This window comes from Molothrus ater, chromosome 25 (genome assembly GCF_012460135.2).
Source record: "Molothrus ater isolate BHLD 08-10-18 breed brown headed cowbird chromosome 25, BPBGC_Mater_1.1, whole genome shotgun sequence".
Lineage (NCBI taxonomy): Eukaryota > Metazoa > Chordata > Aves > Passeriformes > Icteridae > Molothrus > Molothrus ater.
Genome location: NC_050502.2, coordinates 5,794,255 through 5,860,403, shown reverse-complemented (window position 1 = coordinate 5,860,403; position 66,149 = coordinate 5,794,255). Strand labels below are relative to the sequence as shown.

Genomic DNA, 66,149 nt, shown 5'->3' with positions numbered 1-66,149 from the left:
CCTCAGCCTCTCCTTCTCAGCCTCACTCTGCACTTCCAGGAAAGATCCCCCTCCCTCCAAAGCTGCCAAGCCGCAAAGGAAAAGAAAATACCCAAACCTAAAAGGACAGGAAGGGGAATGTGTCCTCCCAGTCCAAGGAGAGGGCAGCCAGCAGCAGCCGACCTGCACCTTCCTGTTTCCCTTGGTTATCCAGGAAACCGCGATGTTTCCTCTGCTCAAACTTACCAACTCACCCCTTTTATTTATTTCTTTTTAATTTCCACTTTATTTTCCTTTCCTATACAATTTAAGTTCCAATCAGATGTAACAATGAGACACAGAGGTGGTTTCCGAAGGAAGGAATCCAGCACCTTGGATAAGGTTTCCCTGTAAAACACTCCCTTGTAAACACGGTGACAAATTCCATGGAGAGACGTTGGCTGCATTTTCACAGCTCACTGGCCTGAATGGGGACGGTGGCTGCATAAGGCAAAAGGAATCTGTTAACAGGAAGAAAAAAAACACCTTTAAATTCTGGGGAATTGTCCTGTATTAGCTAAGGGCTGTGACTTTGGCACGGAGCAGGAAGATGCTGAAAAGTATTTGGCAAAAGACTCTGCGTGATGCTGAGCCCCCGCAGGGAGTGGCTGCAGTCAGAACCGAGTGAAAATGCCCTTGCTCACAGGCTGAAACCCTGAAAATCCCAGAAAACCCCAGAAAACCCCAGAAAACACCAGAAAACACCAGAAAACACCAGAAAACACCAGAAAACACCAGAAAACAGGCTGTTTTCTGCTTGGGGAGGGAACAGGAGACATCTCTGCCCCCTGGCCGGGCGCAGCCCTGCCCTGTGCACCCACATTCGCTGCCCCGTTTTGCCGCAGGAGCCGCGGGAGCAGCGGCTCCTCCCGGGCGGTGGCTGAGGCCCCGATAGCAGCTCTGTCCCTGCCCGGCCACCGAGGGCCAGCAGCTTTATCTGGCCCTGCCACCCGTCCCCGCAGCGCGGGGATCAGCCCGGCAGCTGCTGGGGTCACACACGGGGAGCAGCGGGAGGCGGCAAAGCCCAACAGCAAAAACAGCGCTGGAGCTGCCCCGGGACTGCCCCGGGAACTCAGCTCCCAACACCTCCTGAGCTGAGCCCGGGTCTGCCTGAGCTGAGCCGGGTCTGCCTGAGCTGAGCCCGGGTCTGCCTGAGCTCAGCCTCAGCTCTGGGCATGCAGGGCTCAGTCCCAGGGTGGCTGAACAGGATTAGGGGAGGTGTAACTCCAGCTGCCTTTTCCAGACTTCCCAGAAACACATTCCTGCTTTCTCCTTTACTACTTTTTTGAAATATGTAACCAAGTTTAACTCGCTATGGATGGCATTTAGAAAATAAATGTTCAGAGTGATAAAGAACTGACTGAGCGTTGAATCTGATCATTGCCAGGATATACCTTAAAGCTGATTTCTTCTTGAAAAAGAGAATAAGATATGATGAGAAAACAGCAGGGAGTTGAATTCACAGAGTACCCTTTATAAGCAGTTACCATTTATTACTAAATAGAAATAAAAACCCAGAAAGGCTTTGGGAGTTTGAGGTCTTTACAGGACAAAATTGGGGTAGGCAGCCAAAAGAACACACATGACTTTTCCAGTCCCTCTGTTGCAGGGTGGCAGCCCTGGGGAGGATATTTAGGAGTTGTATTTCTGTGTCTGTGCTTGGTTGATGTGCTCACAGCACGGACTGAGCTGCCTCCCTCCCTCTGGAAAGCAGAAGTGGCTCCTTTGCGTTATGAGATCAGAGATACCCGGCCCACACGTGGCTTTATCTTCCTGTGGTAGAAATGAAAAGTGCAAGGAACTTTGGGCTGATACACGAAGAAGCTTTTGCTAAAGAAAGGGCTTAAACCACTCAAGATATGAAGATTAAACAGTGTAATATCCCAAGTACCATGGTTTCCTAAAATAAATACAAGAGGACAATACAAACCCTGCAGGACAGGGAAGCCCTTGCTTTGCTTTTCCCTGCTGGCAGCTGGATCCACAGCTGGATCAGCTGCAGCCAGGAATTCCTGGAGAGTTCAGGGAGCATTTCCCTCCCCAGGGAGGCTGGGGCTGTGTTTAGGGTTTGTTGTGGTGTTGCCAGTGAGCAGAAAAACCTGCGGGCCTGGAAACACCGCGTCAGGCTGGGCAGGACACAGCCGGGCTCCGGGGGAATTCTGCAGCAGCCTCTGAAACCCTGGCGGGGTCAGCAGGAATCGCAGCTGGATCGGGATGCTGGGAGGCAACCGCTGAAAGGAAAACTCGGGTGGGAGGAGCAAATATGGAAATCAGCCAATAAATACTTTTAGGAATAATTTTCCATCGATTTCTTGGCATGCTAAAACATCATCATTAAAAAATTACATCTTACAGGTGGGACCGAGCTGATTTAGGTCATCTTTTACCTTAAAGCAAGGAGAAGGAGTCCTAATAAGTGTGACCACTGCATGGGGCACTTTTGGATCAGGTCAGGAATGGTAAAAGATTTTCTGGTTTTGACCCAAAAGACAAAACTCAGGGATGGGCAAACTCAGCTTGACCCTGACACCAGAGGAACAATTTTCACCATCCCTCAGTGGGGTACTGAGATCCTCCCATGTGTGTTGTGTCTTCCCCACTTACAGTGAGACAATTACAGCTCCCAGCACTTCCCACAAAGCCAACATTCTCCCTTTTCATGGGCAAAATTATCCTCTGCAGCGGGTGGGGAATCTGGGGGACCAGGACTTCCACCATGTCCAGCTTCTCCTGGCTGTGCATGAGCTCCCTGTGGGGAACAAGGCTGGCATCAGCACCCGGAGCCCTGGCACTCCCAGGGCTACGTGGTACAAAGTTCTCTCTTGCTTTTCAAAATGCCCAAAAAATGAGTTAAAAAAAAAAAAAGTCTGTAATAACATAAGGGCAAGGAAATAATCAATAAGTTAAAATGTATTTCAGACAAAGCAAAGCTTTTTATGAGAATGGGAGATCAGTGCAGTCAAAGCTGAGCTGTGAACCAGATGCCCAACCAGCAAAAAATGTAAATTATACATTAGAGAAAACTTACAGAAGAGAAGAACATGACAAAAAACCCACTCACTTCCACAAAATGATGGAAATTTGGGCCGTTTTAACTTCTGCAAGCAACCAGGTGCGGGAAGGATCCCCATGTACTTCGGAGGACACATGGATCCTTTGCTGGGCCCAGAATAGGATTTTGGGGATTTGTACAGAGGTAGAACAAATCTGAACTCTGAGGCAGCCCAGTTCCTGCTCACTGAAGAGAAATACGGGAGGGAAAAAAGAAAATTCTGGTTTTTAGGGATGGGGGTAACCAGGAGGTGGCACTGATGTCGCTGTCCCTCCAGACTGACCTGGTTTCCTGAAGAAGGAGGAGGGCTGGGAGGGTTGGATGCTGTTTTGCAGTGCCTTTTTATAGAAGCTGAGCTTCCTCTCCCACAGGAGACCCTTCTTAGAGGGCTGGGCTCCATTTCCATGGGGACCTGAGAAAATGGAATTCATGGGGTCAAATTCACCGGGTGGCCTTTCCTAAAAAAGCGACAAAGGAGGAAAATAAATGGACTTGATTCAACGTCGAGTGATTTCAACTCACTTTTGGGAGGAGCTCTCCTCTCCGTGTCTTTTGCTCCAAGTCTGACAGCCGAGCTTTTCTCTGGGGGACAGAGAGGGAGCATTGCTCAGAGCACTCCTCCTTCCTTCAGAGCCCACCCAGTCCTTGCTCCAGCACTGCCTTTTTCCCCTTTAAAATTTCCTCACCACTTGTGTTTGACCCCTCCTGCTCTTCATACCCACAAAATTTTAAGCTGGTTCATCCTAAATACCAAACTAATACTAAATACTAAGTAATAAATACCACATAATAAATTATAAATACTAAGAAATAAACACAAAATACTAAATATGAAATACTAAATATTAAATAATAAATTTCACCCCAATACTAAACTAATACTAAATACTAAGTAATAAATACTAAATACTAAATAATAAATACTAAGAAATAAATACGAAATACTAAATACTAAATACTAAATAATAAATAATAAATTTCACCCGAATACCAAACTAATACTAAATACTAAGTAATAAGTACCACATAATAAATAATAAATACTAAGAAATAAATAGAAAATAGAAAATACAAAATACAAAATAATTTATCAATAATAAATAATAAATATCAAATAAAAATATAAAATAAAAATAAATAATAAATAATAAATAATAAATAATAAATAATAAATAATAAATAATAAATAACAAATAAATAACAAATAAATAACAAATAACAAATAATTTCAGCCACTGAACTGGGATGAAACCACCTTTGCACTCGGGTGTGGCTCCACTCCAGACCCCGCTGGTTTTGTCCCTGCTCCCACACTGGATGCTCCCATTCCCCACCAGCTGGAAGTTGAGGTCACAGCTGTAGTTCACCGTGGAGTTATAAGCAAAAATCTCAACTCCTTCCCCATCGTGTCTCCCGTGGTTGATTGGAGGAGGTGGGGAGCAGGTAATTACTGCAGGAGAGAAGGGCAATGTGTTTGCTAAAGCTCCGGTTTTAATAAAAAATACAAAAAGTTTGAGTCTGCCCGAGGTTCTTGGGGACAAACTTTGGACAGCGCAGGTGGGTGACAGCACTGGGTGGGTAAAGCACTGCTGTCTGTCCCAGTTCTTCTCTCTGGTTTGCTCCCCAAGTGTTTCTCTTCTCACACTTTCCTCCCTCTCTTCTGCCTCTCTTTATTTGCCACAACAAATAAACAGCAGCTTGCCACACTCAGGATTCCTGGAAATCTCACCCCATCACCTTCAGTCATGACAAAAATGTTGATTTTGTGGGAACAAAGCTGCTGAAACAGCAGCAGAATGGGCATTTCTCAGCTGTGCTTTTGGGGACAGATCAGCCACAGAATATCCACAAAAACAATCCAAAGAGAGCTTTGGACTGGACATGGAGACGCAGGATCTGCTGGAGTGAAGTAAAAAGGTTTAATCTCACAATTGAAGATGAATCTCACATTCACAAGTTGGAAGTTTGCTCCATTCAACATCGTTTCCTTTCAGCTGGCACCAGATGAAATTATTCCCAACTAATTTGTACCTAAAATACACAAGAGAAAATCAGTGTAACTGTCCAAAACCTGGGAATATTTCCCACCCACCTCCAGTACAAGCATGATCAGGAGTGTGGGAGAGGCAGTTTTAAACAAGCAGAGCTGCGGACACTGCTGGTGAACAGAACTCCTGTCAGGATCTGTGTTCATCTATTTTTGGTGGCTCCCTGCTCTGACTCTGCATTTTCCATGGCAGGGAAGGGAGAAATTGGAGCTGAGGCTGGCAGAATGCTCTGGGAATGCCAGACAGGGCTGGGCTGAGCGGAGGGACGGATTCCCACGCGGATTTGCTGAATCAGGGCCTCCAACCCTGCCTGCTCCTGGTTGACAGCAGTGCTGGGATTGACCCTGTCCCCATCCAGGGCCTTTCCCACGCTGCTGTCACCTCGGGGGTGAGGTGACAAGGGAGGAGCCACCTGGGACAGTGGAAGGTGTCCCTGCCATGGCAGGGGATGGCACTGGATGAGTTTTAAGGTCTGTTCCAACCCAATCCAGATTCAGACAGATCCTCCTGTACTCCAGGACCAGTGAGGGGCAGCAGGGATCAATCCATATTTAATTAAAGTGGCTCCTGCACTGGTTTGCTGGAAGCTCAGGGGCAGCTGACACCTTCCCCATTGTGAATCATCCTCCTGTGCAGAAACCCTCAGCATCTGGCCAGGATGGATAATGATAATATCTGACCTAACTCCCATGAGCAACAGGATCCCTCCACCCTGACATGGGTTTCCAAAGCTGAGCTCAGCCCCAGCAGGGTGGGACACACTCTCGTTTTCTCAATTGCATCCCAAGGGAGAGACAAAACCTCTCTGCTACATCTGGAGCTGGGCAGCACCAGCCAGATGATGCCAGCTGCTTCCTGCTGGAGGGAGGAACACTGGCTGGAGTGGCAAGAGATTAAAATTTCAGGGCCTGTCCGCTGCATTTGGGCCCTGATTGAAAGCAGGCAGCAGCCATGAGTCAGCTCCTGACTGTGGAAATTATGCTTCACTGCACTTTTCCAGCTGAACTTTAATGGATTTTAGAAATCCCAATGTAACCCTTTTTGTTCAATATATATGTCAACTCTCTTAAGCTGAATTATTTTAAATAAGGGGTATTGAAGTCTCGAGTTATCAGCTGTGAGTACAACCAACTGCTCCTGTTGGGATGGGCACTCAGAGCTCCTCTGGGTGGCTCTGAGTCCTGGCCCTGGTGCCCTCCCTGCAGCTGTGTGCCCCTCTGGAGCCGTGTGCCAGCACTCACCCATCCTCACAGAGCACTTCCACCCGTGCTCCCAGCTGCAGGTCCCCGAGGGGCCCCGTCCTGCCCCCGGGCAGCGCTCCTGGGGTGCCACAGGACCTCCCTGGGGACACAGAAGAGGCTGAATGGGACACGAGACAGAGGCTCTGGGGAATTCCCAAAGCTTCCAGGGCGTTTTACGCCATGGGCACCACAGCCAGGCTGGCAGGAGCCCAAGGTGGGGATCCCAAAATGCTCCACACCCACAGAGGGGTTTCCATCCCAGTGGATTAGGAACAAGGTACTCGACTGTGAAAAAATATTCCTGTCCCATCACCAGTCTCAATATTCCATGAGTGTCACCCAGAGAATGCTTTGCCTTCATGTTGAAGTTCAGGGCTACAATAGCAAATCGGGATTTGTCCCCTGCCTGTGCCATGTCCCAGTGAAAACATCTTTAGGACCACAAAAAGGTTGGAAAAGACCTCTGAGATCTCTGAGTCCAACCAAACATTCCCTAGCATGAAAATCAAACCAGAGCTGTTTATGCCAGCAGGAAAACCAAAAAGAACATCAACCAAATGACATTCCTTGTCATTCCTATTTAATATTAAACAGATACTTCTGTTCAATCTTAAACAGGAATGACAAGGAATATCCCCCAATTTCATGCTAATGGAGCTGTTGGGATGATAATGACCAGGCTGTGTTTTGGGAGCAGCCAGATCTGCTTTTTTGGGGCGTGGGGCAGCAGAAATACTCACTCCTGCACAGCTCAGCAGGCTGTGACCACGTCAGGTTCTCCAGGCAGGTGCTGGAGGGGGAGCTCTCTGAGGAGTTCTCATAGCCAGGCCGGCAGACGTAGCTCACGTTGGTGCCAACAGGGAAGAAATTCCTCCTCTCATCCTCCTTGGACAGGGCAGCAAACCTCAGCCTGATTGGGGCAGCACAGCTCCCTGGCAGCCAAGGAGAGGCAGCCTGACAGAGCTGCCCACCAGCAGCTGCCCACCAAACACTCCCTGAGACCATGGGAACGCTTCTGGAGAGCTCCTGGTGCTGGGGCCAGGTGAACTCGGGCTCCTTGCCAGGCTGCCAGCCGGCTGCAGGCACCAGAGCAGGGATGGAGGGGGGTCAGGAGCCCGGGGAGGGGCCAGCAGGACATGGGGAGACCATGCATGAGCTGGGGGCACAGAAACCCTCAGCCCCATCCCTGACTGAGCCCTCTGCCACCCCTGCGGCCACCAGGGGCTGTGAGGGACAGCAGGGCAGAGGGTTTGTCCCTTGGGGCAGGGACAGTGCCGCACAGAGGGTTTGTCCCTTGGGGCAGGGACAATGCCGCACAGAGGGTTTGTCCCTTGGGGCAGGGACAGCAGGGCAGAGGGTTTGTCCCTTGGGGCAGGGACAGCAGGGCAGAAGGTTTGTCCCCAGGGCAGGGACAGTGCCAGGACAGAGGGTTTGTCCCCAGGGCAGGGACAGTGCCAGGACAGACTGGGCAGGGACAGCAGGACAGAGGGTTTGTCCCCAGGGCAGGGACAGTGCCAGGACAGACTGGGCAGGGACAGCAGGACAGAGGGTTTGTCCCCAGGGCAGGGACAGTGCCAGGACAGAGGGTTTGTCCCTTGGGGCAGGGACAGTGCCAGGACAGAGGGTTTGTCCCCTGGGCAGGGACAGCAGGACAGAGGGTTTGTCCCCAGGGCAGGGACAGTGCCGCACAGAGGGTTTGTCCCGGGGACAGGGACAGTGCCGCACAGAGGGTTTGTCCCCTGGGCAGGGACAGTGCCGCACAGAGGGTTTGTCCCGGGGACAGGGACAGTGCCGCACAGAGGGTTTGTCCCCAGGGCAGGGACAGTGCCGCACAGAGGGTTTGTCCCGGGGACAGGGAAGGCGGCAGCGCAGCACAGCCAGCAGGAGGGACAGGGATGCTCCCCCGGGGCCGTGTCTCAGATATAAAGGAAGGTATTTACGGCCGCAGGGCTCGGCCAGCCTGGACCAGATGTCGCCGGGCAGGCACTGCACGGTGTCCGGCAGCCCCGGGATCCTGCGGGCTCCCCCCGAGCAGGTGAACGTCACCCTGGATCCCACCGGGAAGCTGCTGGAGCTGCTGGAGGGCCTGGAGTGGTTCATGGCAGGAGGGGGCCCGCAGTCACCTGCGGCAGGAGAGCACCTGCTCAGGTGAGGAGCCCCTTCTCTGGCCCCGTCCCCGCCCCAGGAGGGTGCTGGGATGGCCCAGGGTTCCCCCGAGGGAAGGCAGCAGCCAGGGCTGGGTCCGTGACAGCCCCAGCCCAGCCCCGGAGCAGCCAGGTGGGATCCAGGCAGGTGTCCCTGGTCCTTCCCACGGCCCCGTACTCACCGTGAGCCACAGGAATGCTGAGGAGCCCCAGCACGGCCAGGAGCAGCACGGGGTGGCCAGAGAACACCCCAGAGCTCGGGGGGTCAGGGGGTCCCCCCCATCCTGCTGCTCCAGCCGTCATTGCAGCGAGTGCTGTGCTCCTCCTGGAGCCCTGCTGCCTGCCAGGGCTGGGAGGGGATGCTCTGCAGGCTCCACCAAACCTCTGGAGCTGTGGAAGCCTTCCCAGGACACCCACGGAGCTGAAATCTCCGTCAGGAACACGGAGAGCAGCCAGGGTGGGGAACACTGTCACTCACAGGCTCGGGGAGAGCCTCCTGGTCCTGCTGCCCCAAGCTCCCTACTTGTGTCACTTCAATATTTTCTTCTGAGGCTGGCAGTGAGCACGGACCAACAGAGTTTTTCCAAAACTACTTTCCCAGAGAAGAAAATCCCTGTTTTAGCCCCAGGCTGGATCCAGGGTGGGAAACACCTCCTTAGTTATTTGCTGGCAGGTAACGAACCACAGATGTGCTGTCAGCAGTCAGTGAAGCAAATAAAAGCATTTTCCTTCTCGTTTGCTGTTTTTTCCTTTGATTGCCTGACTCCTGGTAATGAGGAACGGCTGTGAGCAGCCACATCTCATTAACCCTGTGACATGTCCTGTGTGACATCAGCCACGGCAGCGGGTTTGTCCCCTGGGGACAGGGACAGTGCCAGTGCAATACCAGCACCACGGGTACCGGCCCCAAGCCTACACATATTTAATTTTCTGTAAAATATTAAAACACCGTGTCCCAGATTGCAGGGCAAGATGTATTCTATTAGCCATGTTTGGCAGCTGTCTTCTGGTCAGTGGGCAGTTTTCCTTATCTCTTCCACACCCAGTCCTCCCTTCTGGGAGACATCTGCTGATAACAGCTATTGAATGTCACTGCATGGCTGATAAGAGCTACAGCATCGCATTGGGAGGAGCCAAGCATTCCTACTAGAATATAATCTGAGGTTCTGGGCACAGCAAGACAGGCTTTATTTTCCCCACTGGATTCCCAGAGGAAACAGCTGCCTCTTCCACTGGATCTTCAGAGGAAGATCCACCCTTCTACAGCATCCCTGATCCAACAGAGCCACACCCGGCACTGCAGGAGGGCTGCAGCCAGGGCTGCCCGGCCACGACGGACGGATGGACGGACGGACAGATGATGGATGGATGGATGATGGATGGATGGACGGGTGGATGGACGGGTGGATGGATGGATGGATGATGGATGGATGGACGGACGGATGGATGGATGGACGGACGGACACTGCAGCTCCATGCCCTGGATGCAGCTGAGCTGGGCAGTTCTGTGGGCACTGGCTGTGGGCTCCAGGGCTGCGGGCAGGGATGATCTGAGCAGGGTCTGACTGGGGCCACAGAACTGCAGCAGAGCAAGTGTGCCACCTAGTGCCACTGCATCCCAAATCTGCATCCCAGATCCACATCCCAAATCTGCATCCACATCCCAGATCCGCATCCCACACCCATACCCTGGATCTGCATCCCGGATCTGCATCCCCCACCCATACCCTAAATCTGCATCCCACACCATCGACACCTCATTCTGGATACCCCCAACCCCTCTCCCACCCGCCCTTAACAGACCAAGTGACCAGATGAATAGAGTACAGAAAATTAACCCTTTTTATTGATGCATTGCAATTGTTCTACATTTTTACCATATTATGTAGAAAATACTTAAAATACAAGCTACTTTGTAAAACCAAAGACAAACATTGAATCCAAAGATAAACTATGTTTTCACAATGGACCCTTCTCCCATATAGTTAGTATTAAATTTTTAAATATCTATTTCTTTTGTTAAAATGATTTTTACATACCCCCTAAGTACATCAGCAATACAAACATAGATCAGTAATTGTCAGAAACTACCTGTATCTAGCGGCTTGTAAAAAGGAAGAGCACAACCATAAAAGAAAGTTAAATTTTACACAGTAACTAGCATATCAAATACATTTAATAAAGTAGGAATTCCATTGCAATATCAAGGATTCAAGCAGAAATACTAACATTACATATAATGTACTGCTACATGTAGTGAGATAGATATAGTTCAAGCTGAATCTGAAATCACACATTATATAAAGTTTAGCAACAAACAACCATGTGGACATGCGGCACCATTCAGAAGTTTAAATAAAATTTAAAAAAAAGAAAGCAGGGCTGTGCCAATCCTGTCATTTAGAAGCAATTTAGTTTCATGTACTAAAAGAAATTGCTGAGTCAGAGGTAAATTACTGCATCCCATCAATTAGGTGCTAAGCAGGAAAGCCTCAGGAGTTGCCTCTGCAGGGGCTATCACAGCTGCAAATACAGGTCAGGTAAGAGAAAACTGATTGAACAGCTCAAGAATCACAGACAAACCTAGCTGGGACCACTAGCTGGCTATCAAATATTCCAAAGGTGAATCCCAAACTAGGTGTGAAGAAAATTAAAGGATGCCAATTCCTATCCAGAGATAGCAGACTTCTCTCCAAAAATGTGTAGCAGGCTCTGACAATGAGGAGAGTCAATTCTTGAACCCAATTTGAGGCTGGATATGCAAGGGAAGAAGGGATGTATCTCCTTAGAGCAGAACACAATACACCTAAATTGGGCATCATATACTGGGGCCCTGCTGGGATGGGGTTTGCTGTGTATCACAGAGGAATTTTGGGGTATTATTTGACAGCTTGTTCCAAATGGAGCACGTTTGATTTTACCTACATCATTTCCATCTCATCCTCCCTGTTCCAACACTTCTGGGAACTCAGGCAGTGGAGGAGATGACACCGTGCTTAGGGAATACATTTGATTGGGATTAATTCTGTTCCAAGGTCCTCTAAATGGACATTACAAGCTGCTGTTTTTAAGGGAAAGTGGGCAAGTTCTCAAAATTATTAGCAGATTTTGCTAGAGGTCTTTTTTTCTTTTTCCTGTTAGTGAAGTGTTTTCCATGAAGTCCTATTTGTGAAACGGGGAGTTGGAGCTTGGTTTGCCTTTTGGTGGAAAGGCACAACTCTGTACCCAAGAGGTATCTCAAGGCAAGTACTGAACACAAGCAATGTCAAAAAAAGCAACAAAGTGCCTACAGCAACAAACAGCATCGTTTGCAGCAACGATGTGGCACAGCAAGGTTGGTTCTCTACAAACACACTGAACATCAACGGGGGCTAACGCTACCGCCCAGCTCCACGGCCTCCAGCCCTCCCTGGTCCCTCCACCTCAGGCCAGTCCAGGCTTCCTTCTAGCAGGAACGTGGGCTTGCAGAAATGGTTTGGGCATTTCTTGCCACAGCCAGGTCAGGACTGGCCTCCTTCCCACTGGGACGGAACATAAACTGGGGTTCAAGGTTACCAAACCTCTTATTGCTGCAGTTACGCGACCGCTCAAACCAGTTTATATCATCCTTTTGGACAAGATACTTTATGTGTTAGATGAGAAATAATTCCTGGTACAAGGGACCCAAGGAAACAAAGTGTAGTCCAAAACCTGCACTGATTATCCAAAGTGAGTATTTCCTCTGAACACTAACTAGGGCTACAGCTGACAGACCTTCCCAACAACTCCACATTAGCAGTAGCTATAAAACTTTTTAATGGTATTATGTGCTTTACAGCAGGCTCTCTTTGGTATAAATATTCTATCACCAAGCTAGCAATATTTTACACGACACATCTGCTATTCCTGTGGGGGAAGGTAACGCTACACTAAAACCTAATAAAAGTGATTGCACGTTATTTAATCACTTCTGCAATATTAGACTAAACATTCCAATGCATTCCCAGCACTACCTTATCCGAAATGCACTGACAGACACTAACAGTACATGTGCCATTTCAAGGGAAAGCTTCGAGGGGACGTCGCTTCACTGGGAACAAGAACGGAGCTGGGATGAGAGCGGTGACAGGGAGAGGGCTCTGCACCATCCTGCTGCTCTGGCCGGGGGAGCTGGGTGGGTGAATTGCTTCAATTCGACGGGGGCTTGCTGGTCCCTCGTAAGGCAAGCTCACTGTAAACTCTAGTCACACTACATCATCATTTAAGGCACTACAATAAGGGGACACACCAAACAACTCTTCATCACACATACCTGTGCAAAACAAATCCAAGGTATCCTTTCCTCTCGTGAAGCTCTACTCCTCTCTCAGTGCTACAGTGATGAGCTCTAACCATTGCATTATATCACATACATTCCAACATGAATCAATTCATTTTGGTTTAAATACAAAGGATACAACACTTCCATCCCCAGGAACGTTTAAGAATTAGACAAACACTAAGTACAGAGTTCAAGTATAATCACTACACATTTTGATTACAAAGACAGAACATTTGGGGTTAGCAGGAAGTTTTGCTTGTTATATTTTTCTAATCAATATGTACATATTTCATTTTCTGTAAAATATTAAAACACCACCAATACAAAACTTCTAAAATAGTTTTAAATTCAGTAATAAACTTTAAAATCTGGATTTTTTTTTCCTTTTTTCTTTTTCTTTCTCTTTTTTTGTCTTGTTTTTTTTCTTTTTTTTTTTTCCTTGCAATTCCTACATGCACGTACTGTTTACAAGTCTTATTAAGAGCGCTTTAGAGTAGCTGCTGACATATCCAGGAGGATACGCTCACAGGAGTATAAAAAGCTGTACACATCAATACAGTGATGTTTCATTGTATTTCAAATTTATCTCCCTCCTAAATGAATCACGTGAGGCAAAAACATTAAGAAAAACAGAACAAAGCAAAGCCCTGTGCTTCTGTGAAGGAATCCAGCTCCATTATAGGGCCAGCATCTAATAAGCTGCAGAAACCAAATTTTAGAGCAATGCTGCATTATTCACTCTCAACTGGAGACAACAACCACTCTGACAGAGCTACTGAGCTCTGTCACACAGTGAGATCCTGAATACAGTTTGAACCACTTAGAAGAATTCTGCAACGAACACAACAAAAATTCAGCTGGGTTATGGAGAATTTTCGAGAAAACAAAGCAGACTCCAGGGTTTACAGGACTCCTGAATGTATCGTGTTGCTGGCATAAGGCAGCTGCCTCTACCAGTCCTTAAACAAAGCAGAGGAGTAAACAAAATACCTTTGACAGAAACATATATGGAGATGTAATGGCTTTTCAGAACCAGCAATTTGTTAAAGACAAAGTGAATTACAGAACAGATGTCGAAATATTAAATCTGATTTTAAAACTGCCCCAGCAACATAATGAGATAAACATGCACATTTTTAGTGGCAACGTGGATTTGTGCAAGCTGCTAAAATAGAATCTGCAAATCTTTTTGTTTAAGTTACACAAGTTAAAAAAGACATCAGGATCTGTCTTCTGAGACACTGATTTGACACCCCTTTTGATTAGCACAACAGAACAATTTTAAATAAACGTGACCATGAATTTTTTAAAAGCATCTATAAAAAGTAAGTAAAATTTTAAAAACTTAATTAGTGACCCTCGTACTGGTAACAAAGCATGCTGCTCAGTTAGTGACTGAACTCACCAGAGACATTTGGGAACAACATACAACCAGATCAGGGAGAAACACGAACCAGGCAGTCACTCCCAGGCAAAGGTTCACCTGAAATCCTCTCCAGCCTCTCAGGCCCCTCGCAGGACAGCGCTTCACTGGCAACTACAAGTAGGAGTACTGGTTGATCTTGGTGGGGCTCAGCGGGTATCCAGTGTAAATAGCAGATCCTCTGGAAGCACCAATATAGGACTGGGGAGCGAACTGGTGTTGGTACTGGGCGGGGGGGACGTTGGCAGAGGTCAGCAGGCTGGGCCCCACGCTGACAGGGACCTGGTGCACCAGGGTGCTGGGGTGGGCAGCGTAGGTGGCGTGGCGCGACGAGCCCTGCGGGGAGAACAGGTGGGCGATGGACGTGGTGGAGCCCAGCGTGGCAGCAGTGCTGGGGGCATAAGTGTACATGTGGGGCTGGCTGGACAGGTGGGCACTGGCCGTGGCTGCTGCCAGGTGGGGATGCACTGGGCTGCTGTGCTGGAACGTGTAGGGAGCCTGAGAAATCGTTGACGTGAGGGGGGCCACGTAAGCTTGCTGCCGGCGTGGGACAGCATTGCCGTTTCTCTCCTGGGAGGCCAGCACTGTGGTTTGCTGGTTCTGCAAGGGGAGGGAGTAAATGAGGTTAGTGGTCATGCTCAGGTGAGCAAGGGGCAGCCAGAGCCCCCTGATGGACACCTCCATCCCCCCTGACACAGCTGCAGACCCTCCCTCCTCATGATGCCCTCCCGCAGATCTGAGAAGGTGACTGCACTCCATGGGGACAGCGGTGACACCTTTCCTCTGCAATGGGGCAAACTGCCACAGCTGGATAAGTGAGGGAGGTCCTAGATCTGACCCAGAACTCCTCATACATCTACTCCTCTGCACCTTGGGAGCGTGGAAGCAGGGCTGCCCTGTTTTAGCACCAGAACACCTGTCTGGTGCCCATGGCAGAAGTGAACTGCAGGGGTAACAACATTTCGTCTCCTCTGAGAGGGGCTGCAGTGTGACCCAGAGATCAAAAGTCCTGACACAAAAAAGCGAAACCAATCTTTGAATTGAAACATTCAAAGATGTTGGGTGTCAATTGTTAGTTTGAAAGAGAAAGTCCAGTCTTAACCTACTGCTTGGAACTCTGTGAGGTCTAGAGAAAGGTAAAGAACTAAAGAATTTCCTCATACTGCACCTTCTAAGTTACTCCAATTCAACAGCTGGACCTTGGTGTCACCCTCCTGAGTGGCAAGAAGGACCTGCTGTAACTCAGGTGTGACAAGGAGCACAAAGAGAGACTATGGAGACAACCACACTTGTCCTACCCTGCACCACCCCAGGGCAGAACCAGCTCCCAAGAACTAGCACTTGCAACTACTGATCCTCTTGCAAGCCAGCCTTCCTCCCTGCCTCAGAGGTTCCTGAAGCAGCTGTGAACCAGCCCCAGGCAGCAGGGACAGGTGGGCTCACCTGGCTGAGGTTGAGGGGCTGCACGCCGTTGGTGACCACGCGGTGGGAGCGGTAGCCCGTGGGTGTGATGCAGCATCCTGATGACTGCCCGCTCACTGAGGCCACTGGCTTGCTCTTACTGCTGCTGCTGCCGCTGCTGCTCAGGATGCCTGCAAGATGCCACAGGCTCAGTCCACTCCTCCCCTTCCCACAGCTCTAGGCACCAAACTGACTCTGTCACAGAGACTTTGCTTTAATTACGATTTCAAATGTGACTAAGAAACCATCAGGAATGGTTACAGATCTTCCTAAATGCAGCCAAATGTAAATGAAAGGTAAATCTATCAATGACTATGAAAACAGACTGAGGCAAGTCCAAACTGTGAGGATGAATGTGTGACAGGGACAGGAGAGCACCCCGAGATACCCACCTGAAGCCTGGGTGGCTACGATGCAGTCATTGAGCTGCATTTTCAGGGGTGGGACGATGATGGTGCGGGAGCTGGAGCTGTCAGCAGCAGCTCTGCTGGGCAGCTCCAGGGCCCCCCCAGTGCTCCTGAGCGAGGACAGGGGGTCTGGGGCATAGGGGCTGCTCAGGGACGAGTCTGAGTCAGGGGAGTCGTTGACGGTGACGTAGCTGATGACGTTGGATCTCTGCTTCATACCCAAACTGCAGGGGGAAAAAGACAAAATACAAATGGGAAATGTTCTAGCTTTGCCCACCAGATTACAGATCTCCCTCTGGGATTTCACACCCTCCCTGCTTGCCCTTTAAAACTCGGATTAACTGCAGGCACAACAACACAGAGATGTGATGGGGAATATTCTGTCTCATGCAGCTCTTCTGAGCCTGCCCGGGGCTCACACACCGTGCTCCCCCCTCTCCCTGATGCATGAGCTGAGCCCAGCAGAGCCCAATGACCAGCCCACCTGGCAGGTTTGTATTTGCTGTCCTCCTCCTCGTCAGTGTCGCTGCGGATGGTGATGACACTGACAGGGGGGCTGGGAGTGTCGGGGATGACGATGGGCTGGTGCTGCTCCTGCACGGGGACCAGCACGTTGGAGGAGGACGAGGTGGAGCGCAGGGGGCTGCTCCCAATCAGAGAGTACACTTGGGTGGGCACAGGCTCCAGAGACGAGCTGGGCCTGCAGGGAAAGCACAGCAGGGTTCAGCTCCAGCTCAGACAAACAGCATTAGGAACATACAAGCGTGAACATGAACAGAACCTCAGTGCACACACTCAAAGAGCCAAGTGCCACAGACACGGCCAGAGAAGGCACTCAGGGATGCTCTGAATGGGACTGAACCACCTCAACACTGCCAGAAACTGCCACCCCTCATCCAACACTTCTGTCACTTGCACTGCTATGGCACCAACACCCCAGGAGTGTAAAACCCCTCTGTAAAACCAGCAAAGCACTTGGTCAACCATGTCCTTGCACTCACTGAAATTAATATCATTTAAATCGGTGACGACAGCACAAAGGCTTTTTCCAAGACGTCTTTAAATGCAATTGTAGCATAATAAAGTTACACCCTCAATGCCTCCATGATCGGAAGATGCTTTTTTCATACCAAAAAGGCAACCTCCACAAACGAACTCGTGGCATTTCTAGGACTGGGAAAGGAAGCAATGGAATCCTTACTTGGCTGTGCTCGGTGCTGGCTGCTTGTTCTTCTTTGCTGGCACATTGCTGCTCTGCTGCTGCCTCACAACATGAGCAACCCCAACGTTCAGAGGCTGTGCTGTGGCCAATGTCACGTGGTTGGTCAGCAGAGATGGCTGTTGCATGAGAGTGCTGTACTGATTTCCATGGGAATGTGCATTCCTGGAGCAGAGAAGAAACAAGAGACGCAAATCCCGTGACTACACTGCAGGAGCCACGAGCTGCAGCGAGCCCCTGAGGGGAAGGGAGACACTGTGGGCTCTGTGATGGATGTGTTCCCACTTGGCAGGGAGCTGGAGCTCCTGCAGTCCCTACCTCCAGTCAGCCAGCTGCTGGCTGCTGCCGATGGTCTCTGGGATCACGGCCGCAGGCTGGACAGAGTTGTGCAAAGCAACCCCTGGGAGCTGCTGCCAGGTGGAAGGGAGCAGGATCTGCTGGGTTCCCCCCGGCCAGGCCTGCTGCAAAACAACAAACACAGACACGAGGATCACTAGGCTTCAGTTCCTGCAGGGGCAGGCAGAGATCTGTCCAAGCAATTACTGCACCAGGGTGGATTGTTAGCTTGCAGAGATACACCTCATCCTTGCATGTTTTCCCAAGGACAAGAAAATCAGAGAAATGAGCTTCCCCAACATTTTGCTGATCTCTTTTATCACTGCTGTCACCTGGAGAAAAAGGTGTTTATATTGTGCTGCACATGCAGCCAGGCATTGCACTGCCAGGTGCAGCAGCGGTGCTTGGGACTCTGGGTGAATGTAAACTCACACCACTGTTCTGCTGAAAGGTCCCAAAATATGAAACCAATTTGGTCCTTTCTGCTTTTCTGCCTTGCAGGGCTCACACTGAGAGAGCTGAGATGGTGTCATTATTGTGGAAATTCACCCACCTCAGCTGAAGCATTTAAGAAAAGCCACATTGAGAGATAATTTGGTTACATGAAGGCAGGTTCAATTCATTAATATTATCGCTGTTCCAAATAAATTTGACAGCATAATATTTCCATGATTTTGATAATATATGGCTTTCTCTCCTGCAGCTTAAACTGCAAAATCTGTTGTTTCAAATTCAGTATTTCTGCAAGTAACAGATCCACTTAGTACAAATAAATACCAGTTCCGAACAAGAAGCCTTCAAAGCAGAGAGCTGCTAAAACCTCTGCCAACATAAGCAGAATAATAATAATAACAATAACATTGAAAAAATAAAAAATAAAAAGAGAAATATGTTAAAAGTCACACCATGCGTCTTTCCAAAAGCCAACACCTGCACAAGACAAAGCAGAGAGTTTAATACAGCAAGATATAAATTCCCAATGAGAGGCAGAAATCGGGCCTTCCAAGCGACGAACTGTTTTGACAGAGGAAGGACAAAAATATGCAAAGCTTAGCAAATGGCTAATGCAAACTCAGGGGAAGCAGCAAGGGAGAAGTGTTGGAAGCACTAAAGGTGAGCAAATTCACGCCAAAGGCTCCCAGAATCCAAACAGAACTAGTCAAGTCCTCCAGAGAAACTCAGAATGCAGGCTCGGAGTCTGGAGACAGCCGGCTCTGATCTCCACTGCTGTACAGGGGAGCTGAACCTCAAGTCCACTGCACACACACAGCAGAACAGAATTTGCCTGTTGAATCAAAGCCCAAATACACTTTGGAAAACATCACTAACAACTCACTTGTGTCCCAAGCTGTGCTATAGTCACCCCTTGCTGTTTTTGGAGCCCAGATTGCAGCCTTTCAGCAATCAAAATTCAACAGGAGGAAAGAAGAAGCACCCCTGGGTCTGTTTAGCTCAGAGCTGTGACCAGGAGAACCCCACTCTCCTGCCTTCCCATCCCCAGAACCAGGGAGCAGCTCACTTGGTTCACAAGAACTCAAATGAGTGGGTTTAAATTTCAGGACAGGTATGACTCGAGCAAATTCCACTTCAGCAGAGGTCTCCCTCTCGGAAGAAAATGACATTCAAACTACCACTTTAAAGCCACAAGAAACAACACGGTTCACACAATGGAATGTGCTTTGAAAGACATGTGAGGATACCAGCACTTCAGTGCACTGCAATGTTTTCATAAGCTTCACTGATCTGATTCTGGAGTTTTACAATGACTTCTTTGTGGCACTTGCAAAGTTGTTCTGATGCAGGTGCCAGAATACAGAAGAGGAGAATTTTGCAAACGTACATTTCTTAAAGGTGTGTTCATTCCTTTCCCCCATCCTTTTTTTAAAAATTGTTCCAAATGACCTAAAAGCTAGCTATTGCCATTTTGGATACTAGAGCTCACCTTTAATTTCAACCAAGAAATACATATCAACTGAAAGTATCTGTGAGGAACAGAATCTTTATCTGGATGAAACAAGCTACGTGCGATTGGCTATAAATAACAAAAGGCCAGAAAATTATTGTCAGTGTTCAACAGAGGTTAAGAGAAATCAACTGCTAGAGCAATACATTAAAGGATTTGCTGTCATTAGGGATTTTAGCCTGTGCTTAATGATCTGAAACATTTCTCCATACAAAGCAGCTTTACACGTGTTGCAAACAATATATGGAGCTAACTTGCCAAGTAGGTCAAATTCTGGCCATCCAGGTACCTGTAGCAGAGTCAAGCTAAAGACTGATTCCTTTGTATTCCACAATCAAAAGGCAAAGATAGGAGAGTAAGTGAAGAACAAGAATGATTACAACTCTTCTAGGGTCTAGTTTAGAAGAGCTTTCAATACTAGGCTAGCAAAGGTAATAGTCAATGGATCTGGATTCTTTACAGAGCCACACTAAACGTCAGAGTCAGACAGTGCTTCAGCAATGTTGGGGAGGAAAACAACAAGACATTAAGATGTAGCAAGAACACAGCCACAAGATGGCACATGCTTCCATGCCCTCTGCAAGTCTAAGTTAAAACAAAAACTCAGTTAGTGAACACAATCAAGGGAGGCAATTACCAGTACTGCAGCCGTCTGTTCGACCAGCGCCGGCCGGCCGGCTGCGCAGTTCAGGGTAAAGGGCACCGCATACTGCGGCGTGATGGTGGCTACTTGAGGATGAAGAGTTGCTACCATTAGTGGTGTACAGCTTCCCTGAAATGTAGATCAGGCAGTGAGTGAAACACATGAGCTGAGGCAGGTCAGTGCGCTGGGCAGGGCCGGGCGCGGAGGGAAGGGACGCACCGACACCGACACCAGCGCCAACACCCAGAGCCTGCACTGCTCCACAGGCACCTGCAGGGCCCCCAGGAGAGCACGAGGAACTGGGAATCTCCAGTCCAGTGACACAGTTCAAAAGGCAAAACAGGTTGGGGAAAAGTTTGGGGACAGGACCTCTCCGATGACACAGTTCAAAAGTCCAAATGAGCTGGGGAAAAATTTGGGGAGGGGATGTCTCTCTGATGACACATTTCAAAAGTCAAAGTGAGCTCAGCTACTGGCACTTTACTGACAGCCATGCTGCACTAGCCATGGCACAGTGCACCCTGGGCAGCTCCCTGCACTTGCTGTCAGACCTTCAAATCCACACACAGAACTCTTGAGAAAAGGTAAACTATGGGATTTCATGGAAGGCACAGCAGGTCTTTGGTGTCATGAAAGAGCAAAGTTATCCATGATGAAACCACCCAGACATGTATTAGTCCATCAAATGTCTAATTTAAATTAGATTCTTGGTGTACAATTTGCACTCTTGGATTCAGGTGGGCCTTCAAGTGGGTTCTGCTTTTTGGATACTGTGACCTGTATCATTAATGCTACAGAAACCAGCAATCACAGAATGCCACCTAAACATTTGGACTGAACAAACTAAAAATTACTCCTCTACAAGGTCTGCAAGTGCAATATGCTGCCTGAAGAGTAAAACTAACAGAGTACTTGTTAATGCCAGCAGAAACTAAAACTATGCAAATAAATAAAAATGCACTTAATTATAAAGGCAACTACAAATTTTCAGCGAATAAAACTTGTGAATCATCAGGCACTTATTGTACAATAAAGGATTACTTTTTGGAAATTAAAATGGGTTTAATTTATGACACATTACTAATATTTAAAACAGCATTTTTAGAATGATTTGTGAATTTTGGTATTGTATGTTGCTTAAGCTGCAAACTGCAGAAATAGGTATGTCATTGCTACACATTAATTCACACTAAGAATGTAACTAGCTGAGAAGGATTCAGAAATAATTTTGTTGATTTAAAGATGAAAATTTAGCATGAGTAATCTGTGTTGTCACCTCTGTTTACCGGGATCTCACTTCTCACAGCAATGATTTCTCCTGCCACGTTTTTAAATTGTAGGCAAAAATGACCAGCACTGCCTTACAGGCAGTGTCCATGCCTGAAAAACACAGCCTGTTTTTAGCAGCTGAAAACCACATACTGATTCCCATTATTAAATCAAACTCCTAAAACCAGGGAGGCACATGACATAAAATAGTTCAGACTTTAAATATTCCAGAAAAACAAAACAAGAAAATACTGTCTTAGAAGTGACCTGCATTTAACATTTCAGTGTGTCCTGAGAACCCCCTGCACTCAGGCAGGTTCTCCTGGATGGTGGAATTGCAGCTGAGCCTATGAGGGGTTTGGGGTGGTTTTTTTACCTGTGTGAGAACTCCAGACTGGATCTGCAGTGGCTGTGCTGCAGGTGCTTGTGGCACAATTGGGACAGCATTTTCCATCCTGACTGGGAACCCAGAATGCTTTGTAGTTGCCTGAAGTCCAGCTGTGGAGGACAAGACACATCACTAAGCTGTTGCACTATTCTTTCATTTGTTTCCAAAAATCAAATGCTTACTAGATAAGGGCAGAGGATAGGGTGGGATTAAGGGATAGAAAAGCTTTGACAAAATCCCAGTAAAACACCAGCTGGACATCAACTTCTGCACCTTGGGATTTCACAGGGCCATGATGGACAGCTCAGCTCTGTGGAGTCTGGTTTGCAGAAACAGTGACACAGACTCCCAATTCCAACCTGCTTCAGACAAGTTTGAAGTTCAAGCCTTCACCATCAGCTCCCATGTCACAAATAACCTTCCAGATTAAGACAACCCAGGAGTCAGCATAACTACAGAACCCTGAGGAGGAACAGAGGCATGAACAGAGCTGCCTGTGCTGAGCTCACTGACCCACAACCTGTGACAATCTGCTGGTGGCAAAAAACCTGCATCAGGGCTGTGAACTGAGGCCCAAACACCAGATGTTTACTGTTGAGATAACAAACAAGCAAGACACACTGATTTTCAGGCAGGTCTGGCTCCTCTGTTCCCTGCTTTCTGTGGAATGCTGCTGTGTTCAGTTTGGGGGGAAAAACTGGTTGAGCAACCAGATGGAGCCTGCAAGCCAGGCAGGCAAGGTCCTGTCACCTGTTCCAGCACGACCTGGAAGGGAATCAAGCTGCCTGCACACGTCTGACCTGGTTCTGCACCTCCATCTGATGCAAGAGCCCCGTGTGACACCCACAGAGAGCTCTGCTCTAGTCAGGCTTTTCTCAGTTTAGTGCAAATCACAACTTTTCCTGCCCTAACAGCATCACACCAAGGGTTCTTGGCTTACTTTGAAAAGCAGGGGGACAAACAATGAAGGTCTGCTGGAAGGGGTCTGTCTGTGTGCAGATCTGGGTGGTTCCAGGCTGCAGGGAAACACTCTGCTGAGCCACTCCTGCCACTGGGGCTGCAGAGGAGGGGTACAGGGCGGACTGGTAGTTGAGCAGGGAGACGTCTGAGTTGGCCAGGGAAAGAGTAGCAGCAGCAGTGGAATTGGAAGCCAACACACTGGCCTAGAAAAACAAACAAAAAATCACTTATCTCCTGTAATTTTATCTCTGTTATAAAACAACAGGAACCATCAATATAAAACTAGGAGGAAAGCACCTGGAAAATGTTTGAGGTAAAAGGCTTAAGACAACACAGAACAAAAAACATTAATTGCACCCAATTAACTTATGTTGCTGAAGTGAGAAATTTTCAACACATGAAGTAAAGAGGCTCCTTGGTCTGAGTTTTGGAAATTAAGACATTGAGACAAGACTATGAATTTTGGAGAGTGGTTTAAATTTTGGCCTGAAGGCACCAAATCACCCTACTCCTTGTCTTTGATTAGGATAAAACAGGTGAAAGATGCCATACCTGGTTGTGTACTGTGTTGAGCTGGTTGTTAAAGCTCATTGTCAGGTTTGTGCTTGTGTTAGGAGCAATGTGAGTGGTGAAAGGGCTCTTGATCTGATTCACTGTATCATACATGTTCACTCTTCTCTTGCAGATCTCCATGTTCTGAAAGCAAGATTTCACACTGGAACAGAATGACAGAAGGAAAACATTAGATTTGTAAAAACAGGACACAGATGTGACAGATTCCCAACTTTATGCACGTGCTTTAGGTTTAGGTTCTTTTAAACCAACAAAGAATGTCCTAAAACATGAAAAGGAAGCTTATGAACATTCCATTCCTTACACATGCCATGGCTATTTTCAGATCAGCCAGGAACTGCAGAAAATAGCCCTGACAGAGAGCTGGGAAGTGCTGCTCTGTGATTGCAGCAAATCCTGGAACAAAACAGCCCATCCAAGGGAGCTTACTGGTTACTGTGGGGGAAGTCCAGCAGATGTGCCATTGTAACAAACGAATGGTTCAAAGTCTTCAGTGGAGTAATTCTCTTATCTGCATCAATTGTCAACATTTTCTTCAACAAATCAATGTATTCCCTTCGGTCAGCCTTCTCTGCCAACATGTCGGTCCCTTCTAAGTCTGTAGACATATTCACCTGGAAAATCACATGGGAGCAGTTCACACAAGCATCACATTAACTGCTGCCTAACAGTTCAATAATGTCACATCACACAGAAATAGTTATCAGGCATTTCTGTCTCTTAGCCAGACCAATTTCAGGCATTACAGTGCTAACACTGCCTTTCCCTTGCTCGTTCTAGGACAGAAAGTCAAACTTGCACATGGAATTCTCTTCTCAACAGGGAGTTGGGTCTATTCAAAGGGACCAAGCAGGCTTCATTCTCCACTCACTGCCAAAATGCCCTCATGTTTTGGGGGAATCTATAAGGGGCTGGCAAGACAGAATGATTCCACCTTCTCTGCACAGATGTAACCTGATGGTAACAGCTACAAAAGCAACAGAAAATTGATATTTAAGATTTAAGACCTCATGATATTTAAACCACTCAGATATTCCTTCATTTTACCTCTAAAAAGAGAATGAAAATAAGAATGATCTGTAGTTCTTGTCGCTATTTCCAAAGTTTCATAAGAGGTTTAATCCTACAAACACATTTGAAGGGGCTCACTCTCCTACTGCTCTACTATACTGGGAACAGGCTGGGCACACTCCTGCTAACACACTGAGGCATAAGAAAACACAAAACATTTCAAACAGGTTATAATTAACATTTTGACCGGTTTTAATCCACTGATTTCTGATGCAAATTGGCACCACTGTAAACTTCCATCAGTGCTCTGAACTGGCAGTGGAAGAGGTGCTCCAGCACAGGAGCCTCAATTTTAGAGATCCCCCAAAAAATGAAAGTTACTTAATTATATGTGGAAAATTAATGAGTTATCTGTGTCCCAAGATCCCCACACACCTGCGCCATATCATCCAAACAGTTGAATATATATTTCCGAGCTTCTTTTGATTTTATTCCTGTTTCCAACTCATGTTCTTCTGGGGTCTATAAAAGAAAACAGTAGTATAAACTGAGACACTGTGTGTTGATAAGGAAAAAGCAGCAAGAAATTGCTGAGGCAGATGATCAATTGCTGCTTTCAGACACACCACACACCAGCAGGTCAAACCAAAGAGCCCTGGGATCCCATTCCCTCAGCTGGAAAGATCATTCACTGCAAAGCTGAATTAACAACAGCATGACTTCATTTCAAGGCTGCCTTGGGTAGTGCATTAGCCAGAAGAACTGAAGGTTTCTGATTTAGAAAGAGGCTATAAATATTTTAAATCCCTCTTCTACAAAGAAGAAAGGCAAATTTCCCTTCTTTTTGCTGCTCAGAGGCAAATCAGGCCTAAATCCCATTCTTTCCTGTCCTCTGCCAACCCAAAACCAGATTCCTGATAAACTAACAAACACACCACAAAATACTCCATATTTTACTGGTTGGATTGTCAGGAGATGACAACAAGATGACACACTTCCCTGGGAATGAGCAGCCCATAATAAGCAGCCATTATCTCAGTGAGGAACACCCACCCTTTGCTGGTGCTATCACCACTGCTGCTTTTGTCAGAGCAGCACCAGGAGCTCTGCACAGCTCCTGCAACCTCAGACCCCCAGCCAGCCACGCTCCAAAGCCAATCCTCACTCACAGCACACAAAACTGGGTGGGAATTCCTATCAAATCCTCAGTGAACAAGAGAGAATTGGGGATGGGAGAGACAGACAAACCTTGAGCCTCCACAGTGGGTATCCCAAATTTGGATCTCTGTTAAAAAACCTGCTTGTTTTCGTTCCTGCACTGAGAAGATACTCCGCTGGAAGGCCTTGAGTTTGTGAAATGTAACGAATCTGGGAAAGAAAATCACAAAAGTGAGGACTCTCACCCTATAGAATTCACAGCTAATGGGGTAATTAACAGCCAGGTTTGATCACAGCTAATAGGAAACTACCTGTAAAGAAAGACTGCCCAGATATGCAAAACTGCAAAATTAAAGGGACCAACTCAAGTATTTATAAAGCCACTTTTGCAACCACGCAAAAATTTCAGGTTTTAAATGCATCTTTCTTATTTTACGGAAATATTTTTGCTAATGTATATGCAAGCAGACTGTAGGCTTTTAAGACATTAAAGAGTGTAAGAAATAGACATTTTGAGGAAAAAATACCACAGAATTTATCATGTATGTATAAATAATTAAAGGCATGATTATCCAAGCAACATTGCTGTGCCTGCCTACGCAATATGCTAGGCACACAATTTCAGAATAACATCATGGCAAAGCTCTCAGTGACCAAGAAACCAGGACCAAATATCCTCAAACACATTTACCATACTTATTTTTACATGTTAAAAAAATGGCTCAGAATTTTGAAAGACGCACCTGAATCCTTGTGGTGGTATTGATAAGACACTGGTAAAGGGATAACGATTAAAAAGCTATGCTCAAAAGGAAAGAAAATAGCAAATGTATCAAAAACTCCACAGTGTTAAGGTAACTATGCCTTGATCAAACCATCAATTACAGAGCATTTACAGCTCTTTAGCATTTCTTATTTGCCAAACTCCTGCTACGGCACTGTGCCAAAGCAGGGCACTGTCACAGCTTGCGATCACAAGAATTTATGGGCTCACTTTTCAATTAAGCCAAGGTGGATCCAAGTGTCTGCATGTGAATATTTCTTTTATCTATGTGATAGTTCAGGTAGCAGTTCTATTTTTACAGGACAAACTTTTGCTTCAGAGCCAAAGGGTGTTTAAAAAAAAAAAGCTGTAAATCCCAGCCCAGCCCATGAACTCATTCCTGGAGAGGTCCTCTCACAAGTTCCACCTCAACTTTCACTTGCTGCTGCAGAATCTCAAAAAAAAAAAAAAAAATGAAAGCCAAGTCATCTTCAGTCTTCAAGGGAAATTCAGACATCAAAATGAACCCCATGAAGTCACACCTCACAGAGGGCTGCAAAATCCTGTCATTAAGCAATGGAAAAAGCAGCTCCTCCCCAGCCACCTACACCAGCAGATAAGGTTCTCAGAAATTACACAAAACTCAGTGCACAAGGAAACCACCAGGCCCTACCCCAGCTACTTTCTAGCTCATTGTGCTCATTAAGGTACCACCGTGTTTCCTTTGGAAATTTACAGTGCTGGGAAGACACATGTGAGACACTTAGTAAGTTTTCATGTATTTTATCACATAAGGAAAACCATACCCAGCACTGCAACAAGATCCCACCGTAAAAACCCCAGTGGAAAAGCTACTCTGAAAAAAACCCCTCTCACAGACTTTTTGTCCTTTTATAGGCACTGACTAGGCCAGGTAATAATGCCAAGTATCCACAGAAAGGACTAATTAGTTCAAGATGCCTCTCAGAGTCTTGCCCTTGGATTCCAAAGACAGCTTGAGGCTCACACTTTGCATAAAAACTGAGGGTTGCTGTAGGTATTAAGAGGGCAGGAATGATAGGCTTGCTCTGTCCCCACATGGAAAAACTGCCCTCATGGTGCAATTACAGAGAGTGTTTCACACCAGGACACACACACCTCGCTTCTGCTTTGGCAGGAAGGGGTTCAACAGCTCCTGGGTTTGGAAACCAGGGGTTAACTGCAAATTGGCCCCTTTTTCTGGACAGGATACACTCAGCTCAAGTGAAAACACACAGAACTCTGTGCTCCCTGCCCAGAGACAATGGGAATATCACAGAGAGAAAATGAGCTCAGACAGCAGCAATGTGCACTGATGAAAGCTGATGGGGGACATGGGGGTTTCAGGAGAGTCTGAACACAGAAAAATCAAGGTTTAAGGTGAAGATCCCACATCCCCCAGTGCTCTCACCTGGTCGTACTCAGATGCTCCTGGATACAGAGGCCAGCCCAGAAAGAGCTCAGCTATGACACAGCCCAGTGACCACATGTCAATGGCTTCACAGAACGGCAAACCCAGGATGATCTCGGGAGCTCTGGGAAGGGAAAAGGAAAGAAAAAATCTTTTACTGAAAGCTGCATTTCTCCCCTGTAAACCACTCTGAGTAAAGCCCCTCCATGCACAAGAAAATCTGTGTGAATATAAATTATTCACTTTAAAGCAGAAGTTGTTTCCTTGGGTGGCCTGATGGATCCCAACCTTTTTTTCACTTAGGTGGATTCTTTTATTGCCACAGTGGCCCCCCAAATCCTAGGAGGCCTTTATATCACAGTTGCATAAAGTTACTCCTTGAGTAATCAGTTTAATTACACCTGACAGCGTGTGAGGTGTCCCTGAGACAGCACACAGCATCACAGAATTATGGAGAGACCTTCAGGATCATCTAGCCCAGCCTATCCTACCAGAATTGGGAAGAAAAGCTCTGGCAAACAGAGACTTTTCTAGGAGAAGGTCCTGAGACCCCGGGTAAGCAGCTGCAGGGGGCTGCCTGATTCGTGTGGGGAAGAAGAGCACCTGCAGAGCCAGGAAAAGGAGCTCCTCAGAGAGCAGCTGGGTTTCCATCAGCAGGTTTTCATGCAGGGTTTGCTCAGAGAGTTTCGAGTCTAAAATGGATGCAGAGAGCCCAGCTGGAGGTTGTGTTTCAGGTTTCTGTGCACTCAACCACACCTAATGCAAAATGTACCTGTCTGGCCCAGCCTTTACGGGGAGGTGATAAAAAAACCTCACACTCCAAGCAGGGTTTGCTTCTCTAACAGGTTGGAATTTCAGGGAGATTTCTGTCTGGAGCTGACTCATAACACAGAAGGATGTTTTAGTGTAGCTCTTCACCTACACAGAGTTCTGAAACAAACTGAGGCTGTTCCGGCAGGAGAAATTCTGGTCCCACATTTGCATAGAGCACAAAACCCCAGGTGCTGCAAACCCCAGGTGAGCTGCTGTGGGAATTTACCCTGGAAAGTACAGGAAATACAAAAGCCTTGACCTTCATCGTGAATAACTAACACAAGAGCAAAGGAAGACAGAAAAGCCCTAAACTCCAGGCTATCCATTTCCTGGTCATGCCCCAGGGCTTGTGTGGCATTCCTGGTGTTTCACTATGGATGCTTCAGTTGTTAAAAAAGGCTCTGAAACCAGCTCTGATCCCTCTACAGAATTCTAAAAACCAGGGCTTGCATAATGTACAGGTGTCAGTAAAATTGACACTCACCCTCCTCGACTCCTGAGCCTCCCAGCTGCTCATCCATGGCAAGAGTGCCTCCCCAGTTAATCACCCTTTGTGCAGTGGTGACACAGAGACACCTTCTGTTTCAGGTGTCTACACAACAGAGGCACTCAGCCCAGCTGCTCAGGGCACCTGAGAAAGCACAGGATCAGAAAAGGCCAGGCTGGATGGAGCTTGGAGCAGCCTGGGATAGTGGAAGGTGTCCCTGCCCATGGCAGGGGTGGGATGAGATGAGATTTAAGCTCCCTTCCAACTCAAACCAGTCTGGGATTCTCTAAAAAAGATAACCTCACTGTTGCAGTGAGGTCACATTTATTCTTTATTACCCAGATTTTATTATGTCTGAGCCCCCAAAACCAGAGCCATGATACACCTTCAGTAATCAGAATAATAGATTGTTCAAGCTAAGGCATAATGACACTCTCCACTCAACACTGATCTGTTTCTACCTTTTTGTTTGGCTGCTCCTGGCAGTTGTTGACTTTGGAAAGGTTTCTCACATGTGAAAATATAAATGATTGTGCAAGTATGAGCAGTAGCTGATATTTGAATGCTGACTCTCCTGCCAACATTTACATTTTAAGGAAATATGCTAGAATGGATACAGCTTTCTACAGGCTAAGTAAGAGGTGCAAAGCAGAGGATTCTCTTTCTTCACAAGTAGGAAAAGTACAATTCATACATTTACACAGGAGCCCCCCTTGCCATTACTTTATGAGACACCATCAGCAAACTGTACTGCCCCTCTTGATTATCCTGATGTAGGAATATCCAACTCAGAAAGGACCCAGACCTGTCATATAAGGCATGCTGCACTTGGACTGGCAAACAAACTAAACTGCAGATGGCTTGTGGAATATACAGAGCATGCTAATCCTTCTCGAGTGTGCTAAAAACTCCCCACCAGTTCCAAAGGAAATAGAGACTGGTGGCAGTTTGTTGGTCTTTCACTCCAGGATGGAACAGACTCACATATTCCTAAATCTCAATACCATGATGATAGCAAGTCTTGTATTTTATTCCCTGCAACTAAATAAATGAACTTCTCGCGAGCCACCTGATTTCACTCTGATTGCAGGACAGGGCTGGGAAATCAGAATTTCTCTCATCTCCTCTTACATCACTACAATTAGCAGCCTTATGAGATGTGAGCTGAACCAGGACAGCAGGCAGAGGTCACTTCCATAGCTGCTCTGCCAGAGATTAAAGCGATTTTACCATCTTAAGCTCTCAGAAATAAAACCAACAACACTCTTTGCACAGATGCTTGCTAAGCACTGCCTCCCAAAGCTGACACTCAGGCACTCTCAGAAGAGAAAGGACACACAGCAGCCCCAGAAAACTGCAAGCCTGACTCCCTCCCAGCATTTCCAAACACTCCACGTTTACACCTGTGCTTAGGGATGGTGGGAACACGGAGCCTGTGCAAGTGCAGCAATGCAGGGAGCAGCAGGGCCAGCTCAGAGCTGGATTAGCAGAGTTAGACTTGGCAGAGGCACTGCTGCTCCCCAGGCCAGCATGGCTGGGACAGAAGTAGGTCATGGAGCCCAAAGCAGAGGTGAGAAATGGATACTCCTGCACCCTGCAGCTCCCCCAGTGCTCAGGGCCACCTTCTCATGGCCCAAATTGTCCAGTCCCACAGTCTGTGCTCCACACTGGCCCGCAGGCAGCACCAAGAGGCAGGGAGCTGAGTAAAACTGCCAGGATGGCTGCACTCACATTTAACACAGGACATGAGTAAACCTCACTCTGTGCAGCAGGGAGATCAGTACTGCAGGGATTTTTTATTTCTGCATGCTGTTTCCTTCCATTGTTCGTCCTCCACAAGAACAAAAGCAACCTGAGGGTGGTACTCTCGTTTTCAGGTGAGGAATTACTGCAAAAACATCCTAGAACTGCCCCAGGAATTGTTCACTGCAGAGAGCTGATCTACTCCTACTCCATGATGGGCTTCAGAGCCAAAGAATTCTTCCTGGGCACTTCTACTGAGTCTTTGAAGTGTGAGCAGTAGAACTGCCCCTCCTGAGTGGGGTCAGGCAGCAGAGGCAGCAGCAGTTTCTGTGGAAAAGGGATCTTTCCACAGCAGAGGTTACCCAAGTGACAGGGATTGAAAGCTAAAAGGTGAGCACAGAGAAGTTTATTTTTAACGGCTGACAGAGAACCATAGGAAGAATTGGTCTGTGCTCTTTCATTAAACACAGCATTGAAAAAAATTCCAACTAGGAACTCATCTGAACACTAATTTAATGTGAATATGGGTAAAGCAATCCAGTTCTCCCACAACAAGCTGGTTTCTGCACCATCTCTGTAAATTCCTAGATTATGGATTTTAGTAATCATCACCATTTGACTAATTACACATCACTAAATACTAGATTTCCACATCACAGCATTCTTCACTCCAGCCAAGCAGACAGTCCAACGCCACCTAATCCCAGGTTATTTGCCTTTCTGGCAGAGTCAGTCACCCCAGGGAGCTGGAAGGGGCTGGAGTCCAGTGCCCCACACACAGATGGAGCAGGAATTTCCCTCCCTGCAGCCCCTGGAAGATTCTTATCACCCCTCACTGCTTTTCCTCAGCTAAATCTGTTTTCTGAGATACCAGAAAATGGAGAGCACCATGGGCCTCCCCAAACTGCTTTGCTGAGACATGTGGCAAGTCAGATAGAGCAGATTCTTGACCACTGGTCACCTCTTTCCATGCAATAACAACAAAACTGATGATGTATTTTAGAGAGTGGGTGTTTTTACAGAGTTGGGGGCACAGGGGACAACTGGACTACAAAATAAAACCATACCAATCAATAGTTTGGAATTGGAAAGACTGGTGCCAACAAGCTGAGCAAAGATCATGAGCAATGGATTAAGTCTGTATCACATGAAAGGAATGTCATGGAAAGCTGGTACTGGGTGTTGGAGTTAAAAAGAAAAACAACACAAAAACAAAGGGAGCAAGCACACAGGGAGCGTGAGGGATGAACAGAGCAAACCTACAATAAGCCAGGCTTTAAAACTGAAGTGAGCAGCCAGGGAAGACATCAAACAGGGCAGAGACACAGGGTGGGGCGCAGTGTCTCAGTCCTGTCTGGTCCCAGCTGGAAGGACCAGATACTAGTTCTGAGTTTTGCGTCAAGTGAGCTCACATTCCACCCAAAGCAACCCTGACAACACAGCAGACTCTGCACGGCCCTTTGAAGCCAGAAGTTCTTTCTGCATCCATTTATTGAAGTCTGCTGCTACTTAAATTCAAATACAGACTTAACAGAGCCAAGCTGGAGGAATAATTGAAAGAAACAGCACAGCTTGCTTTACGCACAGTCTCTTGAGTTTTAACGTTTCTGGCCATAATTTATTTTTACTTCTTGGGCAGGAGTAGGGCAGAAGACATCTCCACACATTGCTAAGGGAAGCTGAGATCTTTCTCATCACTGCTGTAAGGGAGCTGCAGGTCTCATGAAAGCATGACTTAGCCAGGGTTGACACAGGAAGTCATGTGCTCCTGAAGGGGGCTCAGACAAAGATGAAGAATCAGAAGAAACAAAAGCGAATAGAAATTGGCATCCCTTTGACTTCTCTCCCTTCTAAATGTCCAAGGTTAATGGACTAGTTTCAGATCATAGTAGACAACCTCAAATGCACTTCTCCAGTTTGCCACTTCACAGTGTCACAAGCCAGTGGACAGGATAAAATCACTCAGTGCACTGATCTGGGGGGGAAAGGAAGGTGCTGGGCTGCAGATTAGGCGACCCTAAGGCAGACATTCTATTTATTTACATCCAACTTTCAGAAGAAACCTCCAGGAAACATGCAGAGCTGATGATTTCCTGCTGCCCCTCAGCTGGGGTTAGACAGGGAAGCTCAGTGTCTGCAGAAGGAGCCCCCAGCAGGATCAGCCTGACCTGGCTCAGGGAGCAAGGGCAGTGCTTACCTGTAATAGCGTGACTGCAGGTACGTGGAGCACACGGCCTTGGACACGTGGCTGGCTGACCCAAAGTCTATCACCTTCACTCTGTAGGGCTGGCGTGCAGGATCCACCAACATGATGTTCTCTGGCTTCAAATCAGCGTGGATCAGACCCAAGCTCTTCAGCTTCATCAAGGCAGTTGCCACTTGCTGCAGGATGGGCCGGATGTACTTCAAGGGCAACGGACTGAACTTGTTTTGCTTTAAGAAATCATATAAGTTCTGTTCCAGCATCTCAAAGACAAGGCATGTATGATTCTTGTGTTGAAAGCACTCGTAGGAGCGGACGAAGTTGTACTCATCAGCATTCTCACTGCTCAGGCGAGACAGGATGCTCACCTCGATCTGGCCCTGCCGGGCGTACGAAGGGTGGTTCTTCAGGATTTTGATGGCTACAATCTCCTTCGTGCTACGTTTCCAACATTTCGCCACCTGCCCGAACGTCCCTCGTCCCAGGAATTCCAAGACCTCATAGCTGTTGGTCATAGAGCACAGGATCTCATGCTGGACCAGCTGATAATCTCCCTCCCCACTGGAGCTGCTGCTTTTCGTGGTGACCGTGGTGGTCGTGGCCGCAGCTCCCACCGCAGGTCTGTTTTGCAGCATGAGAGGTGGATGTTCCTCAATGATCTGCACACTACCGTTGCTGTCAACCTCTTCACTTTTCCTTTTTAATCCACATTTTTGGTATGGTTCCAGCAAAGAAACGTTGCTCCTGTGGGTGATGGTCTGGCTGCTCTGGAAGGATGCTGTGGCGCTGCTGCCGGTGCTGTCGGCCGCGGTGACCACGATGTGCTCGACGGAGGGAGCGGGGAGAAGGAGGTTCTGGTCGTAGGCAGGGATGCTGAAATTGGCTACCTGATGAGAGGAGCTGGCTTGCCCTTGAGCTGCTGGGAGGTTTTTGCTGTGGGTATAATACTTGTCACTACTGCTCTGTCCTGAAACATCCCAGACAGACGGCTCCACTTTCAGTTTCTTGGCACTGCAGAAGGCACTCGAGGATACTGACGGAGGGGAGAACACCTGCAGCTGTGAGGCCATACCTGGAAAGGAAGAGGAGAACTCGTAAGGGGCAGCAGGTTGGGATGGACAAGATCCTCCATCTCACAAAACCCAGAATGACAAAAATCCGGTGTTTTTCTGAGCACCATGTGGTGCCCACCACTGAGGAAGGGAACCTCTGTAAGTGCTGCCCTAAGGGCATCACCGAGCCAGGCTGTGCAGATTACTGCATCTGAGAAACACACGGCTCTTTATCCAGCTCGCTAAAGGAGTCCCAGCACACGAGAGGAATCACAGAGTCAATTCGGTTGGAAAGACCTCTGAGATCATCGAGTCCAACCTGGTGACAAAATACCACCCTGTCACCCAGACCGGAGCGCTCAGTGCCACGTCCAGTTGCTCAAACACCTACAGGGACGGTGACTCCACCAGCTCCCTGGGCAGCCCGTTCCAGTGTCTAACGAGTGAAGAAATTCCTCCTATTGTCCAACCTAAACCTCCCCTGGCGCAGCTCAACACTCTGTGCTCTTGTCCTGCCGTTCGTTACCCGGGAGAGGAGCCCGACCCCCACCTGGCTACACCCTCCTTTCAGGGAGTTGCAGAGAGCGATAAGGTCACTCCCGAGCCGCGTTTTCTCCAGGCTAAAAAACCCCAGCACTGGAGGAAACAATACAGAGGATGGGGGGAGCGCAGGAAGTGGGAAGACCCTGCGAGAATTCCGATCCCGTGCCCAGGCCTGTTTCCTAGGCGCTGTAAAAACAGACTCGGTGGGAAACCCAACCGCGGCAGGCCCAGCCTCCCCCCGGGGCAGCGCCCGGAAGGCCGGAGCGGAGCCCGCCGGGAGCGGAGCCCGCCGGGCCGGGCCGTTACCGGGGCTCGGGCCCGGCCCCGCCGCCGCCGCCCCGGCCCTCCCCGGCCCCAGCGCGGGGGAAGGGGCGGGCCCGGGCCTGCCCGCCCCGCCGAGCCCCGCCGCCCGCACTCACCGCCGGTGGGGGGTTCTCAGCCGCGGGCCGGACCTGCCTGGGGGACACGCGGGGGTGCGGAGCCCCGCAGCGGGCTCATCATAGCCCCGCCACGGCCGCCGGCCCGGCCCGCTCGGCCCGCGCTCGCCGGGGGGAGCCCCCAGGCCGCTCCGCCGCCGCCGCCAGGCTCCGCCGCGCCCTCACGGCCCGGCCGGGCTCCCCCCGCCCCGTCCCGCCGCCGCCCCGGGCCCGAGCGCCCCCGGCCCCGCCGCGCTCCCGCCGCCGCTCCGGGCCCCGAGCGCCCGCACAGGCCGAGCCAGCCGAGCCCCGAGCGGGCGAGCGCGCACGTGACCGCGGGGCGGGGCGGCCGCAGGAAGCGCCGGGGCCGGGCCGGGCCCGAGAGGGGCGGGGCCCGGGACGGGACAGGGCTGGGAACCGAGCGGGACCGGGCCGTGCTGGGCTGGGGAACCGAACAGGACAGGGCTGGGAACCGAGCGGGACCGGGCCGGGCTGGGCTGGGGAACCGAACAGGACAGGGCTGGGAACCGAGCGGGACCGGGCCGGGCTGGGCTGGGGAACCGAACAGGACAGGGCTGGGAACCGAGCGGGACCGGGCTGGGCTGGGCTGGGGAACCGAACAGGATAGGGCTGGCAACTGAGTGGGGCCGGGCCGGGCTGGGGAACAGAACGGGACAGGGCCGGCAACCGAGCGGGGCTGGGCCGGGCACCGGGAGCTCAGCCAGGCCGCGCTCCGGGTGTCAGAGCAAGGCCCAGGCTCTGCTCCGGGCCCGGCCATGGCAGCAGAGGAACGGGCAGGAACTGAAGCTCAGCAAGTTCCACCTGAACATGAGGAAGAACTTCTGTCCTGGAGGGTGTGGAGTCTCCCTAACTGGAGCTATTCCAGAGCCATCTGGACACAATCCCGTGCCTTGTGCTCTGCCATGACCTTGTTGGCACAGGCAGGTGGGACCAGGTCAGATGCTTCCAAGAAGGGATTTAATCCAGTCAGGTCACCATCACCCACTCAAGAACTCCACAACATTTTTTCCCAAGTCAGTGTAACAGAGACGTTTATTTGCTTTCTTGCAAAAGTTGACAATATTTAAAAATAAAAATTACAAATAGTCTTACCAAAATTCAGACTGAGAGTAGGTTTAGATTACATATTAGGAAAACATTCTTTATTCAGAGGGTGGCAAAGCCTTGGCACAGATTCACAGAGAAGTCATGGCTGCCCCATTCCTGGAAGTGTCCAAGTGCAACTTGGTGTAGTGGAAGTTGTTCCTGCCCATAGCAGGGTTTGGAACTTGATGATTTTTAAGGTCCCTTCCATCCTCACCCATTCCGTGATTCTATGAAAACCTCAGCAACTCTCACAGCTTCCTGTTTACATGAACACAGCACAACGAGTGTGAACCCCCTCCAGCCAAACACTGTCCAGGAGCTCTGTACCCTGAGACAGGGAGGACTCAGTCCTCTGGGCAGGATTCTCTGCAGGCTCACATGGAACACGATCCTCGCCTTCCCCAGATCTGCTCAGCAAGTCCCAGCCTCCCCGAGCCACAGCCAAGAGGCTCCTGGTCAAGGTCTGTCCCAAAGGTTTTATTGCACAACCCGTGGCTGCCTGTGCCTCAGGCTGGGCTTTGGCCAAGGGCAAAGCCACAGCCAGAAAAACTTCAGCACGGCAGTGGCTGTGGCAAAACACCCCAAATTCATCAGAAGGAATTACAAACACACAAAGAACATCCACAGGAGCTCACCTCACGTGATTATCAAAGTGATTCAACCTTTTCAACATGTTCTAGTACCTCTTCAGAGGACTCCATAAAAAAAAAAAAAAAAAACACAAATATTTTAGGCTTTAGAGTAAGTCCAAAGTGACACCACACCATAGAGGTAATTATGTAAACTCATTCATTTTCTGGTGAAGGAAAGCTTTCACCATTGCAGTTTTTTTAATCTAGGAAAGAAGCCCCTGTGCTGCAGGAACAGAGAGCAGCTCTGCAGCAAGGAAGGGAGAAGTTGCTGGAGGTGCTTTGGCCTCACAATTGGGGAAGCAGAGTCAGAAACCCAACCCAGCAGCGCTCTGGAGTGTTTCCCTGCAAGGTGACATTACACACTTGTCTCTGTGGAGCACAGGAGCAAGGCAAGTTTTACCTCAGCCTCTCAACAACAACCTAGAGAACAATGTTCCCTTTTCCACAGCATCAACAGGGCACTCTCCTTCTGCTTTCCTACTGTTCTGAGAAGTTAGAGCCAACTGAGCTGTTCACAGAGCAGTGATTGAGCCTCCCCAGGCAGCTCTGCTCCAGAACCTGCCCTCACAACATGCCAGCATTTGATCACAGCTTGGTAAAACAGCACTGAAAACTTGCCAAGGGGAACTCAGCTCGTTCCTTGTTCCTCTGTAAGGCCTTGGCTGAGCTGTTTCCCCCCACTGGGGCTTGGTTCCCAACTGTGGAGCAGAGATAAGCAGCTGGAGCATGCTCTGTGTGGGTAGATTCGGGAGGACTTCGCTCAGAGCACATTCTGTTCCCTGCCAGGATAACTGAAGTTTCCAAGCATGCAGCCCTCAGATCCCCTCAGCTGCTGGGCTGCAGCTTCTCCCTGTCCCTGCTCTGACCAAAACACACCTGTGACAGCAGTGCAGCTGAGCTGACTGACACTGAGCTGCTCCCCTGGGAGCCAAGAAAACGGGGAAATGGTGGAGACAAGGCTGAGGGACAATAAGGCCTGTAAGAGCCAAATATTTACTGCCAGGACACTTCATGAAAACTTTTAGGTTGGAAAATTAATTTAAGATCACAGAATCCAACCGCTGACCCAGCATTGCCAGTCCATCACTAAACCCATCTTCAGGGGAAGCTGAAGGATGCCCAGAAGCCCCAACAGTCAGCAATTCCAATTTTCCCCACAAGGCCCCATTTTATCTTCCAGCGTTTTAGGACAGCACACAAAAGTAGTATTTAAACACCTAACAGAGAAGAAATGTTTGGCACAAAAATGCCTTGTGCACCTGCTGTGCTGGGGCAAAGATCTCCAACAAACTGTTGGCCAAGTCTCTCCTGCTTCTATTGCCTTTTAAAGCCACAGAGATTTTAGGTTTCCTTGGCTCAGCATGATGGATAATTCCCTCCTCAAGTGACAGGAATTACCCTTTCAGCTCTAGAAAGTGAAGCCAGCATTTTATTCTGCAGCTTTAACTGAGAACACAGAAATGGGATGCAGATCCCCAGACTCTGAAGTCTGCAATGTTCACTTGTTTGTGCATGATTAAAGCTCAGATTTACCCCTGTAAAGAATTACCATTTACAACTCCTTTTTGCCCAGAGGCTGGCCAGGAGGTTCTCCACCTCATTGACTTTAATAAATAGATGATAAGAACAAAAGAAAAAAGGCTGGATGCCACAAAACATCAAATCTCCCAGGTCATTTGCAACATGCCCAAGTGGAGCAGTGACTCAGAAGGTGAGCATTCCTCCCCAGCAGCACAGAGGCTGCTCAAAGCAGGACCTGGAATTTGGGAGTTCTGGCAGTGCTTCACTCTCCTGCCTGTCAAATGAGTCACTTGAATTTCAATAATATTTAAATAACAGCCTGCATCTCCCAGGCAGCAGCCAGCTCTCCACAAGCACAGCACTGTCATTTCCATGTTACAAAACGTGCAGGTGTCTCCACTCACACCCACCTGCTGGAGCTCTGCAGTTGAGTTTGATCAGGAAATAATGCACGCAGAAAACTCCAAGCAGCAGGACACAGGGCCCACAGCAGGAGGCTCAAGCTACCCTTGCAGCTTCACAGGACACTGTTTGTCACCTCCAGTGTCCCCATGGCAGCTGGCAGGCAGAACCACAGCAGCCCCAGGGACAGGCACTCCTTATGTAACAGGGATAAACATTGCCATGCCTGGGAGAGCACAGGGTTGGCAGTCAGGATTCACGTTTGCCAAACAAACAGCTTTCCAAACATCCCCACTCTGGCTGTCAGCACTCTCACTGTTCTGGACAGCCCTGTTTGTGACTGCTGCATCCAGGGGCACCTCTGCTTTTCACAAGGCCTGGCTTCCCTCCAAGAGCAAACTTCCTTTTCTGTCTCAATTCAGGGAATTCAGCCCATCTAGCTGCCACTTGGAAAGGCCCTGTAGGACACTATGTTCAGAAAATTCTGAAACATTTTGCCTAGACAGTACCAAAAGGAGGATCAAGAGAGCTGAGCAACAAACTGGTTTGCTGTTCCAGGACAGTGTCCAGTGACCATTTCCACTCCAGCTGCCCTGACCACGTGAGGGCCCAATTTGAAACGTTGGCAGTGCTGTTTGGCACGGTCAGCTGCAGTGGGTACCCAGTGGTTTGTCACACTACAGACACTTCCCAGCTGTGCCAGGCCGGGGCTCTGCAGCCAATCCAGAGTGGGAAAGTGCCCAACCTCTAACTAACAGAGCCAGTTCTGCTGTTCAGTCACAATCTTTGCAAACAATGCTGCTCAGACTAATCACTTCACACCACCAGGCAGATGTTCCATTATCTCCCATTCCATTTGCCACTGCAGGACAAGAGCAGGCAGAAAGGGAAGGCAGAACACTGGCAGTAACCAGGAGTGCTTTGCAATCAAACAGAATTCAGAGGTGCAAAAGACTGCAGAGAATTTAGTGACCCACTCTGCAAAGCCTACAACTCAAGAGCCCAGATAATTCCTACTTTTCCTAACCACAAACCTGGAAAAGCACTGCCAATTAGCACTGAGATGGCACTTTCAGGAGAGCAGGAACCATCCAGCTGCAGTTGGGTGGCTGAATGCAAAAGCTGCAAGTATTAGTAGATTAACAGATAGAAAACAAATTATTGGATTTCAAGGCACTTCTTTTTCTACATTTCTTTTAGCAGCATTTCAAAAAAGCACCTTAATAAAAAACATTTGTAACACTTCTGAATGAACTGCTCATAATCGGTGAGGTATCACAGACTTACAGAAAGGAGAATCTTTGAGGGTCTCAGATTCCCCTCCTTGCTCCATTAATCACATTCCAGCCATTAATTACTCTAATTACTCAGCTGCAAACAGTTCACACACTCTGCACCTCTGCTTGAATCAACCTCTCACTGACTTTTCTAACGGGGGACGGGCAAGTCACTGCAGAAGGTGGACGGACACAAGGCACACAGACAGTGGGACCACAGTGCCCAGCACAGTGTGGGGACACAGCAGATGTAGAAAAAAAAACAAAACCAAAAACAAACAAACAAAAAGTAAGTTTTTAAGAAGTACCATCCACAAACTGTCTCTAGTTTCCTCTTTGTCCTCTATAAAGAGGTAAAGAAAGTAGAGCCCCAGAGCTGAGCTCCTCTCTCCTAATGGATGGGAAACCTGAGCATGAAGCAGAATGAAACACTGCTACCTGCTGCACTAGCACCAGCAATGTCACACAATTTTTCAGGGCGTATCTTTCTTCCGAAGGAAGTCTTCTACCAGCTGATCAAACTTCTGTGAGGAAAACTGCTTTAGGACGTGTAAGGGAGTGAGTAAATACTGCTCTGCAAGTCCAGTTGCAAGGTGCTCACTGGAAACAGGTGCAGCTCCTGCTGCTCCCGGCTGTTCCCCACTCAGCTCTTCCTTCTCACCCCTGTGAGAAGTGCAGCATTCTTTTGAGCAGAGAGCTGGCTCACAGTAGTGCTGAGGAACCTTAACATCTGTAAACACTTCAGGTTTCTCAGTATTTTTCTCTGGGGAGTCATAAACAACCCCTCGGGGCACAGAACTCCCCAGGGCTCTTTTCCAGAGACTTGTGGGTTTCTGCCCCCTCCTTCGGCTTTGCTGATGTCCAGACTGTTGCACAGACTTTGAGACTCCGAAGTCAGGAAGTACCTGGGGAGCAGAGCTCAGGTATTCCTGAAAGTAAACCTGGCACATGTCATCCTTCACAATGGGAATGACGGAGCAGGGTTTCAGCCACTTCACAAACTCACGCAGCTCCTCAAAGGACGAGTGATCCGAGTAGGGGACGAGGTGGATGTTGGGGTGGGTGACCTTCACGGGCCTGCCCGTGGGGATGATGGCGATGGTGGGGTGCTGCGCGTTCCAGGTGACCAGCGCGTCCCAGCAGATCTCAGCGACATCCACGGCGCGGATCCAGCCCGTGCCCTCCTCGGCGGTGAACACATCGGGCAGCTCCAGCAGCCGCATCTGCTCCAGGCGCCAGGGGCTCACCACCACCCACGTGCTGAACTCCAGCGCCAGCTCCACCAGCAGCGTCTCCTTGCCCAGGGTGTACACACCTGCCAGGGGAGCGGCAGCTCAGGGACAGGGCAGGGGGACGCAAGCCCTGGCTGGGGCCGTGCTGGCAGGAGGGAGGGCAGCACTCACCGATGACCACGTGGTGCTGCGGGTGGGCACGGATGAGGTGGGCGGCCTGGCGGGTGGCCAGCGCCCGCGAGGGCAGCGCCCGCTGGGGGTGGCAGTGCGTGTTGTCCAGGTACAGGCGGTCGATGTGGCGGCCCCTCAGCGCCGGCTCGCCCTGCATGGCGCTCGTGTAGCGGAAATCTCCTGCAAGGACAGGGATGGCAGGACAGGGCCCAGACAGGGTGTGGAGTTTCCCTCATGGAGGATATTTCAAAACCACCTTGTCACAATTCTGTGCCATGTGTTCTGGGATAACCCTGCTTGAGCGAGACATTGGTGACCCACTGTGGTCCCTTCCAACCTAACCCATTTTGTGACTCTGTGATTGTGGGAACCTGCCCTGTACCTGTGTAGAGGATGGTGCCAAAAGTGCCCTCAAAGAGGAACATAACGGAGCCAGGGCAGTGGTTGGAGTCGATCAGCGTCACCGTCACCTCACCCACGACATGGCTCTGCCCCACCTCCAGCGGCCGGATCCAGCACTTCGGCACCTGCAGAGGCCAAGGTGAGGGCAGGGCAGGCCAGATGACAAGGGTTGGGACAGGCACATGGAGATGCCCAGGCGATGAGGGCAGAGGCGGGCGGGACACACCTACCTGCAGGCGGTGATGCAGGAGGCGGGCGGTGAGCGGGGAGCAGTACAGCGGGCGGCTCCATGTGCTAGACAGCCCCACCGTGTGGTCCGAGTGCATATGGGACAGGAAGAAGAGGCGAGCGCCGGCCGCCTTCCGCAGGCTCCAGAAGTCCACGGCGATGGGGGTCCCGTCCAGCACCGTCCCGCTCATGGTGGGCGAGGACGCCGCTCCCCTCAACCCGGTTTTGGCGGGAAGCGCCGCGCACGCGCGGGAGGCGCGGGGCGGGGCCGGGCCGCGCGCCAGGGGCGGGGCGGGGCGGGGCGGGGCGGCGTGGCGTCACTCGCGCCGGGGTCACGTGGGCGGGGCGGTGGGGCCGGCGGGCGGAGCGCGACCGGGACCGGGGCCTGAACCGGGACCTGGACCTGCGCCTAGGACCGGGATTTGGGACCGGGATTTGGGACCGGGACCGGGTCCTAGGACTCGGAGTGGGACCGGGAGCGGCGCTTAGGAGCGGCACCGGCGCGGGGCCATGCCGTACCTGGGCGGCGAGGAGGCGCAGCGGGAGCTGCGGCGGGCGCTGTCGAACCCGCACGTGCAGGCGGACCCGGCGCGGTACCGCGGCGCCGTGCTGCGCGTGATCCGGTACGGCGGCCGGGCCGGGCCGGGCCGGGCGGGGGGCGCGGGGCCGCGCCGAGCCCCGCTGAGCCCCGTGCCCGCCCCGCCGCAGGCTGATGGCGCAGGGCGCCGACGTGTCGGGGCTGTTCCCGGAGATGGTGAAGGCGGGCGCGGTGCCGGACGTGGTGCAGAAGAAGCTGGTGTCGTTCTACGTGCGCGCCCAGGCCCCGCAGCAGCCGCAGCTGGCGCTGCTCGCCGTGAACTCCCTGCGCAAGGACTGCGCGCACCCCAGCCCGGCCGTGCGGGGGCTCGCCCTGCGCACCATGTGCGGCCTCAGGTGCGGCGGGGACCGGGGGGGTGTCCCCGGGCGCCGTGCCCCGCTGACGGCCGGCTGCCTCCCGCAGGATGCCCGGGATCCAGGAGTACCTGCAGCAGCCCCTGGTGAACGGGCTGCGGGACAAGGCGTCCTACGTGCGCAGGGCGGCCGTGCTGGGCTGTGCCAAGATGGTGAAGATGCAGGGGGACTGCGAAGTGGGTGAGTGGCTGGTGGCCGTGGGGCTGGGGACACGCAGGTGATGTGTTTGTGATGTGCGTTCAGCCTTTAGGGCTCTCCTGGGGTCCCTGCGCTGCCCCTGTGTTGTCGTGGCTGCAGGGCAGAAGGAGAGAGAAAGTGGAGGGTAATGAATGAAAGACTGAGAAAATTGCAGTGTGCCAGCAGATCCTGATGGCAGGAGCTCTGTGCTTTGCAGATGGTGCTCTGGTGAACGAGCTCTACAGTTTGCTTCGTGACCAGGACCCCATTGTGGTTGTGAACTGCCTGAGGGCCTTGGAAGAGATCTTGAAAAAGGAGGGAGGTGTTGTCATCAACAAACCCATTGCCCATCATCTCCTCAACAGGTTTGCTTTCTTTGGCACTAAGATGGTGCTGGAAGCTTCTCATGTTTTTTATGCAGAGAGGCAGTTCCTGGGGGACATAAGATGTTCCTGCCCTCCCTGACTGGTGCCCCTGTGCCCCTGGCAGGATGCCTGACCTGGACCAGTGGGGGCAGAGCGAGGTGCTCACCTTCCTGCTGCGCTACAAACCCCGCAGCGAGGACGAGCTCTTCGACATCCTCAACCTGCTCGACGGCTACCTCAAGAGCAGCAGCCCCAGCGTGGTGATGGCGGCCACCAAGCTGTTCCTGGTGCTGGCCAGGGAGTACCCAGATGTGCAGGCAGACGTGCTGGTGCGGGTGAAGGGCCCGCTGCTGTCTGCCTGCACCTCGGAGAGCAGGGAGCTCTGCTTCACCGCGCTCTGCCACGTGCGCCAGATCCTCCGCAGCCTGCCCGGCCACTTCAGCAGCCACTACAAAAAGTTCTTCTGCTCCTACTCGGAGCCCCACTACATCAAATGCCAGAAGATGGAGGTGCTGTGTGAGCTGGTGAACGATGAGAACGTGCAGCAGGTGCTGGAGGAGCTGAAGGGTTACTGCACTGACGTGTCGGTGGAGCTGGCGCAGGGAGCGATCTTTGCCATAGGTGAGAGCTGTGCCTTGCCTTGGCTGCAGCCCTGCACCTTTCAGGGGGGCTGTGCTCTGCTGAGGGCTGCCTGGGCAAGCACCAGATCACTGCTCTGCGCTGCAGCAGCACAGGCAGCAGCCTGCCCACGAGTGGTTTGTGTCAGAGTGAAGCACTGATTGTTTCAGGAGTCCTGGCGTTGAGCTGCTTCAGGTTGTGCAGGAAGTCCTTGAATCTCACGTGAGATGCTCTAGAGAAAATGTGTCATTTCATCTTGTTAATGAGCATTAGCATTCAGTGAGCTGTGCAGGGGGTGGAGGAGCTCTAATACCTGCTTGTCCTTTGAGTTGTGATGGGGGCAGAGTTAAAGTGATAGTTTTGGTTTTGTGAGCTTTAAAAATGGGTGAATTATTACAGTATTCATAAGGAGAAAGTTCGGGATGATAAAATGCCTTTTTTAATGGATTACATTTAAGGAAAGTTCAGAAATCTTCTGAGGCATGCCTCAGAAAAAAGAACATGTCCCTGGTGTGGAGAACAAGATCATTTGGCCACACTTTCAGAAATAGTAGTCAGCAAGGAAAGGAGGGAGACTCTTCCTTTAAAGAGAGTTCATGATGAGTAGCTGGGTTCATGACTCCTGTTTCACTCTGATAGAACGTTGATTTTTATGTCTTTTTGGCATCCTTGCAGCCAATATTGCCAGGACATACACAGAGCAGTGTGTGGGGATTCTGACAGAGCTTCTGGGGCTTCAGCAGGAGCACATCACCTCAGGTAACCACTGCTGCTGGTTTATGCCTTTGCTGGAGCTCATGATCCCAAACTCAAAGGCACTTGGCTTTCAGCTTAGTTGGCACTTTCAGGTGGAAGTTTTCCAGGTGGGATGAGGGGTATGAGGTGTGTTCCTTCTGCAGGAGCTGCTCTCTGTGGAAAAGGAGATGGATGTAGCTGTGCTCATGCTTCTTTCTGGCTGCCACCTGCTGACTCAGGGAGTGAGGGGCTCAGCAGAGATGTTTTACTGTCTGTTTGAGAGCCAAGATGATTAATAGATCTTTTAAATCTCTGTGATTTCTGTTCCCCACATAACAGTCTGATTCAGTTGTGCCCAAGCTTCCTTTTTTCTCTTCTGCCCTCAGATCCACCTTCACATCACTCCTGTTCCTGCTGTTCTCTTTTAACTGGTCTTGCTCTCTGATTTGAAAACCACACGCTTGCACTCAGCTGTTGAATTCCATCTCAGGAGCTGTTTTTGTGTCTGAGTGGGCAGCAAAACCTTTCAAGTTTTGACCTAAAGTTCACGAGCCTCATTTTGAATCGGGGTCAGCTTTAATTTGTCATCCTAACCTCGTGTGTCTGAAGCATCATGAGTCAGAGGCTTTTTAAAGGCTGGCAGTGGCCAGAAGAGAGGCTGCTCTCCAGCAGAGGAACAATCTGAAGTCTCAGTGCTCTATTTTAGACCTGGTGCAGCTTTGCTCTGACAAATGCAGTGTCATGGGATGGGGAAGGAGGGTGCCTCAAATCACAGTCTCAGGCAGAGCGCTGACCTTCCTGGCTGAGATTTGCAAAGCCCCTTGAGTGGAGGGGTTTGAAATGATTTTTTTCTTTTCCCTAGTGGTTTTTATGACTCTTGGGGCATGCTGATAACTTGTTTTCCTTGCAGCTGTGGTCCGTGCTTTCCGGGACCTGGCCTGGCTGTGTCCCCAGTGCACAGATGCCGTGTGCCAGGCCCTGCCAGGCTGTGAGGACACCATCCAGGACAGCGAGGTGAGAGGGAGGGTGTACAAGGACTGTCCATCTTCCCTTTGCCTTGAGACTGGGGGCAAAAATCAGGAATGCTCAGATTTGTTCTCCCAGCATGCTTATTCCCTGCCGACACGTGGCACGCAGCAGCTGTTTGCTGGTGTTCCTGTGGTTCCCTCAGGGCAAACAAGCACTGGTCTGGCTCCTGGGCACCCACGGGGAGAAGATCCCGAACGCTCCCTATGTCTTGGAGGACTTTGTGGAGAACGTGAGGTCGGAGTCGTTCCCGGCGGTGAAGATGGAGCTGCTGACGGCGCTGCTGCGGCTCTTCCTGGCCCGGCCTGCTGAGTGCCAGGACACGCTGGGCAGGCTGCTCTACTTCTGCATTGGTGGGTTCCCCGAGTCCCCACGGCTCCCAGGGACCTGCTCTGGCTGTGTCCCCAGGCTGGGTCAGCGTCCAGGCTGGTTCCAGGTGGTTCCATGCCTTAGGCTGCTGCCTGGCCCCTGGCTGGCTGAGTGTGGAGTCGTGGCATCAGGGTGGAAGGGACCTTAAAGATCATCCAGTTCCGCCCCCTGTGCTGAGCAGGGACACCTTCCCTGTCCAGCCTGGCCTTCCAGGGATCCAGGGGCAGCCACAGCTTCTCTGGGCACCCTGTGCCACGGCCTGCCCACCCTCACAGGGAAGAATTCCTTCCCAATATTAAATCTAAACCTCTCCTCTTTTAGTTTAAAACCATCCCCCTTGTCCTTTGGCAGTCCGCCTGTAAGCAGGCTTGCACTGTGTCCCTGAAAGTCTGTTTTTAATAATTTAGTGTATAATTTAGTGTTAGTGCTCAGGGGCAGTGTGGCTGACAGGATTCTCCATGGGTTGCTGTCTGTGTTCCAGAGGAGGAGCAGGACATGGCCGTGCGGGACCGTGGCCTCTTCTACTACCGCCTTCTGCAGGCTGGCGTGGAGGAAGTGAAGAGGGTCCTGTGCAGCCCCAAGTCTGACCCGTCCCTGGGGCTCCTGGGGGACCAGAGCAAGCAGCCTGTCAATGCCTGGGCTCTGGAGTTCAACACTCTGGCCACAGTTTATGGCAGAGAGCGCTGGGCGCTCGCCACCGCCCAGCAGCCTGTGGAACCCTCCTACTCCTGCTCTCCTGCTGCTGGCTCCAGGAACAGAGACACAGGTGAACAAACCTGCCTCACCTTCCTCTGGGAGCCATCCTTCCCTTGCCAGCAGATCACAGAATCCCAGAATGGTTTGGGTTGGGGAGAGCTTTGAAATTCCTCTCGTTCCACCCCTTCCCATGGGCAGGGATCTTTCACTGTCCCAGGTGCTCCCAGCCCTGTCCAGCCTGGCCTTGGGCACTGCCAGGGATCCAGGGGCAGCCACAGCTGCTCTGGGCAGCCAATGTTCTTCCATGGGTTAGTTTGGAGGAAGGTCAGAGTGCTTTGGGAATTTGGTGTGCAGTGTGTGGCTGGTCACTCGCTAGCCCAGGAAGTGCTGCTCCATCAGATGGGCTCTGTGGAGCTGGGAGCTGCATCTCACAAGTGTTTGTGCTTTCATTTCAGAATCCCTGGTTTCTGAAGGGGATAAGGAAGTCCTGGAGGTTCATCCTGATGCTCCAGTGTCTGAAGGGAACAAAGAACTCCTCACGGCTCATCCTGATGCAGGCAGCCTAAGCTTGATTCCTGATGTTTCCCTGAGTGCAGAACAGTTTGAGAAGACCTGGCTGAGCCTGGACACGAGCTGCCAGCTCAGTCTGCCCTGGCGTGGGCCTGTCCATGCAGACAGCATCCAGACAGCCCTTCGTGTGGTGCACATCCAGACCATTGCCATGAGCAGAGCTGGAGCCCAGCCCTGGAAAGCTTATCTGAGTGCCCAGGATGACTCAGGCTGCCTCTTCCTCACAGAGCTCCTGCTTCAGGCAGCAGATTCAGAGCTGCAGGTCTCAGTGAAGCAAAATGAAGCCAAGCCAGAGGCACTGCAGTCCTTCATCTCAGCCTTGAGGACAGTCCTGGAGGCAGTGGCTGGACTGGAGTCTTGACTGGTGCCTGCTCCCAGCAGGATGCATGCTCAGAGCACAGGAAAAGTTGATTTCTCTGGCTCCTTTTGCCATAGCCAGTGCTGGTTTGGTAGTTGTAAGCTGCAGAGTTTGCAGTTCACCTGGAAAGCCTGGGTGGTGTGGGGGAAGCTGCAGCTGGGGAGCAGGGCAGGGTAAAGGGGCTGCCCTCCCCTCTCTGCTGTGAGTCACAGGACTGGTGGCATCCGTGGTGGCTGTCATGAGGCACAAACACCACTGATGGAACCAGGGCTGAGCAGAATCCAGGGCTGTGTTTTGGAGAGGTTTTTTCCTGAGAATTATAAATAATTTTTAAAAAAAACCAAACACCAGAGGCACAAGGATTCTGGCACTTCTCTCACGTTAAGAGGAGCAGTGCAGTGAGAAGACAAAATCTTGGCTCCCTTTAGATTTGTTTTAATTTGCTGTCTGATTTCAGTAGTAGCTGTGCTTGGGGGCGAGCAGAGCTCTGCTGTGCCAGAGGAGGGCAGGCAGGGGACATCCTGCTCACTGGAACCAGCATGTTCCAAGAGACAGACGTGGGTTTTTGATTGAAATGTGTTACTGAGGTGAAAATTGCCCTCTCTGAAGTTCCCCCAGCTCCTTGATTGAGGGTGAGGTACACAGTGAGATTGATCTAACACCGCTTTAGGGTACTCTGTGAGGCGCACAAGCTTCTTTTAACCCTCTTCTGCCCGATTTCTTGTAATTTTTGGATCCTTTGAAGGACTTGATTGTACCCTCAAATGGCACTGTGCCTTCCATGCACTTCACTGAAACCCTGTCACTGTTGAACACACTTCTGCCTTTCCTAATAAAAATGTGAATCATTCTTGGCTGATTTCTGGAGTTTCTTGTTCCTTCAACCCTCAGGACTGTGGATGGAGTGATCTGTGGATCGGGGCAGCTCTGTGCCCAACAGGGCATTTCTCTCTGACCCTCCTTGCAGCAAAGCTTTAAGGAGCAACTGGGCAATAATTAATCTCGGTCTCAAATGCCAAATTACTGCAAAGGGTGAGCCTGCAGGTGGACTCAAAGGCAGAGCACCAGTCAGCTGTAGCAGTTGACAGTTCCCACAGCTGCGTTGTGTTCCTGCCCTCAGGGAGAGCTGATGTGGGAAACAGACTAAAACTTCCATCCCTGGAAAGTGTCCAAGGCCAGCTTGGATGGGGTTTGGAGCAACCTGGGATAGTGGAAGGTGTCCATGCCCATTGAAACGAGCTTTAAGGTCCCTTCCAGCCCAAACCATTCTGGGATTCTACGTTAAAAGCATGGAGGGGAACCGTGGATTTTCCGTTCTGTTTTATGGACTCTCCCAACCACATTCCAGGTTTGAAGCCTTCCTGGGATGTCAATGCTGCCACAGTTGCCCCCTGTGCTCACCCCTGGGTACCCCTGGCAGGGATGGCTGAAGGAATTGGGGTGGCGGTGGTGTCCATCATGTCCCTCCCCTTGTCCTGGGTGCTGCCCACCCCGTGCCAAGTGGGGCTGGTTTGAGCAGAGGGTGCCAGGGCCCCGTGCTGTGCCTTGTGTTGTTTGACCAGGATTATCTGCCACGCACTAATTTCCTCTGGGGCTGTGATGAAGTCAGAAAACCACAGGCAGCTCTCCCCGGCGGCGCCTTCCGCTGCGGATCACTTGACATGTCCCGTCCCAGGAGGGCCAGGCCAGGCACGCTGCGGCACCATGGACCAGAGGGAGATCCTGCTCCAGAACCTGGAAAGGGCCCAGGGCAAGAAGCTCAACAAAGGAGAGTTTGCAGAGGAGTTTTTGGTGAGTTCTCTCAGGGCTTGGCTCGGTGTTTCAGCTCGTGTCGGAGGGAATCGCTCAGTCACCTCCTAAACCTGGCACAGTGAGATTTTCTAGGAGTTTTATAGCAGACACCCAGAAGTTAACTGGGCTAAGAGGAGTGTAAAGACGTGATAGAAATTTAGTCATCTGCATTTGAACTCTTTGCTTTTTAAACTAATCACCCGAGTGCTTCCTGTTTTCTGCTTGGTGAATGCACTTGTTGGGACATGGTTTCACTTTGCCGGGTAACAGAACTGGGGGGACAGGGAGGAATATGGAGCCTCTGGCCCTGGTGCCACAACTGGGGATACAGGGAGGAACATGGAGCCTCTGCCCTTTCTCCCCATTGCATTGTTAGACCCGTGGCACACGAGTTCCTGCCAGGCGTCTCTGGTTTCGCCTTGCCTTAGCTTGTTCCTATAGAGCACAGGTTGCCCAAGGGAGCTGTGGCTGCCCCATCCCTGGAAGTGTCCAAGGCCAGGGTGGAAAGGGCTTGGAACAACCTGGGAGAGCAGCAGGTGTCCCTGCCCATGGCAGGGGGTGGAATGAGATGAGCTTTAAGGTCCCTTCCAACCCAAACCATTCTGGGATCTGTGTGCTCTGCGTCCAGCAATGCTCCTGGCCCCTCCTGGAAGCTGCTTTCTTGTTCCCTCAAGGCAAAAGCTGGACAAAATGCTGATGGCTCCCACCTCCCCCTGTGTCCTGCATTGCCCTGAATCTGTGAGCTCTCTGATGTATTTTTGGTTTGGGTGCCAGGGCTGAGGCTCAGATGCCAATGCACCCTCTCATGGCTAAAGCTGGTGGCTGGAGGTGGCCCTTGGTGTATCAGCTGGAGGCTCTGACAGGCTGCCTGGGCTGCTCTGACAGGCAGTGACATTGCCCAGCTCTCACAGATGCAGAGAAGGGCAAAGCTGTGAGATCTGAGACGTGTCAAGCACTGGACTGACCCTGGCAGTGGGCTCTGGGTTACTGAGGGGTCTCCACAAGCTCCAGCCCTGCTCTGTCATACCAGCAAAATCTGGCCCTTCAAACACTTGGGGAAAGCTGAGTGCTTGGTTTCCAGGTGTCTGGGGTGGAGGGAAGTGATTAATCTGAGCCTGCAGTGACAGTCTGTTGTTCCATGGAACAAAGTGCTGTCACTGCCGGCTGAGTTTCCCCTCTCTCTGCCCGGTGTCTGTGTGTGTGAGGCTGTGGGCTCTGAGCCTGCTGCTCAGGCTGGCTCCAGCAGCCTGATGTATTCATTTCTGATCAAAATGGCAGGTGGAAATGGTCAAGGCTGCATTTCCTGGTTTATGGGATAAGATCTCAAAGACACCTGATTTGTGGCTGCTTTTGCAAGGCAGTGGCCTCAGCAGGCCACCATGCTGGCTTATTTCCAAACATGACAGATATATCCATGCCATTCCTGCACCCCAATTCCTGCCCTCTCCTTGTGGGACCAAGCATTTTTATGTGCGAATTCTGGTGATGTTACTATAAATGATAGAGTTTCATTAGGATCTCCTTTTTCTGTTTGTGCAGTCTCACAGCTGGGCACTGCTGGGCACTGGTAACAAATAGTGTTATTTAGGAGCTGGTGGCAGTGAAATAAAATTCCGTGCTTTACCAGGAGAAAGATGCTTTAACTCCCTCTGAGTGCTGCAGCCTTATCCTTCAATTGAAAGAGATGAGAGGTTTGCAGGCCTGAGGGTCTGTCCCAGGACTCCTTGTCTTTGACCAGTCCATGGAGCCACTCTGTTGCAGCTTCCTGAGCTCCCTTTGTGACTTGAGCATCACTGCTTCCAGCTACAGATGGGAGCATCTCTACCAAAGCGAGAAAAATCAATAGATTTACCTGTCTTTTCTGGCATCATTTGATGAAGGTGCTTTGACATTGCCACTCCTCTGATCTGGGTGCCATTTGAGCGGCTCCCCTGGGCCTCTCTCACTTGTGAGATGCTTTTGTCACTTCACAAGCCGACGTGTGGGCACTGCCTCAGCACACACTTTCCACCCTTCACAAGGCTCTCAGAAGGTTCTGTCTCTATTCTTGCTCTGAGCAAAGCCACTCAGGGAAGAATTGATGGTGGTAGCAAACGTGACCCCTGGAGACCTTCATGCGCTCTCTAGTAGGGAGCTGGCTGCAGCACGTCTGCTGTAATTTGTTCCACTCTTTTATCACAGAAGCTGAAGAGACAGTCAACAAAGTACAGGTCGGATAAAATCTACCCCACAGCAGCGTCTGAGCAGCCAGAGAATGTCAAGAAGAACAGATACAAGGACATCTTACCTTGTAGGTTGGAAATGGCACATGTTCCTACTCAGCCTTGTGTTTTTCTTGCTTTTCTTGTTCTCATTCTCTGGTGCCTGCCTGCACAGCTGTTGTATGTGAGCATCTCACTGCTGTCTGTTGGCTTTGAGTCCTGCTCCTCAGATTTAGGGCTTTGGCTGCTGCAGCGCCTGCTCTGGAGGACTTTGGCACAAGTCAACACTGTCAGGCACATGGTGGGATTTTGGGGATGATCTGTGCAGGGATGGGAGTTGGATTCTATGATCCTTGTGGGTCCTTTCCAAATTCAGGATACTCTGTGATATTTCTACAGACAGAAGAACTTCTATTCCTGAGGAAACACATCCTCCAGTGATAATCCCTGCAAGTTTCTGGTTAGCACTGTAGCCACTTGCATCCAAAGGCCTCTGGACAGTGATGTTTCCACAATGTGCAAAGCAGACAGCAGGCAAACCCTGCTGAGGCTTCCCTTGGTGCAGTGGTCTCCAAAGGACTCTGTCCCAGCATCAGAGCAGACTGTCTCTTTTGACCATTCCAGCTCGGAAAAGAAAGTAAATCACAGAATCATTAAGGTTGGAAAAGACCTCCAGGATCAGGTCCAGCTTTCAGACCTTTGTATCTGACCCCACAGACCTGGTGTGAGCCTGGAGTGCTGTTGGGTGGTTTTGGGCTTGGCTTGCTGCACGGTCAGAGGGGATCAGCATTTCATGGGGCGGTGGCAGCACCTGCAGCTCTCCCCTAAAACCTGCCCCACTCTCCAAAAGGATCTTGCCCATCCCCTGTGCGTGTAGGCAGCAGGGCTGAGGGAGGTGTGGGGGGACATCAGCTGCTTGCACAGCCTTGCACCCACCCTGCATGGGCTCTCTGATGTGGTGCTGCCCCCAAGGGCTCAGTGACCTTGAAGAGCAGACACTGACTGCTTCCCCTGCTTTTGCAGTTGACCACAGCAGAGTGGAGCTGTCCCTGATTACGTCAGACACAGATTCTCATTACATCAATGCCAACTTCATCAAGGTTTGCCTCTTTTGTGGTGTTTTGTTGTCCTGCAAAGGTGTTGGTGGTGCCACCTGGGTGGGTTGTGCCAGGAGGAGCAGGTTGGGGGCTCTGCAGTAGTTTCTGGGCTGTACTCAAGGATAACTGAGGGAAGAAGATGAGTGAGCCCTCCAGAAAGCCCCTGGGCAGCACAGAGGCCACAGGGCAAGGGACACACTCATGCCGGGGGTGGAACACTTTGTGGTTCTCAGCCCCAACTTCCTCGTCGCCTTTGCTGCCTTTGGTGGGTGACAGTGGTGCAAAACTGCCTGTGGCCAGAGTCACCTGGGCTGAAACCAGTGCAGAGGCAGGAAACCTTGCAGGGCTGCACGGCTGGGACCCGCTGCTGCTGGGGCGAGCAGCAGGGCAGATCAGTGTGGGACAGGGCTCCTTGTGCAGCTCCACCACTCCTGGGGCTGTCCTGGGCCTGCAACCCTTCTCTGACTGACAGGTGGATGGATGGATGGATGGATGGATGGATGGATGGATGGATGGATGATGGATGGATAGATAGATAGATAGATAGATAGATAGATAGATAGATAGATAGATAGATAGATAGATAGATAGATAGTTCCCTTCATTCTCCATGACGGTGACCGATGGCCCAGGGCTCTGTGTGACCTGACTGCAGAAGATTCCCAACAGGATCACAGTTCATTCTTTGGCCATCAGCAACAGAGCTGTGGCCCCATCACCTCCAAGCTCCCAGAGGTGCTGTTAGAGCTGGTGCTGGTTCTGGGAGCAGATCTCAGCTCAATCTCAGCTCCCCAGCTTGGCCCTGCCTTTGTTTTGCATACCAGTGCTTGAGTTAATCTATGTACCCAAAATTCAACTCTGTGAAAGTCCTTCTAAATCCTTAATGGGCTTGCTGGTAGAAGTAAATTCAGAGAGAGGAATGACTTTATTTCTGCTGGTGAACTATGCACAGATGTGTCCATGTCTGGTTTGAATGTTCCAGGGTGTCTATGGGCCAAGAGCATACATTGCAACCCAGGGTCCTCTCCCCACTACTGTCACTGACTTTTGGAGGATGATTTGGGAGTATGAAGTCCTGGTAAGGTGCAGATTTATATTTAGATATAAAGCTTATATGTCCTTTTTTTTTTAAAGAAAAGTTGCCTTTCCAGTCAGAAGTCCTTTGTTGGGACTCAGGGGAAGGCAGCCCACAGTTTCCTTATCACTGATAAGTACCCACAAGAGATTAGTTTAATTTTGCTGCCTGGATAAGAAACTCATGTTCAGCCTTTTCTAATGAGCCTTCTTCCTGCAGGTCGTGGTCATGGCTTGTATGGAGTTTGAAATGGGGAAGGTGAGTAGCGTGTCACAGATGGCCCTGAGTGCCAGGGCAGGGTGAGAGGTGCAGATTTTTTATTAAATCCCAGAGTGACAGCAAGTTTCTGTTTGATATAAGCTGATTTTTGGGTGTCCAGCTGCAAATGGTCCCTGGGAGATGTCCCTGCCCATGGCAGAGGGTGGAAGGAGATCTTTAAGGTCCCTTCCAACCAAACCAGTCTCTGATCCCATGAAATTCTTCAGCCATTTCCAGCAGCGTAGGGAATCTCTCTGGAAAGGGAAATCCCACAGTGGCAGCTCCAAGGAAGGGGAGGCTGGAGCTGGACAGCAGCAAGAGCTGAGCCTCTTCCCAGAGTGAATTTTGTCCTGAAAATCGCAAAAGGGCCAGTGGGGAATAACCAAACACATGTGCTTGTCCCAACAGAAGAAATGTGAGCGGTACTGGGCGGAGGTGGACGGGTCCCCCCTGCAATGTGGCCCTTTCTCCATCACCTGTGTGAGTGCAGCCACCCCAGCAGCCTGTCCCACCTCAGGGAACCACAGAAAATCTGACTCTGACTGCTTCTTCTGCAGGAGGCTGAGGAGAGGAGGAATGAGTATGTGATTAGAACTTTAAAGGTGACCCTGAATGAGGTAAGGAGGAAAGGTCAAGGCAGAAAGTGTACCTGGGCTGGCTTTGTTATATAAATAATATATTAAAATATGGTACATTCTGTGCAGAAAATTTTACATTGGTCAGGCTGCCGAATTAGATTTGACAGCAGTCGAGGGAACAAAGGAAGTAAAAAATTCATTAACTCAGACTTCAGTTTCTGAAGCTGTTTGTCAGTCATGGCAAATCAGGCTCTGGGCGAGTGGGGCCAAGGATGTCATAAAACAGCTCCTGCAGCAAAACCAACTGCAAACTGCTGCTCTGCCCTTTGCCTGCTGCTGCAGATGGCAGCTGGGGATGGAGCAGAAATCCAGCTCCCCTTGCTGTGCCTGCCAGTGCTTTTCTCCTGCAGGCAGCCCGCACCATCTTCCACTTCCACTACAAGAACTGGCCAGACCACCACGTGCCCTCGTCCATCGAGCCCATCCTGGAGCTCGTCAGGGACATTCGCTGCTACCAGCCCGATGACAGGGTCCCTGTCTGCATCCACTGCAGGTGGGTGAGCTGGCTGCCAGCAGGGAGGGGCTGCTGGTCCCCAGAGCCCCTTGCTCCACGTCCCGCGGGTCACAGGGACAAGCCCATAGCCAAGCTCCTCTTGTAGGGAGCCCTAAGGCAAAGGGGGACAGCCAGCACGGCCAGGGGGCAGGGAAGGAGGGAGCAGCAGGCCAGCAATAGAATCACAAAACCATGGAATTGTTTACGTTGGGAAAGTCCCTTAAGATGCTCGAGTCCAATAATTGGCCCAGCACTGTCAAGGCCGCCACTAAACCATGTCCTCAAGTGCCACATCTACACATCTGTTCAATGGTGACTTTACCACTGCCCTGGGCAGCCTGTGCCAGTGCCTGATAATGCTTTTGGTGGAGAAATTTTCCCTAATATGCAATCTAAACCTCCCCTGAGGCAACCTGAGGCCATTTCCTCTTGTCCTGTCCCTTGTTAGTTGGGAGAAGAGACCAACACCCGGCTGGCTGCACCCTCCTGTCAGGGAGTGAGACTGTCTGGGTCACAGACCACCACCACTGGCCATGCCCACGTGTGGCTGGTGACCACAGGAGGAGATGAGCTGTTCTCAGGGCATGAGCTCTGCCTCCCAACCCTGTGCAGCAGAGCCCTGCGTGGGCTGAAGCTGCAGCATCCTGCGGGTCTGCAGGATGTGTGTGGGACAGCAGGGTCCCAGGTGGCTGTGAGTGCTCTCCAAACATCCCTGTGAGAAGCACAGCGTGCCCAGGCCGTGCCCTGTGCCCAGGCCGTGCCCTGTGCCCAGACTGTGCCCTGTGCTGTCATTGCAGTGCTGGCTGTGGCAGAACCGGCGTCATCTGCGCCATCGACTACACCCAGAAGCTGCTGAAGGATGGGGTGAGTGCCAGCCCCCCGTGCCCCCATGACCCCTGCACCCCTCTGTCCCTCCCCAGCCTTCTCTGTGCCCTCCAGCCCCTCTGACTGTGCTCAGGGGGATTTCAGGGGGATGGGAGCTCCCCATGGAGAGCGGCAGTGGCCCCAGTGCCGATTGCCCACCCCCAGTTTGTGCCACCCCTCTCTCTTCAGGCACTGACAGCATCACCCCAGTGGGGCAGAAATCCCCCCTCCACTGCTCCCTCTGGCCAGGCCCTCAGCTCACAGCCCGTGGTCCTGTGCTGACCTTCACTCTTCAATGCATCTTTACTGTTTGCCTCTCCCCACTCACCCATCAGATATTCAGTGTTTCCAAGCCAGCCCCTTGCTTTACTCTGACTCTCCAGTAATGGTACAGGCAGCGATCCCCAGCCTCAGGGCAGGTGCTCAGAGGAGAACCTGCTCTGTTCCACAGCTCCCTGGACCCATGCAGCTGGGAAACCGGTGTCACGTCCTTCCTGCTGCCCACAGCTGTTATAAAAAGGGTATTTTCTGTGGAGTGTGAGACAGGAGGGAGGAGAATGATTTCTAATAAATAAAATAGCACTTTAAGCAGGTTCTTTGTTAAAAATTATTGCAGTAGCAGGCCTGGATTTCAGGCAGTGCTCTGAACTGCATCATGACTTGGAAGTTTCGTGGAATTAGACCTGTCTGTAAATTTTTATCAGAGAAATCATAGAAATGATTGAAAGATTTGGGTTGGAAGATCTTAAGAATCCTTTCTTTCCAGTCCCTCCTGTCCAGCCTGGCCTTGGACACTTCCAGGGATCAAGGGGCAGCCACAGCTTCTCTGGGCTTCCTGTGACAGGGCCTGCCCACCCTCACAGGGAAGAATTCCTTCCCAATTTTAAATCTAAATATCTCCTTTTTTAGTTTAAAACCATTTTGTCTTTTCCCTTTCCCACCAGATTGTTCCAGTGAACTTCAGCGTTTTCAACCTGATCCAGGAGATGCGCACACAGAGACCCTGCATAGTGCAGACCAAGGTGTGTTTGTCACCGCTGCTCCATGCTGGCCCTTCACCTTTCCCCACAGCAGGGAAACCCAGAGCAGCAGAGCTGCTGGGAGCCGGGGTGTGGAGACGTTGTGCAAAGTCCCTTTTCCGAGCAGAACAATGACTTGGCAGAAGTTGATTTGGTAGCTGAGCGTTTCCCTGTGGACAGCTGGGCCAGCGCTCGCACTGGGATTTATCAAATGCTTACACTGTGAAACCAGGGACTGTCCAGGCAATAAAGTGGGAACTTTCCTCAGCTGCAACAGACTGAAGAGGAAGCTCAATGCAGAACAGCGCTGTTTGCACACCCAAAATCCCCCAGATGCCTCAGTGTGAGCCCTGTGAGAGCTGTGGCTTCTGCCTCTTCTCAAAACTCACACCCTGCCGACGGACAGGAAAGGCACCTTCTCTCAGGGTGATGCTTGCTTGGGAAGAGGTGGCCATTCACAAGTGGCCATTCACAGATGCCCATTCACAGGGGTGATGCTTGCTTGGGAAGAGGTGGCCATTCACAGGTCCCACCAGTGCTGTCTGTCACAGTTTCTGTCTGTCTGTCTGGAATGCAGGAGCAGTATGAGCTGGTTTACGATGCCGTGATCGAGCTCTTCAGGAGGCAGATTCAAGCACTCGATGCCCAGAAAGATTCTGCTGCTTCACAGGTAAAAGTCACAGGACAAACACGCTGCCTCTTGCAGCCTGGGCTCTCCAGCTCTAACCTCATTTCCTGCTGCAGATCTGGGGTGAATTCCCATATTTTCTACTCCCCTTGATACCCAAACTAAGTCTCTTTTGATGTTAACCCATGAGAATCCAGCTCTTCCCCTGAATGTGCAATGCTTGTCACAAACAAGACCTAGATTTTCTTCAGTCTCAAAACAATTTTCTATTTTCTATATATTTTGATGATTGTTTAATGTCATGAGTGAATAGAACAGCACGAATTTTCTACAGGACTGGCTGATTTCCATGGGGAAGTGCCAGTGAAACTTGAGGGATTTTCAGACCAGGTTGGGAAGGTCCAGGTTGGGAAGTTTGGGATCACAAGGCAGTGAGGCTGGAAGTGTTACCTCATGTTTGCTAGAGAGGGAATCAGCACTACAGCCTGTCTGTGGGTGGGCATAGGGGGAAATATCTTGTAAAAAAACATGGCAAAGTCTCACAAATCTGTTACACCTCTGAGGAAAAGAAATGTGGTCTTGGTGTGAAGTTGCACGTTAACAGGAATAGCCAAAACCTCTCTGGTTGAGGTTTTCTTTGCTCTTGCTGTTCTGTGACTGCTGACATGAGCCTCGCTGCATCAAATCCAGGAAAGTAAATGCATCACAGCAAAGCCTGGAAGGTCACAGTGAGCTCATTTTGTCAGAAACTTTTATCTCAAAAATTGGGAAGGGGATCCTGCCATGGGACTCATGCCTCAGTTTTGCCATAGGATTTGCAGTTCAGTTCCAAGCCAGAGCTGAGTGAGAAAAGAACCCTAAAAAGCCTCTTTGGACTGGTTAAGGACAGTTTGTGAGCAAAGGTCACACAGGGCTGACACAAAATGAATGCAGAGGACTTTTCAAGTCAGGATGTGGTTTTGTAGCTGTTGCCCAAACCTCTCGCTCCCTTAAACCTCCCTGTCCTCTGAGGACACTGTGCAGAGCAGGGGGATGGCCATGAGCTGGTGTCATGCACAAAATCAGCACCCAGCTTGCCCAGTGTGGGCTCCTGAAGGCAAAGTGTCTGCACAGGCTGCCTGCCAGCTGTTTGGCACAGCTGGATGGTTGTGGGGCTCGCTGTACTCTCATTTCAGAAAGGTGCTGGCAGAGTTGCTCTGCAGAAAGTTCTGCCTGCAGTTTTCAGCTCCACCTTGGTGTCATTTCCCAAGTGCTTTAGTAATTAGAAGTATTTGGCAAAATCCCAGCTCCTGAAGCAGCACGTTTGTGTTCTTTACATTCTGCCTCCTCACTCCTGTTTGCAAACATTTCCTTTTCCCCAGGAAGGAGCAGGGCATCCTGTAGCCAAGCCAGTCCTGACTCCAGTGGAAGACATTTATGGCCTGAGTTCCCTCACCTGGTAAGCCCCAGCACAAGTATCCCTGGCTGGTATTTGCAGTCACCCACACAATTTCAGAGAGAGGAACTTCTTGGTGTGTGCTCTGGAACACTTTACCCGCTTTGACTCTCTCGTTTGCTCCTAACATAATTCATGGAATCATAAAGGTTGGAAAAGTCTTCTGAGACCACCAAGCACAACCATTAACTGCCAGGTCCAACACTAAGCCGTGTCCCCAAGTGCCACATCTACATGTTTGATGAGCACTTCCATGGATGGTGTTCCCACCACTTCCCTGGGCAGCCTGTTGCAATGCCTCATCACCCCCTCAGTGATGAAACTTTTCCTAATTTCCTACTAATTCCTGCTCTTCTCACTGATGTGTCTCAGCCTCTTCCCTGTGTGCCATTTGCAGTCCCCTTCTTCTGCCCTGGGCTTTGTGTCACTCACTGCCTCACATATGAACTGAAAACAGTATAAAACAGTATATAGAAGTCTCATGAACGTGGAGGCTGGCATGGGATTCCCCCACACTGGTCCCATCTTCCATCTGCACATTCCACCCCAGTGCCCCTTGCTGCAGGAGTTGCAATCCTGAGGATGCAGCAGCTTCCCAATGCCAGCAGCTTCCAAGGGTGGTGGGATCTCTCTGTGGACATGTTTGGGATTTCAGCATCTGCTTTCTGTAAATAATTTTGCCTTTTTGTTCAGTTTGCTGACATCAAGGGGCCTCCTCTGTTCGCCATTTAATGGTGTTGAAATGGAGAATGGAGCACAGCCTTGCTCAAGGCTGGGCTCTGCATTTCTGAGGGAATTGCTCCTGGCAGCAGTGCTGTGGGCTCTGTTAGTGGGCTAACACTTTCTGAGCCCTCCCTGGCTCTGACTCCACACTTTATTGTGCTTTTCCTGCAGCTCAGAGCCAGAGGAGCAGACCCCAGACCAACACCTCCCTCCACAGCAGATGGGCACCAACATCTCCCTCCGGTGGCACAGAGCAAAATGTCCCTGCCCTCACTGTGTGCCCCAGGGGCACAGCCCCGCTCTGCCAGGGAGGTGCCCCCCATCAGACAGGCCATCTCCTTCGGGGCTCTGAACTTCTCCAGCTGCACCAAGGCAGCTGCTGGCGAGCCCTGGGGTGCTGGGGGCGCCCCTCAGAAACGCTGCAGCTGGGAGCTGGAGCTGCAGCTGCCCCCAAAGGGAGCAGGCAGGAGGGCACCTGGTGCCAGAGCACCTCTGGCATGGACTGTATCGACCCCTCTAGGCCTGGGGCAGCGGGGAGAGGGCTGGGAATGGGATGCAGGGGATGCCAAGCCTGTTTGGAGTCCCCAGTGGCCAAAAGGTCACTCGAGCTTCCAGGATGGATTTTCCCTGTGGACCTGAACCCCTCCAGACGAGCAGCAGATGCCCCCTCAGGCCACAGGAAGCAGGGGCAATGCCCTCACCCTTCCCTGTGCTCAGCAGAAGACCCCTACTTCTCATCACTATCTCCAGAGGACCCTGTGTCCCCCGTGTTTCCCTTTCTGGGGGGGCAGGATGAGCTCCTCCCTTCGTGCTCTGCCAGTGCCCCCCTACAGCCCACCACAGCCAGCTCCCCATCACCCCACCACGCTCCCCCGGCCAGGAGAGGACCTGCTCCTCGGGTAAGTGCTACTGGGACAAGGGGACACATGGGACCAGCTTGCTCTGGACCTGGGGCGTGCTGGAGGGAGTGGTTGGTGTGGTCATCTGGTGTCCAGGCAGGGCTGTAGCTTCTCCTCAGGACTGGGCTCTCATGGGAGCTGAGGGAGCGACTGGTTTCATCCTCACACTCTTCATCCTGCCTGAATCTTTCCCACAAACATTCTTAGAGCGGTGTAATTTTGGGGTTTGCGTTACACAGCTGCTCTGAACCACTGTGTCACCTCACAACAGCTCTCACAGGGAGGCAGGGGTGGTGCTGACCAATTCTTAACACCAAGGTACTCCAAAAAGCATTCAGAAAGCTCCCAGAAATGGTTTTCTCTAAGGATCTAGTTTTCAGGTCTTTGCTGCAGAGTGTCACGTGGGGGACACTGAAATCTCACCAAGATTGAGAGATCCAGGACTTCAGGGGCCCTGAGCAACCTGGGTGACACCCCTGCCCATGATGGGGGTGTTGGATCTAAATGGTTTTAATGATTTTCCCTTCCAACCCAACCCATTCCATGATTCCATGATTCATCACAAGTGTTTTGCCCAGATCTGTAGCATTACATCCACCACGTGTCATATGAGGAAGGTGGAATTATTCCTTGTTCTGGTTAGTCCTGGTTCAATCAGACATTTCCTACTGCCCACAGCTTTGGCACTTGCTCCACTTTGTCCTGCCCAGACGTCTCAGTGTCACAAAGACGTGCTCGTTATCCTGGTGTTCTTGGGGACTCCTGGAGGTGCAGCCCAAGCCAAGCAGCAGCAGAACCAACCACCAGCTGCATGCCTGGCTCTGTGCTGGGTTATGCTCATTTTCCTTGTGCAGTTGGTGCTGGGAGTTATTTGGATGTTTAACCACAGTTCAGAGGTGTTTAACCTCAATCTCTGGTGCGTGGCAGGGCAGGAGCAGCCCCCTCCCCTACACAGCTCTGTGGTCCTCCCATGTCCTGCCATGCCAGTAACCAGTCTGTGTCTCTCCAATCAGCCCCCCTGCCACAGCCTGATGATGATGATGATGATGATGATGATGATGATGATGATGATGATGCTCCACCCCTGCCCCAGCGCACCCCCGAGTCCTTCATTGTGGCCAGTGAGGCAGGTGAGTGATTAACAGCATTAAATGTGGGGCTGAGCAGCACTGGGGGCTCACCCAGCCCCGGGGTGGTTCTGTAGCATCTGGCAGTGCCTGGGATGAGGAATGATCTCTCTGGTGTTCAACTGCTTCCAGGGCAATTTCCTCAGGCCACTCCAGATTTCCAGATTCCAGACAGAAATCCAAATATTGGAACCTCCTGGGAGTGGAGTGGTGAGTCTCACTCAGAGGGGTTTCATGACCCTGTGAGACTGAGACCATGTAAGGTACAAGTGGCTTTTTACCTCTTTCCTGGCACTATTCCTATGCCAAACTCCTTCTGTGAGAAAGACTCTAGATTTTGGCACTTTGTACTTGCCATAAACTATTTCATAGAATCACAGAATCATGGAATAGTTTGGGTTGGAAGGGAATCTTAAGAAAATCCCATTCCACCCCCTGGCCATGGGCAGGGACACCTTCCACGAGAACAGGAAGGTGTCCCTGAGAACACCTTCCTGTCCAGCCTGGCTTTGAACACTTCCAGGGATTTCAGGGCTCAGGATTGGAAAGAAGATGGGGTCTCAGTCCAGCCCCTTCTTATCAATGTCTAATTTACTCCAAACATTATTTTTTGGGATTCTAAAACCAGTACAAGGTAATAGACATATTGTCCCTCCTTTAGAGAAGGATAATGAGCATATGACATTAGTTTTCTGCTGAGCTTCACCAGCCCTGTGGAACCAACAGGAGCTGAACAAAATTTAGGCATCTGTTGATGATCCCATAGCTGAGTGACAGCTCTGTGAAGTGGAAGAATGAGGCACAAGTCTGTCTTCCTCTACACAAGTGTGGAGGTGTGTGTGGGAGGGTGTTTGCACATCACATCCTTTCCTCATCTTCTGTGGCTTCCTTGTGTGCAAGAAAACAACATTTGGATGTGGGAATTTTAAATACCTGCCTTGTGTTTTGTTTCCAGAGTGTGAAGCTTTGGAGCCCACGAACAGGTATAAGTTTAACACTGGGATAATCTTTGGAATTAAGACCTGCTTTTTTCCTGAAACTGCTTTATTTAGCAACTGTGTTTAGGATCTGTGCTCAGTGCAACGGAAATTGTTGCTAAATAGTTCTGCATCCAAATAGTTCTAACCAGAACTAAACAGTTCTGCAAACAAGTGAACTGGTAGTTTTACATTTCCTAATCAGCTCCTGCCTCATCCTGTTCATGAGGATGCCCCTTGCAGCCTCCTCTTTGTCTGCATGTTGCTCGTTTCCTTTGAGACAACAGAGATAAGCTGGTTGCTTCTAACACATGTAAATATATATATATATATATATATATATATATATATAAAATTTTAAAGCTAGGTAACCAACTCTTTTATCTTTGCTTTACAGAGACAGCCCAGGATGGCTCCAATTCTCCTCCTCCGCTCCCTGAAAGAACCCCGGAGTCGTTTGTTCTCGCTGAGGCAGCAAGTGAGTGCTGAGCTCTTTTCTCAGGATCTGACTGATGTTTTACACTCACACCTGAACCTCGAGGTTTCTGAGAGCGTGGCCCACTTGTTCAAAGCATTACCAGGCAGTGCTTCAGCACTTCCCTGCAGGAGAGTTCAGCAAATACAACGAAAATAAACACAAGTAGGGAACCTGCAGAAAATTTCTAGAACTGCTGCATTAGAGGAGATGAAAAGCAGCAACAAAGCACTTGGAAAAAAGCAGGAGGATTTGTGAATGACCACTGAAAATGTACATATTATGTATGTTCCCAGGTCTCCAGCCTGCTGCAAGAAATTCCTCGGGTCCTGCAGGTTTGGAGAACAAGGGCTCAGGAACATCCTCCAAAGAACTCATTAAATGCTTCAGGAGGAGCAAGGTAAAAGAAACAAAAGGTGGGGAAAAAAGGGAGAGAGAAGAGCTCTGGCACAGTTGGTGCTGCTCTCTCACTGGTCACTGGGGGAACAGGGCTTGCTTCAAGGGTGCTTGTGTTCAGGGCAAGAAAACAAGAATAATAAAAATATTCTGGTGTGGAACTGCAAACACCCACCCTGTCTGCACTGGGAACGGGGTAACCCAGCTTTGGCATTCCATCCACTTGGGGTTCCAGCTCCCCTGGGAAAAAGCTGCTCCAGTGGGGTCTGAGCCTGCCCTACAAGGACAGAACCATGGCCAGCCCCCTCTTGCTGCTGTTCATTCTCCCCGTGAGATTGTACTTTGGGATGTAAGGGTGGAACAGAAAAGCACTGGAGGAAAACAGCAAGGAAAATACAAACTGGAGGCATTTGGGATGACAAACAGCCAAAGAGAGTGGCACAAAGTTTGTTTTTTATGAAATGTGTACTTGTGCAATTTTATGAAGTGCGATACTTGTTTTTATGAAATGTGATACTTGTACATTTACCAGTGAATTCCCACAGTAGCTAATCTATTTATACATGTACATTTATCAGTGTTTTTATACATGTGCATTACCAGCAAATTCCCTTTACCACACTAGCTGATCCGTTGCTTCACACATTTTTTTCTGATTAGCTTTTTTCCATTTTGTTTTTTTTTTTACAGAGCTTGAAAATATTGAAAAATGTGAGAAAAAGTAAGTTTTCAGGCTAATATCTTTGCAATGGCTTTAAGCAAGTATTTAAATGTGTGGGACCAGTGACCAGCTGCTCCAGTCTCATTTTTTATTTCTAGGCATCTGCAGTCCATCTTCACTGACAAAATCATCAGAACCTGCCCCAACAAACTCTCCGAGGTCTTTCCTTAACTTTGGTATGTTTTGCTCTTCATATTTTGGTAGGAAGAACCTGGTTCTTGGAAGTTTAAATGCCAGGCAGAACACTTACAAACTACAAATATTTCAAATAATGCTCATTGGGTTTTACACTTTTCGTTTTCACACATTTACAACTTTATTTGTAACTACAAGATGTTGCTTTTCTGTCATATCTTAACCCTTGGGAAAGATCTGAAATTGCAAGTATTTTCAATTCCTGTGTTATTTTAAGGGATTACATAATCAGCATCTGTAACATACAGAATTTGTTGCATTAAAAAACTCATAATTTCTTCCTAGGCTTTGCAAATCGATTTTCAAAACCTAAAGGACCAAGAAATCCACCCCCAGCATGGAATATTTAGATGTATTTTACAGACTTGGCGCTGCAGATTTGTGAAGTCATCCTGAAATACTTGGAATGCCCATCCCAGTGAAGCTTCCACCAAAATAAACACATCCAAAGCTGTTACACGGTATTGGCAGCTCAGGCACTACTTGCACATTCACTGAATTTAAAACTGGAGCTTTAAAGTCAAGAATGTAAAAGTACCAGCAGCTTTCAGTTAATTCGCAGTGGGATGGAAGGCAAACCTTGGAATACAAGTTTTATCCTAAGGAGAGGACATATTTTTGTCATGGTTTGGAATGTAATCACTTCAAAAGGATGGATTTGAGCACAAACTGATGATGGGACCCAGTGAAGGCTCTGGGATGAACTGGAAAGCCAATGGAGCAGAGAGAGGTGATCAAGACCCTCTCTCACGTTTGTAGGTCTACTGCAATCAAAGACGCTGAAATGTTTACATTACTTCGACTACGAGGGAATTAGCACCCCAAATTTTAGAAATAATATATATATATATATATTGGGGTTTTTCCCCATCTGAGCAAATCAGAGCATTTGTCTGGATTTTGGGGCAATAAGACTTAAGATGGTGATTGATCCCATGGAAACTAAATTGGTGTAACCGCACAAGTGGCTGACCCAGCTGCTCTTCTGTCTGGGAAAAAAAAATCCCAAAATACCATGACAGCAAGGAAAATATTATTGTATTTTAAACCAATGCTGTTTTCAAGGATTTGTGATTCCCCAGCACAGAATTTCTGGTGGGAACAGGGAAGATGAGATTTCTTGCCAGATTCCTCAAAAGATTCCACTGATCAATGGGGAGGGATAAAGATGCTGAACATTGCTTTATATGATTAATTTCCTGTAAAGACAGGGGGGAAAAAAACCCCAAACACCAAA

General features: G+C 50.1%; 4 protein-coding genes across 7 annotated transcripts; 2 read left to right on the top strand and 2 right to left on the bottom strand.

Moving 5' to 3' along the window:
• Positions 1-10,322: 10,322 nt before the first annotated feature.
• On the bottom strand, positions 10,323-35,251 carry HIPK1 (homeodomain interacting protein kinase 1). 4 transcript variants are annotated; one of them, XM_054517272.1, is made up of 16 exons: positions 35,067-35,251; positions 33,047-34,124; positions 27,807-27,930; positions 25,705-25,824; positions 24,892-24,978; positions 23,875-24,059; positions 23,425-23,587; positions 22,853-23,075; positions 21,901-22,022; positions 20,250-20,384; positions 17,632-17,774; positions 17,296-17,478; positions 16,579-16,794; positions 16,080-16,318; positions 15,670-15,818; positions 10,323-14,562 (listed from the first exon to the last, which is right to left on the bottom strand). In XM_054517272.1, the coding sequence occupies exons 2-16, from the start codon at positions 34,120-34,122 to the stop codon at positions 14,341-14,343; spliced, it is 3,387 nt and encodes a 1,128-aa protein (XP_054373247.1). In that variant the 5' UTR covers positions 34,123-34,124; positions 35,067-35,251; the 3' UTR covers positions 10,323-14,340. The 4 variants fall into 4 exon arrangements, with proteins under 4 accessions (XP_054373247.1, XP_036254184.1, XP_036254183.1 ...); XM_036398291.2 differs by having other exon boundaries at positions 10,323-14,826; positions 17,632-17,771; positions 35,067-35,249; XM_036398290.2 differs by having other exon boundaries at positions 10,323-14,826; positions 35,067-35,247.
• Positions 35,252-40,475: 5,224 nt separating this feature from the next.
• DCLRE1B (DNA cross-link repair 1B) lies at positions 40,476-42,241 on the bottom strand. The gene is made up of 4 exons (XM_036398559.1): positions 42,038-42,241; positions 41,788-41,932; positions 41,406-41,585; positions 40,476-41,317 (listed from the first exon to the last, which is right to left on the bottom strand). Exons 1-4 carry the CDS (start codon positions 42,224-42,226, stop codon positions 40,476-40,478), a joined length of 1,356 nt encoding a protein of 451 aa, XP_036254452.1. The 5' UTR covers positions 42,227-42,241.
• A 211-nt stretch (positions 42,242-42,452) lies between these two features.
• On the top strand, positions 42,453-48,750 carry AP4B1 (adaptor related protein complex 4 subunit beta 1). Its single transcript, XM_036398558.2, has 10 exons — positions 42,453-42,658; positions 42,744-42,968; positions 43,036-43,166; positions 43,381-43,528; positions 43,653-44,149; positions 44,822-44,905; positions 45,792-45,895; positions 46,053-46,260; positions 46,758-47,042; positions 47,428-48,750. The coding sequence occupies exons 1-10, from the start codon at positions 42,546-42,548 to the stop codon at positions 47,901-47,903; spliced, it is 2,271 nt and encodes a 756-aa protein (XP_036254451.1). The 5' UTR covers positions 42,453-42,545; the 3' UTR covers positions 47,904-48,750.
• An 854-nt stretch (positions 48,751-49,604) lies between these two features.
• PTPN22 (protein tyrosine phosphatase non-receptor type 22) lies at positions 49,605-65,337 on the top strand. Its single transcript, XM_054517299.1, is given in 23 exon segments — positions 49,605-49,691; positions 51,873-51,981; positions 52,916-52,992; positions 53,972-54,067; positions 54,284-54,322; positions 54,731-54,802; positions 54,880-54,939; positions 55,311-55,453; positions 56,251-56,317; positions 57,262-57,339; positions 57,914-58,006; positions 59,326-59,402; positions 60,294-60,340; positions 60,343-60,744; positions 60,747-61,025; positions 62,035-62,151; positions 62,281-62,411; positions 63,104-63,131; positions 63,523-63,603; positions 63,897-64,000; positions 64,687-64,717; positions 64,816-64,893; positions 65,198-65,337. Coding segments are annotated over 23 exon segments (2,361 nt in total). The 3' UTR covers positions 65,263-65,337.
• Positions 65,338-66,149: the final 812 nt, after the last annotated feature.

What these genes read in the sequence shown, in the direction of transcription:
- HIPK1 (XM_036398290.2), bottom strand. Translation starts at nt 34,122, where the DNA reads ATGGCCTCACAGCTGCAGGTGTTCTCCCCTCCGTCAGTATCCTCGAGT. An exon ending in GTTTGGATGATATGGCGCAG is followed by an intron (nt 24,060 to 24,891) that starts GTGTGTGGGGAT and finishes GTGATTTTCCAG; the next exon opens with GTGAATATGTCTACAGACTT. An exon ending in AACAGACGGCTGCAGTACTG is followed by an intron (nt 17,775 to 20,249) that starts GTAATTGCCTCC and finishes GTTGTTTTGCAG; the next exon opens with CAGGCCTGGCCGGGGGGAAC.
- DCLRE1B (XM_036398559.1), bottom strand. Translation starts at nt 42,226, where the DNA reads ATGAGCGGGACGGTGCTGGACGGGACCCCCATCGCCGTGGACTTCTGG. An exon ending in TCCTGCATCACCGCCTGCAG is followed by an intron (nt 41,933 to 42,037) that starts GTAGGTGTGTCC and finishes TGGCCTCTGCAG; the next exon opens with GTGCCGAAGTGCTGGATCCG. An exon ending in GCAGCACCACGTGGTCATCG is followed by an intron (nt 41,318 to 41,405) that starts GTGAGTGCTGCC and finishes CTCCCCTGGCAG; the next exon opens with GTGTGTACACCCTGGGCAAG.
- AP4B1 (XM_036398558.2), top strand. Translation starts at nt 42,546, where the DNA reads ATGCCGTACCTGGGCGGCGAGGAGGCGCAGCGGGAGCTGCGGCGGGCG. An exon ending in CGCACCATGTGCGGCCTCAG is followed by an intron (nt 42,969 to 43,035) that starts GTGCGGCGGGGA and finishes TGCCTCCCGCAG; the next exon opens with GATGCCCGGGATCCAGGAGT. An exon ending in GCAGGGGGACTGCGAAGTGG is followed by an intron (nt 43,167 to 43,380) that starts GTGAGTGGCTGG and finishes TGTGCTTTGCAG; the next exon opens with ATGGTGCTCTGGTGAACGAG.